The 72,089-nt window shown below is 38.6% G+C and overlaps 1 protein-coding gene across 5 annotated transcripts; it reads right to left on the bottom strand.

Moving 5' to 3' along the window:
- Positions 1-14,702: 14,702 nt before the first annotated feature.
- ITGB8 (integrin subunit beta 8) lies at positions 14,703-63,163 on the bottom strand. Of its 5 annotated transcripts, XM_030230443.2 has the most exons (15): positions 62,981-63,162; positions 48,119-48,204; positions 45,359-45,533; positions 42,472-42,718; positions 40,575-40,740; positions 37,695-37,853; positions 32,864-32,959; positions 32,681-32,770; positions 29,932-30,066; positions 26,650-27,055; positions 25,290-25,515; positions 23,665-23,768; positions 22,401-22,564; positions 15,058-15,183; positions 14,703-14,817 (listed from the first exon to the last, which is right to left on the bottom strand). In XM_030230443.2, exons 1-15 carry the CDS (start codon positions 63,108-63,110, stop codon positions 14,731-14,733), a joined length of 2,397 nt encoding a protein of 798 aa, XP_030086303.1. In that variant the 5' UTR covers positions 63,111-63,162; the 3' UTR covers positions 14,703-14,730. The 5 variants fall into 5 exon arrangements, with proteins under 5 accessions (XP_030086303.1, XP_030086316.1, XP_050827665.1 ...); XM_030230456.2 differs by lacking the exon at positions 37,695-37,853 and having other exon boundaries at positions 62,981-63,163; XM_050971708.1 differs by having other exon boundaries at positions 14,703-15,183.
- Positions 63,164-72,089: the final 8,926 nt, after the last annotated feature.

Genomic DNA, 72,089 nt, shown 5'->3' with positions numbered 1-72,089 from the left:
CTTTAGACTTTTGCAGCTGAGAAGCTGAGAAAAATTTGATTTGAGAAGGTCTTGGTTCTTTCATCCCTCCTGATGTTTTGATGCTGGGCTTTGCGAGTTTTGATTCTTTGTTTCATTTTTTAAACATTAGCTTTTTGTAACAATTTAGAAAAGACAAAACCAACAAACAACCAGGAGAGAACATCTGCGTTTAGCTGTCATTCATCTGTTTTCTGAGAATAGATCTGTGTATATTAGAAATTATATGACACAATAGAATGGGCTGTAAACTATATAACAAAGCATAAGTCATCTATATATTATATTTCCTAAAGTTTATATTACATTTATTATGATCTCTATATATTTAATATGTTACAATATATTTTAATATATGTTACAATATATTTGATATAGTTTATTATATATAATAATAATAATAATTTTATTTTTATGTCTCTCATTATGAAGAGCTAGTGATATCTAAAATACAAACCATAGTATGAATCTCATTTCCGGGTGTGGCACAGTGTGAATAAACACTGTTTTGTAAATATGAACTTGTATGCAAAAGGAACAAAGTATCTCCAGCAACATTTTCAAAAGTGACCAGGGATTTTGCTGCCTCATTTTTGAGAAGCCTCAAAAATGCTGGATTCTTGCCAGTCGTTTTAAGTTCCTCTTGGACTGGCCCTCTCAAAAGACAGCCTAAATTTGTAGATACTTTCTAAACTACAGGGCAAGATACAGTTTTGCTTAGATCTCTGGTTTTGTGTGTGGGAGAATCTTTCTGTGTCTCTGTAGCAAAAGGATTGTCACCGTGTTAATTATTATCTCACATCATCATGGTGAAATGCACCCACCCATGGCACTGATGGGTGGTAATTCATGTGCCTGAGAGGCAGGGCAGCATTGCAGAGAGATTTCCTTGGAAGTCCTGGCATAGGGGAATTGCTGCTTGCATTCAAGAAATATGTTTGGAATGGCTTAATATTTGACAGATAAGTTTGAGATTTAATGAATCACTCCTGTGCTAGCAATGTGGAGAAGGAAAGTGGGGAGGACCTGCTGGAATGGAGGAAGGTTTGGTAGCTGTACCTGACAGAGAGAGCTTTGCATGGGATCACAACACATGTTTGTGCTGCTCCTGGAAGGACCACACAGCTGGACTACATGAAGAGCCCAAGAGCTAAAACCCTGAAATTAAACACAAGTGGAAATAAAAGGCCAGTCTATCTGCTAAAAGAGTATGTGGCCACTGCTGGGAGAACACAGGGCTCTGGTACAGGAAGCAAGCTGTCACTGTGTGCTGGGACTGGGAGACTTCCCTTCATGAGTCATACCCACAGCATGAGGCCCCCACTCTATTTTAATGATGCACTTTTTCTCCTGGTGACAGTTTCTGGGATGTGCAACTCCTGTGCACAAGGTTAATGTTTTAAGGGGATGGCAAACCACTTGAGTAAGAAAAGGAACCAGAATAATCTATCACTATCTGTTTCTCTCCCACAATGTAGCACTATGTACAGCACCATACATGTTTGAGATGTATTTTTCTTGCATTTTGCCTCCACAGAGGAGCTACTTATTTTTTTCTTTCCCACCATCACAACCAACTTGGTAGGGAGAACTATGTTGTTATGAATTCCCATTAGGCTGAACAAAGACACCAGTCCACTTGTCAGGGAAATCTCTTTGGATTTATTGTATAATTGTCTTAGCTCTGGCAACCAGCCCAGTCTTTAGTCTCAAAAGTGTGTTCTATCAAGCCCTTAACTTTTACAACACACTTCAAAAAGCTCCCGACTTCCACAACAAATTTGAGTGTAATGTACAGGGTAGAATATGATAGTTGGACTTTGACAAGACAAAGAAAGAGAGGAGAGAAATAAAGGTGGAAAAGAGAAAGAGAAGCAAGAAGATCATCAGTCCTTAGATCCTGCGACGGTCCTGCTATGTGGATAATCTGGATCTGGAGTAGTGAGACTAAGAAAAAGAAAGGGAAAAAAAAAAGAGTGAGAGGGACTGATGCACTTCCTTTCATAGCTTTCCTTTCATAGCAAGCCTCTCACGTAAAACTGATTTTTCCTCCAATTTCATGGCACACACAGCCATATTGTTTGCATCTGAGCAGTCAGCCCTTCTGAGCTCTCCAGGAAGGGAGTCAGGGGAGGGTAAGAGTGAGTCTCAAGATGGAAAAAGAAGTTGGCTCAGCAACATGCTGCCCCACTTCTGTGGGACCCTCTGTCCTGATCACAACTTTCCTGTCCCAACCGCCAGAATATTTGAGACAAAACACACCTACATCCTACGTGCTTATGTATGGTCCTTCCTCCAGACCCATGCACGCAGTGTTGTGTTTGTCCCAACTGCAGGCTTCATGTAGATGCCATAAGTTAATTTGCACAATGAAACTTTCCCCAAAACAGGCTTGTGGAGCATCAACAAAACGTAGTAATCAGGGACGTTCTTCTTCCTCTGAAGTGATCACAGTGGATTTTGGTTTGGAAATGATGACATGTTTTCAAGATGTGACTCGTGACCACATTTCCTAATCTACTCAATAGTCAAGCAACAAGGCCCAGATCTCACATGAGGCTCCAGAGAGCTGCCTTAGAAATTATCCTCAAGAGATGAGTGTGACATTGAAGACTGTAATCATACCGTAGGATTATTTTGTCATATTGTTTGCCCCCTCTTAGTTTTTCTCTCAAACAGTCACAGAGATGTTTCATGAACCCATTTATAAACTCAGCCACAGCTGTTATTACAAAAAGTTATGTTGGAAACACCTCATTACATGTTCAGCCATGCTCCATGGTCACAGGAGATAAATGCTTTGTTTTTATTTGCTCATTTTTGCCAATAGCCCATGACATTTGATATAGGGTGTGTAAAAACCTGTAACTTTAACTGATCCAGAAGAATATATGGCACATCTTATTCCTCTTTTGGGCCTTCAGTTTAAATAGTGTGAAAGAAAGAAGTTTTCAAAGAAAACTTCTTTTTATTACATATATTTTATTTTATTACATATATAAATGGGATACAGCAATGGAACATTGCATATTACAAGAATTACATATTATTTTGAGTAAGAAAGAAGAAACACCAAATGATCATGTGGAAGGGGAAGACCAGTTAACATAGCTAGCCACTGGATGGCACAATTGCTTTATTTAACTGGTTGCAAAACTGAGTTGTTTTTCCTTCAGATTTAATTGAATAAACAAATCAACCCAGATGCAAGGGAGTTATTTACAGTGTAATAAACCAAACTGGAAAGCCATTATGCTCTAAGTAGGAAGTACAAATTATTACTGTGCAATTTAAGATGTTCTGTTAACACCACTACTTTAATAGATCAACAAAAACAACTATATGAGCAATTTTCCCAGTACTGGGCTTTGCTTTGTGTGTTGTTTATGTAGCTCCAGTGTCATCAAATTTGTGGATAAAAGAAAAAAAAAGTAAATTGGCTGAAAATGTAAAGTATAAAGGTCTATCAAATAAAATTTGGCTTCCTGATCAAAAACCTTTTATTTAAAAGAGAAAATATAATTAATAGGCATAAACACTGAAGTTTTGGAAGTGTCCCTAATTTACCCATTGATCTTTTTGGACCCTCTAAAAGATGTTATTCTATTTCAAGGCCTGTTTCATGGTGTCAAGTGTACTAAAATTGCTTGATGCTTTTTCTTGCTGACATTCTTTGGATTCCCACCTTTTTTCCTCCCTGGAGGAAAAGTGAGAAGATGTCAAAAATGTATAACATGAAAGTCTATGACATATGAATTTTACCTCCGGTGGGATATGTTCCTATTTACCCCAACAGAATTTCAAGAAAAAACCAATTGTGTAAGACTGATATTCAAACACAGAAGTACAGTAATAATGCACAGCAGCAGCAGCAGCAGCAGTGTCCTTTTGATAGACTTTATTGGCAGCTCCTGCTCTTATGGGAGCTCTCCTTCCCAACTCCATCTTCAACAGCAATTTTGGCTGGTTTCTCATGAGGAAATATAAACACAGCAAGAAAGAACTGCTAAGTGGGTGGGCACCATTGTTTGCCCAAATCAACCACAGGAAAAAAGCTTAAGAACTGCTGATTTAACTCTTGTGGTTTCCTAAAAAACAATAATAAAAAATAAAATCAGGAAAAAGAGAGATTTGCACCATCACTTAATTTTCAATTGGCCACCTGCCATTCATAACTTCCAAAAGATTAAATCAGCCTACAATTCTTAAATCTAGAAATTTCTCCCACTTTGGTGTTTGGATAAAATGATACCTGGGGACACAAGATATGGGAACAACTGTGTCCCTCTACCCTTTCCAAAGGTTGGCTGTTGCTGGCCTGTTGGCACACCAACCATATGCCAATGGGCATATGCATTATTTCCAAGCCCTGTCTGCCAACCAAATAAATGGGGACATGAAGGAGTGTGCTGGGGTTATCAGGGAAAGATGTGGAGATTTTTTTGGTAGATGGAGAGCAACCAGATTTCATCATATGCACAACTCATGCTTTTTAAACTTGTTTTAAAGTCTAAAAAGCACAGTCAGATACCTAGTTTCAGACACACATCAAAAAAAGAGAAAATAAATAAGTAATGTTACCCTTGAAGGCTGTCAAAGCATAAAGCCACAATGGAAAGGCTGAGACTAGCTCCAAGGGCTTGCATGTGGAAACCATGGCACGTGGCCAGTCCCAAATCCCAGGGACGCCTCTCTCGCAGCAAAGCAAATTCTTCAATAGGCATAATTCAAAACCAGAAGAATAAACGGTATTTGTATGAATAGCTGACCAGTTCATCTGTGGAGGAGGGATCCCCTTGAAGGGGGAAAGGAGTAGTACTCCTGAGACCTAAAACCACTGGATGAAACTGAAAAAAGCATGTATTTAATATTACCAAACACTCCTACACAAAGCCAAAGCATGATCATAGAAGAAGAACTCATTTTTCTGTAAGGAGAAGTCCTGGCGCATCACCAGTCTGTAGCACACAAGTCAGCTCTCCTACAGGAGGCATATGAATTAGAGGTGCTAATACTTTTTCTTCAGATTGTTTAAAATGAGGAAAAGAAGGGGCAAAAAAGAGTGTGTTATAATAAGAGAGGCTGCTGCACTGGGGAGAGGGCCTGTGAGATTAAGAGCCCTGTTTTCAGGGCTCAAATAATGAACTGGGGTGGGATTTCCCCATGGGGTTCCTCCTGAGCTGGCCCCTGCTGCCTATGGCCCCACAGCTCTGTTGTACTGCTCTCATCCTTCTCCTGTTTCATAAATCAGCTCCTAGAAAAAGTGTTGAGGAAAGCACGACAGGTCAGGAAGGTCCAGTTGTGGTGCTTTGGGCTGAGTGGGCCTGAGTGGCTTCTTTCAGGTGGCCAAGTTCCATTTGGGTGGCCTGGAGAACAAGGCTTCAGAGCAAAACCTGACATTTAGAGACACAAACATGCCAGTACTCATGAACCTTCTATGGATGCCATACTTACATCCCACAAAGCTATCGTGTGTTCAGGCCTTCACATGACAGATTTACACAACATGAAAAATATTAATTATCCCAAATGTATTGCCCAAAACTTCTGTTTTATTACATATTCAGTTCTCAGTCCATAGTCACGCTTCTTTCCTTAGGCAGCAGTACGAGACCTATGGACACTCCTTTAGTGGACTTATGGCTGTGAAAATTACATTCAACTGTCACTTTTTCAGCACATAAATTACTTTTCCAACACATAACTCTGACAGTTAAAGAACAAAAAACTACTCAAATATTAAAAAGACAGAGTCATCTCAGCATCAGTCTAACGTTACTCTAAATGCCATTTATAAAACTGGAGTTGTGCCATAATGAATCAGATCTCAAAGCTATGTGCTGTAAAATGATGGTTGTAACCAAATATAAGTTTTATTTCACACAAAGGGATCTCTTGCTGTTTGCGGGTTGCAACATAAGTAAAGTTCCATGTGCTCTGTTCTCTTGATGATTGCTCTAATTTCTTTTATAAGAAATAAGCACTGAATGTACAGAATGGAAGATTTTTATCCACAAAACTCTTATTTCAGTGATACAAAAAAAATTGCTGATTTTGCCTAAGGATTCAGTAGGTCCAAATAACTCCATGTATTAAGTCTGTTCCAAGTGGGGTTAAGGCAATATCATCCCACCTCCATGTGGGATCTGATCTTCTGGGATCTTAAACTTCCCCATATTCATTCAAAGAAGGAAGTATCATGGACTGCAATGATGTGGTTTTGTCATCACCATGACCTGCTGACAAAGATGTGTGCCATTGGTCACCTCTTAGTCTTGCCCTTGCAGACTCTGCCCAAGGAACCATATATTGGCCCATTACCTAGAGTACTTGCAGTGGCCAAACGAGCAGCAATTTTAGGCTGAGCTTGGTGGCTGTGTTGTTTTGGGTCAGCCCTCGAAGACAGTCATGTCTGCACAAGTTGACACCAGCTTTGCTGTCACTATTCCACTGAAGACAGAAATGGTTGGACAGTAAGTTACTGAGAGTAAATTTTGACTTAGGGTTTGTAAACACATTTCAGTATCTTCTGTGCTGAGGATGTTGCAGTTGTGAACAAGATGCTGTTCTACTGTAGCCCAATTTCTGTGCTGCCAAGCAGATGCAGTTGCCTGTTGGGCATGAGGGAAGTGCTGAGATGCCAGATGGTGGGATACAGCATCTCTCCCCACTCCCCCACACTTGCCAGTGTGCCTTGTGAGGGACCACCTGAGTAAAGCAAAGGACAGTGACTGTGTAATCTAATGCACTCCTCTCCTGAGTCTCTGCCTATGCCCCCCAAAGGCAAATCAGAGCTGATTTCACACCCACTGCAAACACCGTAGCAGATGGACAAGGCCAGGACTAGTTCAGAACAGCTATAAGGTTCAACTTTCAAGTTTTTATAGTCACGTGTGGATAATTCTGCATAATCACTTATGCATTTCTAGAAAAGGGGCATAGATGGCAGCTGTGTCTATTATATAATATTTCATCTTGCTAGCTCTATGGATGCAGTCTGTACCTGGCCTTGGATGCTGCAGTCAGAACAGATGCTGTGGACATGTGAGGTTTTCCTTGAAATTTTGTGGATGTGGATGATGTTACCCTGGTGTAATGGACAAACTTCATCTTAATGTGGGAAAGGGAAGATTGTGAGAAGGAACATTTTCCATAGGAAATATGAGAATGGACTATACAAGGAACATTTGGCACATGTCTGATATGTCATATATATTCCACAAGCTTTTCAAACCCAACTCATGAGTGGGAAGAGAGCACGAATTGCAGAACTATTGCATAATATTTGGTCTAATATGACACTTTTAGCCTGAAGCAGTCTTGTGAATTTGTATTTCAAATTACCCATGGTCTTTCTCAAGAAATCTAATTAAACTTCAAAGATGTTCCTGCTAAATTGAGCCTTATAACTTCAGCAACAGGAATGACATCAGAACCTTTGGGAAGGAAAAAGATGAATATTGCAAGAAAAAAATGTCGGAAAAAATGCTTTTAGAAGGCTATTGACCATGGGCCAAGCCATACCCTCAGCTATGTGCATGCTATTCCCACTGAAGCTAAAGGGATTTGTATACGCCTTGGAGCAGAGTATGGTTCTTTGCTTCAGATGGCAAAAACCTTCCATGGCCAGATAAGGAATACACATTCAAAGTCAATGTATGCTATAAATGTCACTGAATTGAGTTTCTTTATGTAGCTATTTCTTCAATGAAGAGAATCTGTCTGCTTTGTAAAGGAGTGTGATGGTTGCAGCTTTTCCTTCCTAGCAGATCCTTAGCAAACTGTTGTGAGCTGTGCCAATGACCACCTGCGTACAGCAAGCCTCTTGAAGCAAATGTAGGTAACACAGAGGGGAGCAATGATGTGTGCTTAGGAGCTAACCAGGCTCCACATATCTCACAGACTCACAGATCTATCCAGATTGGAATGGACCTTGAGAGGTCTCTAGTCCAGCCTCTTGTTCAAAGGAGAGCAATGCTGCGTTGGAGTTTGCTCAGGACATTGTCCGGCTGGATTTAAAAAACGCTGAAGAACAGAGACCCCACAGCTTCTCTGAGCAATCTCTTAGAATGCTTAATTACCCTCAGAATGAATATTCTTCCAGCCTATGTACATTATCTTACCATGAATCTTGGAGGAGAGACTGATTCCATTGTCTTGATAGCCTAACAGTTGCCCATAGGCACTGGCAGGCTGCTCCTTGGTGCCCTGGAGCCACCTCTTACTGGGGTGAACAAGCCCATATCCCTTGGTCTCTTCTCACTGGGCAAGTGCTGAAACCCTGACCATCTCAGAACCCCTCTGCTGAACTTGCTCAAGGTCCTCAATGCCTTTCTTGTATTGAGACCCAAAAGTGGATGCAGTATCTAGGTGTGGTACTACCGAGTGCTAAATAAAATGGGACTATTTCTTCCATCATTTCCCTTGCTATGCTTTCATAAACACAAGCCAAGATGGTGCTGTTGGTGAGCTTTGGACTCTCTGCTGTCATACATTCAGCTTGCAACCACGAGGCTTTGCAGATCCTTCCTAACAGAGCTGTCCCCCTAAAAGGCAAACCTTTGTCTAGATTGATGCAATGGGTTAGTCTGCAATGGGTTAACACAGGGTGCAGGATTTGGCATTTTCTCTTGCTGAGTGTCACAAGGCTCCTGTCAGTCCCTTCTTTCAGCCTGTCAAGATGTCTACCCTTATCCAAATGCACACCCCAGGTAGAAAAGCAGTAGAGATTCATGTGGAAAATACCTTAACAGATCTCAATCATGATGACTCTTACTTTCAGATTAATCCCAGTAGTCTTTTCTTGTTTTTGATTTTCCACTTCTTGTGATTCAACAAATGTAGGAGTGCATTTGGCACTGTGCTGTGCCAAAAATTGGAGCAATCTCTGCCAAAATTTTGAAGTTCAAAACTTTCGTCTTTGAACAAAACCTAGGAGTGAAATAGTGATTTATGACCCCCCCAAGAGACTATTTTTTAAGATGATAGTCACCACAGTAGAGGACATGATAATTCTTGTTTTAACGTTTTTCAGCTACCTTGTTTAATTTTCACTGTTGTCTAAGAAACAATACTTTCTACTGCCATAGTTGTATCTAATGAAAAATTCAGCTTACAATTCATAATTTTATCTAATTAAAAGTTCAGCTTATAATTCAGGGAGACTTACTTACCAAATGATCTTGTTTTTAGATGCTATCATTTATAGAAGGACTGTTTAGGGCCCATATATAACATTTTCATTTTCTATGTGCCTTGCTCAGGACACTAAAAACGACCTCATGTGCCTAAGAGCATTTTCCAAACACTTCTTGAACTGAGACAGCCTTGGTGTTATGACCACTTCCCTGGGGAGTCTGTTCCAGTGCCCAACCACCCTCTGGGTGAAGAACCTTTTCCTGATATCCAACCTAATGCTTCCTGACACAACTTCAGGACATTTCCTCAAGTCCTGTCACTGATCTCCACAAAGAAGAGACCAGTGTCTGCCCCTCCTCTTCCCCTCATGAAGCAAAGAAGTTTCCCCTCAATGTCCTACAGGCTGAAAAGACCAAATGACCTCAACTGTTCCTCATTTGCCTTCTCCTCCAGAACCTTCATCATCCCTGTGGCCCTCCTTTGGACACCCTAACAGCTTTCTGCCCTTATTATATTGTGGTGCCCAAAACTGCACACAGGACTCAAGGTGAGGTGTCCTAAGCTCAGAGCAGAGCAGGACAATCCCCTCTCTTGCCAAGCTGGTGATGCTGCGCCTGATGCATCCCAGGACATGTGTGGCCATCCTGGCTGCCAGGGCACTGTGTGAGGATAATGAAAAAAGAGCAGTTGGCAACAGAGACTTCTTCAGGAACAGATGTTGTAGCTGTCCAAAAAGGCAAAAAGAAGGAAGAACACTAGAAACACCTTTCCTGCAGGGAGAGACGGAAAGTCATGTAAGTATTGCCTTTGTGGAAAAGCCAGCATATGTGTGTATGGATGTCAGATATCTGGCCCAGAGGGAAGTGGGCTAATGGAGACATTCATTGAGGACACATTGCAGATGCTGAATATTTTGTCTTGGAAAAGGCTGTTTACTTCTGCTAAGACCTAGGCTGGCAGATGAGATAACCAGGAACTTCATATTGCTAAGTGAAAGGAAACATTACTCCAGTAATAGGTTTCTCTTAACTGGATTGTATGTGCTCTCTCTTAATGCAAATGCTCTTCTGGAATTAGGATGTCCAGCAGGAAGGGAAGAGGAGCAAAATGCTCTGATACAGTACATGGTTCAGACCTATAGGCAAACATACAATTTGCCTACAAAGTGCAAAGCTGGTTAACCTCAGAGGTAGTGGGTTGCAGTAGTAGAATTTAGGTAACCCTCAATCACATATAGAAGAAAGAAGGTAGGAAATTCTGGAGGAAAACATTTTCATGCTAGAAAAAATAGCTGGAGACCAGGAGTTTAGTGAGAACTTTCTGTGACTCCTTTACTATAGCCTGTGCAGAACTGGAGATAGAAGTAGAAAGGCAGAGCTGTAATACTGGAGGGGGTATCTGGCAGAGATTTCTGCTTCACCAGGAATGATGCTATGCACTGAAAAAACAGAATTATGAATGAGACAGAAAAAGAGATAGGGAGAGAGACAGAGATCCTTCTTAAGCCAAAAGGGAACTGAACTTCTAGCACTTGTATGCAAGAGAGATGTGAGGAATCATTTTTCCTTCTTTGGTTTCAGAGCTAAACAGGAAAGTATGCTATAATTCAGTATAAAACCTCTGTTAAGGAGAAAGACTTGAAAATTCTGTATCAAATGAAGTCATTAAAATGTTAGGAAGCATTATAAAATGAAAAGGAAGGAGCATCAGTATGTCCCTAGTAAACAGGTGGGTTGTGTATATTTTGTATTTTGAAAACAGCTCTACTCCTTCATCCTTAATGAAGGAAATGAGAATGTCAGTGATAGGAGAGGATCTGAAAAGTGCTGCAAAGATGATCAAGGATAAGGACAGGCTTTGGTATAAATGTCTCTGTATCTTTGGACTTCATAGTCTGGGAAAGGTGACCTGGGGACACATGACAAGTTTTCCAGAGAAGAGTGACTGGGATTCAATGTCCCCTCTGTTAGCTTGGTTGCCCATAGCTCCTGCACTCCAAGTGCTGCCTTCAAAACCAGAGGAAGCTCTTCTTCAAGCAGCAGTTCCAGACTTGGTGGCTGACTCTTTTTTCTTTTAAGTTTTTTTTGGAAAGTAAGCTCAATGGCCCATACCTGAAAGTGAGGGTTACTGATTTACCAAAGGAATGAGATGTAGGAAATGCTGAAAAATGACTTGAGGCTAGGGTACCTCATGGAAGTAATACACAGTTGGAGTGTGCTTATGCTTCCCATGGCAGCTTGGCTCCACTGCTGGAGACAGACACATCATGCTAGATGGACTCCAGGTTTGAAAAAAAAACCTGGTTATTCTCATGGAGAACTGATATAAAAAGTAAGGACTCTTGTTGGAAGATGGTTCTGGTGCTCTGAGAGCACTTGTCACTTCCGTATTGCTAAGTTAAGGGGGGCACAGCATCATTCTTCTTCCTTGTGAATGCTTTAAATTAATCCTATTTTTATGGCCTCTAGGGAGACACCAGGGGGAAATAAAGTATCTAAAAATATCATTCCAAGGGGGATCTCAAAAATACAGGAATAAAAGAGAGTTCTTCAAGAAAGTCCCTCACATCATAACCCATAGAATTAGCAAAATCTCAGGTATGTTATACTGCTGACTTCAGGGCAGCTGTGTATAAATTGACTACACATTTTATAACCCATAAAACTTCAATAGCCCAGGTGCTGTAATCATATAAAAATTACAATACTGTCCTCTTTGCCAAAGCTAGCTGAAGAATAGCAATTCCCTTATTTCATTAGTTCAAAGGACAATTGCAGACTTTGCTGGCAAGCACTTGCATTGATCTAAGGAAGAAGCAGGAAACAAGCACTGACCAAGTAAGGGAGTAAAATTTGGCAAGGTAAAAACACTTGAATTCCATAGGAATAAGGGCACCAAATGTATCAAATCACTTAAATAATAGCATTTAGACTGGGTAATGCACTTTAATTTGAGATATTTCAAGTGATGCTGACAGACATTTGTTAATTTTCCTTCCCCACATAAAAAAAAAAAAAAAAAAAGAAAAGAAGGAAAAAATAGTAACTGAGTATAATCACACACTTCATAAAAAGTCAACTAATTAGGCAAGCAAAGTTCTTGGTTAGTACAGGAAATAACAATAAATTATGCATTGCATTATATTCAGATAGTTTAAGTCCAAACTACCTTTTTTTTTTTTTTGGTGGATAAAAAGGGGGAAAATAGAAAACATAAGAATACTCCACAGTATTTGCTAGCAGAAATTCTTGGTGATCCAAGAGACAACATCAGCTAAGGCAGTAAATAAAGCTTTTTGTGTTTTGGATACCAAACAAGCTCTGTCAAAAAGGTTGTGTTTTTTTAAAAGAAGGAATATAACATATTACATTGACATTCCTAAACTACTATATATCTGATATCAAAGGCAATCTTATGGATTTGATATTTAAAGCTGCTCAGCATGTTCACTTCTAACAGTCTTCAACTGAACCACAAGGGCCCAGCAATTTCACAGAAGTGAACCTTGGACAAAACTGTTGAAACCAGAGTTTGTTTGGTTTTGGGTCTGGAAATTAATCTACTTGGTTTTCATTTTAGACAGCATGAAACACTTTCAGTCTGTCACACAATAATAAATCTTCCTTCTGAGAATAACACTTTTTGGATTTGCAAAATGATCTGACACATTATCTTTTCTTTCTTTGGGCCAAATGATTATTTCTTTTTTAAAAAAATCAAAGGCATGAGGAAAAACTTCTTCTTTCAAAGGCATGAGATAAAAACTGGCAAAGGAATAATTAATTTATTATTTTTGACATTGTGATTAGGACCTATTTGTGAACCAAAACTCCCTGGGTAAGCTGCTGTGTCCATCTTCGATGTTTTAGGTTTAATGTGCTAGGCAGCAGCCAAAAAGGATAAAAGCACAAAGAATAAATAAAGACACCAGGGAAAACTTCAAGTCACAGTTTCCACATGATAGCAGCTAGCCATTAACAGAAACAGGAATTTTAAAAGGTAGACCCTGCTATGCATATGAAGCTAGGGGAGGAATCCCATTTCAAGCATATACAAAAAAGTGTGTGAAACTATGCCTGCATATAGACTTAGCAATCAGAGATGGACTTCTTGGTGCTGAGGCAAAGTTAATTTGGATGGAGTATGCAGACAGACACATAAACATACAGAAACACACACACACACAAAGTTATACAGAAAGAAATACAAATGAAAAAAAAATTGTTATCAGAATGGCGGTATTAGAAGAGAAATATGATGTCTCTGGGCTTTGTATGTTGCAAACACCCTGCAGAAGCTGTGATTGAAAGCTTACAGTAGGAGAAATCCTGTGGGTATCTGTGGGCTGGCTAGTACACCAAGAAATAGCCCCAGCTTCTTAACTCTGGAAAGGAGCAGGGGAATGGAACTGCACTGACCAAGTTGAGAGATGCTCTGTTTAGCTTTGCACCACAGACTTTAACTTGTTCTTTTCTGCCCAAAAGCAAAAACATTTTCCTCATCAGCTGTTTTCTGATGAAGCCCTCTGATCCTGTGTCTGCAATTTTCAAAGACGACACTGGTAGAGCTCAATTTAGATATAGAGAGATACACAAGAAGAGGAGAAAAGAAGCTGAGAAAGCCAGGAAGTATTTATTTTAGCTGTTGTAGTTTTTTTCCCCCACAGGAACCTGGGTGCAGCTGAAAAATGATTCAAGGAAAGAAGCCAACCATAAACACTCCTAAAGACAAGGACAATCTAGAGAACAACATGATTAAGTTGTGTAGGTCTTTGAGATTCCTACTTTGTCTAGAGAAGACTAAAGTAAGAGTGTGTCCAAAAATTTTATGAAAAACCCATGCAGTGTCATGTCCCCAGTCTCCTCAGCAGGTCACACATCTCACAGCCCCTGAGATGCTTTCAGAATACCTGTGGTAAGGGGATGGTCAAAGCCCAAAAAATCAGAAGGGGGTTTGTGAGAAAGGCTTCTCCTGTGAGCAGTTTTGAAGCAGAGAAACACCACTCAGAAACAGGTTCTGAGCTCTCTACATTGCTCAGACATAAACAAGAGGCTTAGGATGAGGCTTAGAGCCCCAAAAGGGGGACTTGGCAAGCTGCGGAGCTGAAAGAAATACATCACAAGTACTGATTTCAATAAGCATATGTGACATAACTTGGCATTATTAGGCTTTTGCGGTTAAAAATTTAGTTTTATCTGCTTGCATACACATCATCTTTATTAAACAGTAACTGTCCTTCATGAATCATGAAGTTCAAGGCCAAGAAAATAATCAGAGACCGTGCTATACTCTGTGCTGAGGAGACAGAATGGTTTGCAAAAAATAAGGAAAATTCTGCTTTCTGCCACCCACCACAGTTTCCCTGGAATGAGGAACCAGATGATAATGTTGGGGCTTCTTGAGTACTAATAAATCAGACTGTCAGCCTACTTTATATGAATTCTGTATAGTCCAACCCAACTTCGACCACTCCAACACTCCCAAACAGAAGATGAGCTGCCAGAAGCACTGACAGCACCTGTGCTCTAATCACAGCTTCAGACCACTTGAGTTTCTGTAAAACTAGATTTTTATTTACTTTATATGATACATTAAACTACTTGGTTTTAAACCCAGGGTAGCAGGAATGTATTTCCAAGGTTCTTGTCTTTGTTGCAGTACCTGAAAGCAAAAGAAACCACCCACTTGTCAGATAAACTCCTTACTAGTCAAAATCAGTCTGTTAACAAAGTTTTTGTTCTTAATTCTAATCATCATCTTTTGGTTGTCATCAGGCATATTCAGATACTCACTCAAACCAACTCTCCCTAATGCCATTCTCTCTGAATATTGGATCAAATTCTGCAGCTACCATGAAAGGAATCATGCAGGCTGAGAAATTCTGTAATAGAATACACCTACATGACTGGTGTCATAAAAGTGGCTGAAATCAGGATGTCTTTCCTCCTCCAGCTTTAGAGGCTGTAATTTAGGTTTCTTTTCTCTTTGGAGAGTCTGGGCAGCAAGCCTTTTCCTTGGCAATGGCATCTGCAAGAAAATAGCACTTGCGTTAGGTTAGAGACACATTTAGGTCCTGCTGTACTCTTGCTGACCACTGTGTGTATGTGGGTAAAAATTGTCTAAATACAATGCCAGTCACCCTGTTGTGACCAGGATATTTAAAGGTATATAAGCATGAATACTGGATTACAAAACACAGGAAAGAAAAGAAGAAGAAAGATTTTATACAGAGCACTTACCATCATTTCATAACATACAGGATATGCCAACACTGCTTGGTGCCAGGATCACTGGCTGTGGGAGACTTAAGTAGTTAACAAAACCTCAGCTTCAAGCTACTCCCAAATGGCAAAATGGAGGCCTACAGCTCTGGCTCAAGTTATACTCTTGAATTCTACATCTGAAATTCAGATCTAGGTTTATGTTTACTCTGAGTAATGATAATATGAATGTTTTTCCAATAAAGAGCTTTCAAGGAAAAGGTGTATTTCTGTTTATAGGACTTGCTGCTCCTGCTTGCTCTGGGTGTCAGTGAAGGTTGATTATGGCATCTGTGAAAGGAAATTTTCAGACATAGTCTCACCATGCATATATTAAGATGATGTTCCTTGCTTTGATAAAAGAAGCAAAAAAGATTTACAGATTTTCCCTGAGATAATTTTTTTTCTTCCAGTTTTGACTTTTTCTTAGTGTTTCTCTTTTGTTGGATATTAAGCTACATGATGATTGAGAACACATCCAGTTGTCACTTGATTCTCTCTCACTCCTAAAGCAAAAACTGGATTATGTTAGCAGCATGGATGGCCAGTTTTACCAGTGATGTTTGGCAGGTGTCTTAGTGCCACAGATGTCTCTTACTGAGGCATCATGGCAAATTTTAATTATCTAAATCATTTTAAAGAGCAATTTTGTGCCACTGTGCAAAGCAAATGCTGTGACATATTCTGCACATGGAGAGAATGAGAGAATCTTCCCCTCCATGACATATTTTCACCAGTACTCGTGAAGTGACCCAAGTGTGCAGTGAGTGGCAGAGATGAGGCATCTGCAGAGATTTACCCATTCCCAAAAATCTAGCTCCTCTACCACCTAACAGAGCAAGGGAAAAGAGAGGCTATCACAACCACTTATCAATCTAGAGATTGTATTTACACAGGAAGTATCTTGTCTTCTGCAAACTACTAGCACCTCCTGGTGCTTTCAGGTTTCAGATGGGTTGGGTAAGGTAAACCAGCTGCACCCCCAAACTGATAGTTTTTTGCTCCTTCCCATCTTCTCAAAATTCATCCTGAATGTGCATCTACTCATTTGCCTACATCTGATAAACAAAGTATTCTTTGTATTTTATCTCCTTGGACACGGTGTTGTTCAATTTTAAAATAACCACAATCATATTTTCCCTTTGCAGATATCAGTACACCTCAGTAAATGTGCTTTATACTTTTAAAAGCAGATTAACACCTCTTTCTTGTCCCAGATATATTTAATATCAAAAATATGAAAAATCCATAAGGATTAAATATTGATTTTATTTTTTAGAGAGCAAGTACAATGATGTTGCATTAAAATAATGCTATGTCATAGCTGTTACAGCTCTGATAGAAAAATAAACATCTCAATATGCTACAGTGTAACTCATTAATAAATACCACAATAAAAGTTAGTAGTCAACTGAAATTAATAAAACAGCTATAAAAGTATACTATTTTAAATAATAAAATATCCAATATATTTCCAGATGAACAAAAGTAGTGATTTAAAAGTATCATTCAAAATGTAAAATAAGCAGTAAGAAGTTATCAAATTTAAAACCTCTTCCCTTACTAACATTCTCTATGCATAAAATCTAGACACACATTATTTATCTCTCTATATTTATTTTTTACAAAAGGTAGTATATGTTAAATAGAAAGTTTAAAACTGTAGTAGTATTAATAGCTGTCACACAATCGCTAAGTAAGACATTTTAAAGTTGCATTATTTTTGAAGCAGTAGTAGGTAAGAGTGAAGATGTCAGCACAGTGAATTCATCCAATACTAATGCCTCTGCAAAAGACTCATTTTTAAGCATCTCCCTTCAAGATATTATGGAAATAGCTGAAATATGATATAGGTATTTAATAGCTGAAATATGATACAGGATGAAATGTTAGAATTTGGACAGAAGTAATTATTTTAAAAAATGCCACATACTTTTTTTTTTAATAGTACCTTTTTTTAAAGCATGTTCAGAAAAGGAAACAAAGAGAACATGAAATTCAGACCAGCAGAAAGCTTAAGAATCTAGAAATTTAAGGTTTTTTCTTCCCCCCCCACAACCCCCCCAGGCAGGCCAACCATTCTGACCTGGCTTGTTCTCAGTGGGCTAGCTTGCCCACTGATCTGGCATGCTATAAATATGCATTCCCACTGGTTAACTTTAACCTTTTTCCCGCCTCTCCATGAATTTCAGTTCTCTGTAAGAACCAACAGACACCTGTGCATCAGAGCAGTCTCAAGATCAGAAATAAAAATTAGTGTTTTTCTTAAGTATTGCTTCTTTTCTGCTTTCCCCTCTGCTGCAAAACAGTGGCCAGGACATTGTCACCAGGCGTCACTCCCAGTCGGGACAGAGTAGGAGTCACCCAGCACCAACTCAGCACAAATGCCTCTGGGAGAAGTGCCCTTTACAGCCACTGCTTACATTCCTTAAGGCTGGCTGCTGGAGATCCAGGGGCTGGTGGGAAGTCAACGGGCAGGTGCCCAAACGCTCCCCAGGAGCTTTAATGGAGGTCTGCAGCATACATGTTTACAGGCTGTCCCTTGCTGGGTTGTGTGCAGGCATTTTTGATGAATAAAGATGCAAAAGGCCTGCAGCCTTAGGGTTCAGATTGCACACAATGCAGTCCCAGTCTGGGGCCAAGTGCCTGCGATGCAAACCTCAGGCACCACCACTGCCAAGCCAACCCACTCTGAAAAGGCTTCCTGCCCTGACAAAAGGTGAAGCGAGATCTCAGAGCACCATTTCTGCAGGGATGCTGTGGGGAGCCCCAGCACTGTCCCTACTGAAGTCTCCACACAGGCAGCCATACCCTGGCATGTCTCTGCCCTGGGCATCACCAGACTCTATGTCTAGTTTAGGATGGAGGGTTGCTTGAAGCTGTTACACACATTTACTCCATGGTTTGCAAAACATGCACACTAGGCAGGAAATAAATATTATATATTATCAGATTGGGAAAATAATATTTTTCCATTGCAGTCAGAAGAATGCTTTACATAGCAGGTTTTCATGACATCATAGAGAGGAAAAAATAAATCCAGTTGTAAATAATAGCTAAAATGTAAACTATGCCCATACGAACATCCTTCCTTTTTAAGGTTCATTTTTAACGTCCTTGCAAATGTAAGGAATTTCAGCTGGGCACAATGAAAATTCCTTGCATACCATGTGCACGTTTTCTGGATGAAACAGCTATTTTCCCACACAATCTGCAGCAATCTTATTAGTGTAGCCATGATGCTTGGAAAGAACTATTTCACAGCATTTCTTCATTTTATAGTACTCAAAAAAATCTGAAGTTAAATACATTTTAATTACACAAACAAGCAATTTCTGAAGTGTCAGACAAATAACAGGTCAAAGGTTAAAAAAGGGGACTAGTATTTGGAAAGTATACATATGGATTTTAACAGTAACAAATATGCTGTGAAAAGTCATGCACATGCTTCATTTGTGGGACCAAATCTAAAAACAATTCCCCAAACCAATGATGAGATGCAGCAGGATCTGCTGGTATATTTTTGGATATAAGCACTCAGTAGAATTATTTGACTTCTTTCGAAATTTTTTTTTTGAAAAAGCCCAGTATAAGAAATGTTATTTGAGAACTTTGGAACACTCTGTTCTAAGGTTAGTTATTTTTCCCCCTATTTTTATGAACATCTTTGACGTACAATACATTGAAAACTAATATGAAGTAATTTGTCTTTAATATCTCCCATATTAAGCACTATAGGAAGCACAGTCCTTCTGCAATCACTGAAGAAATTCCTGTGAATTAAAGGCTGCTTTCTCATTTAAGGTCATGTGCTGAGGGAACACAGCTCCCTAAATAGTGAGGCTTTTGTTGAGCTATTCATCTCCTGCAGCAGCTCTTCTGAAAAACATGGTCAAAGGCAGAGGGAAACAAGTACCAAGCAAAGCCAGAGTTTCTCATGGATAGATTCCATCCCTAGAAACAAAGCCTCCTCCCAAGAATCCTGCTCTGTATAAGCTCCCCACGGGCCTTCTAAAAGCCTTGACCTGTCACATTAGCAGCAGCTTATTCTCTTTCACCAGCCTCTTCCACAATACAGCAAAACCATGAGGGAGATGCAAGAAAGCCTTTTTCTTTTTTTTTTCCTTTTCCTTTTTTTTTTGTTATTTATATACATTTTTTTAAATCTCAGGACAGCATGCTGTTTACAGTGCAATTTGTCCTGTGAGCCCGCTCTTTTTGATCAGAGCATTTTAAACATTCAGGCAGGTGTCTGATAAGGAAATACTGGCCATGCCCCTTCACAGGCAGCAGTCCAATGCCAAGTGCTACAGAAGAAAAGCAGTAGCAGCATGATGTGATGTGTCTGGAAGATGGGTATTACAGCTTCTTGGTGGAAGAAAGCTCAAGTCTTTCTTCCACCAAGAACCCAGTTCCATTATCCCTTACCCACAAAAATGAACTCCCTCTAACAGTGAAAAGTAATTTCTAAAGAAAAAAATATATTTATCAGTTCAGTAAATGCTTTAGTACATGCTTTAAAGGCCAGTATGGGGTGAAAATAGATTCTGAAGAATCTTTTTTTTTAAGGGTTTATCACACTGTTTAAAGAACATAATTTACCTATTTTTTACATACTTAGATATTCTCCACTACGCATTTTTAAAATTTAAGTTAAATAGACAAGCAGAGATTGTTTCCCACTCACAAATAGCCATGAATTGTGACAAGGGTAAGAGCAGGTAAACCTTTATCAATCTTTTATCTTTATCCCACCAAAACCAGTTGTTTGAAATATTTTAATTTACATAGGAGGAAAATGGTCCTATACATTTTAAAAGAAAATGAGAGTTTAAGGTGTCTTTGGTAGACTACAGAATTAATCTCTAACTAAGGTTCTACAATTAAGCTAACACTAAAGTCAGGGTCAGTGTAAAGAAACACTCTTTTTGTTAAATGAGATAATTTTACCTGTGTGGTAGAAAACTCAGGACCTACTTCAGAGACTGCTTTAAAAACATTTAATAGTCCAATTTACACATTTTTTAAAAAAACAATCCCTAAGCTTTTATGACTAATGAAAGGCCCATTGTCTGTGTATTATTTTTCTCAATCCCACTTGATCTACTACCCAAGAAACTTAACACTTATAAAACACTCACCATTTTTCTACACCCCGCCTTCCTTTCAATCCTCACAGTCCTCAGGTTTCAGTGGGAATTTATAGAAGAAATACAGAATAGGAAATACAAGTAATTTCTAAAGACAGCACATAAGGAAGTCCTGCTTTGTTTCTGTAACTCTTATCTATGACAAATAGTATTTAGTACTAGTAATAAATGTTGGTGAAATTATACACTGTCTTCTGAGATGATTTTTCTTTTTGCCAGCCAGGTTTTAGTGCATTAGAGATTGATCAGATTTTCTTAGGGTTTCAGCAGCATAGAGTTAGTAAATCAGACTGACACTTCCAACAAGCATATAACAATAACATGTGTTCTACCACTCTAGCTGGTTTCAGGGATAAAAAAAAGATGCTTCTGCTTGATTTTGTAGCTTCCATTCTGCTCTCAGATAAGCTTATATTGGTCCCGCCATGTTTGGAAGAGTTTTGCACATTTCTGAAGACAGACTCTGATCCATATTTATAAAGCCAACTAATGTGTTTGGAGAAAAAGACTCTTATTTTCCTCACTTTCTTCTAGTCTGTAGGTTCTTTTCTCCATTACACACTGGACACACTTCTCAATGCACAGTCACAAAAACTGAAGTGGTTACAAAAATCCTAGAAAACCTAATCTCATCAACTAATTTACATAGAGAAAAAGAGCACATGTAGAATCAGACTTATGCCTGACATCATATAAAAAGATCCAAGTCCTTATTTGGCAAAACACTGACATGTAGCTAGCAAACCAAACACAGCTCTGGTGTAATTTATCTATTTGCAATGGATTTGATGCTGTTGACTCTAAAGGCGTAGTCTGCTGGCAGTGATCATCATGTAGACTATGCTGTTGGGTAAAGGAACTCTCATTTTCTGTAGGCACTCAGTTTCCAAACACCTTAAATTTTGTATAAAATGGGGGCATTATATTAAAACAAATAAAAAAGCTTAAAATGACTCTTTATCACATATAAATGACATCATCCATACAAAAAAACCCTATAAAATATATAATTTACCTGTGTGCGCATGCATATGTGTACATATACACATACAACATACACCTACACCAGGAACTAAACACTCATTTAACCCCATCATTTTTATGAGGAAAAGATAAGAGGAATAAGCAGACAAATTAGTGGAATCTGTCAACTGAGAGAACTATAAAAGTACCATTTACTCTATTAAAGAGCATTTTAATAGTTTCATCTATTGCTATAATATACAGCAATGTTAATACTTCAGTCACAGCTTTTGTCCATTCCCACAGAGCACATCAGTACTAGCTACATGTAGAGTGAGATCAGTGCTTTGTCAGACCAGTTTGTATCTACATTCTAGGCCACAACTAAATAAATTAGAATATGCTAAAGTGCTACATCAACACTAATGTTTCTGAACAGTAGTAACGCACATTTCTCTTTCAAAAAATTTAAAAAAATACAGCAGCTATAGTTCCAAACATAATCACATAATGTGAATATGTTTACATGTCACTTTGTTACAGTATTCAACAAAATGCACAACACAAAACCATATGGCAACAGTCAAGACTCCCACAGAGTAAAAAAGGTAATTTCTTAAAAGTCGAGCATGATGGAAATAGACATTTGCAGTCTTCAGAATTCACACTTGAAAGTTTCGTTTAATCGCAACTTGCTGATGTCGATATTTATTTCCTCTGGTTTGTCACGTCTGTATGTTACTGTTCTTGTACAAACTGTAGGCAAAAACATCTTATCCTTGAAGGAGAAGATACAATTTTTATCAGCAATTAGCTAACTTTTATATGCAAGAAAAAGATTACTGAAGATGATGGCTCTGAAATCAATTACCTTCTTTGTCGTAGATACTCTGTAATCAGATGCAGATTTAACTTTATTGCTACTCCCCTGCAGAATGATCTGCCTGATGATAAGGACAACAAGCAACCCGATCAGAAAGGTAACTATAAAGATTATGGAAAAGACTCTAAAGTAGTTTCGTCCAGAGAAACAATCTGCAATGAAAGGAAAACACATGGGTAAAGCCTAATATATGGAACAGGAACATCCCTCCAACACAGGCATATCCACCACTGCTTAGTAATGCTGCACAAATGTAATACAAGCCTGATAAAAATTAAGGGAAAATAAATAAAGGGAAATTAAGAGGAAAAGTTATCATATGCAAGCTTTTAAAGTTGGGCAGTATCAAGAAAGGCAATTCAAATCAAGATCCATGGTAGAAAAACAGTGAAACAATTATTCCTTTAATCTACAGAATTCAGGCTTCATTGTATTGCCCACCATAAATTCTCTGTAGACCAGTGAGTTTATAGCTGAAGGAGAGAGGATGAAATATTAGAGATGTTTGGCACTGAGAGAATTTAATCTTCACAAGACAACAGTGAAGATCACAGGTAAAATTTGAAAGAAAATGTGTTTTATTGAATCCTTGTCCAGTGCTCTCCTTACTGGTAGACTAATACAGTAAGCTTTCCTTAATACTAAAGTCATAAAAAAAGTATTCACAATTAGTTTTCTCATTGATGAACTGTAATATAAAAGAATTTATATATATATGTTAAGGTTTAACAAAAGGTAACCATTTACCTGCATTTTAATTGCTGCACGGAGTGATTAAACTTCGTGAGATTTTATTTAAAAAGATTTTGTTCTTCCACAGACCTCATAACTGCAGTTTTTTATACTTGAAAGGAGCTTTTAAACATTACTGAATTTGAGGTAAGCATTCTACTTCTTTCTTTCCTGTTTCTGGTAATGTCAAATACTATAAGCATGGTCAAAGTAATAAAATATACAGATGCCATAACAAATTTTTATAAATATTTCTTTAAGCATTGCTCAGGCAGGATTCATCATTATTAGACGTGACTTCTCGAGGAGCTGGGAAAACTGAACTTAGCAATGCTTGACAATCTTATTTCCTGTTATTATTTATCTTTTACTTTCCCTAAAGCTATGAATGATTTTTCTCTTTTTCCTGCTTTCTTTTTTTGTTATTGCAATAATGTGATATACTTCTGAAAGACATTCTAACACTGGCAGATTCAATAACTAACTCTCTTATTAAAATTACCTAGAAAATGCCACTTACCTGAAGTATTATCAATATAATGCAGTAGGTAAGTGCATGAGGTTGTGCACTGGTCAAGTATGACTTGAGATGCATTATTAGAATGATAGCACTGCACACAGTTCCTGTAAAATAAAAATTATAATTGAAAACCTGTCTTTCTCTGCATTCCCCTTTAAGAGATTGTATCAACAGGCTGACGTATTGCTTGCACATAATGCTTTCCTGTTGTTAGTAAAAACATTGCGACATTTATTTATTTTTTTCTGAAATGTGATGCCTCTCTCAGTATTTTATCCCCCTGATGCTTCTCAGAACCAACTAGTCAGAAGCTGCAAACTAAAACATGTCTTTGGCTCTGAGCCACCTTCACCCAATCCTTGCTCTGCCTTTTGTGATGCAATGGTGTAGCTAAGGCCCAGCTTTCTTCAGCTTTCAGCCTCCACTTTCTAGTCTTTCCTTACCTATCAATCTCATTCAGATGCATGCTGGAATTGAAGAAGTAGGTAGGTAGAGGAAACACAGTTTTGTCAATAATTTTTGGGTCTTATGTTAAGACAAAGCCAAATAAGTCTGCACTTCTGGGCAGTTTAGAGAGAGAGCACAACAAGTGGGAGACAATGTCCTCAGTCTTACTGTCTTCACTGTATAGCCCTGAAGGAGACAGATGCCACAAGAGATCCCTAAAAAAGCCCTAACTGAATTTTTAATGAAGGTATGCCATCTTCTAAATTTATTAAAGGCACACATTTCACAGTGACTTTGAACAAATGTAAGCCAGAAAGGTTAAGACCAGTTAAGTGCATTTTATCTAGTGAAATCTTAGCAGCAACCTTTCCAGATGTGGCCAAGCTTGGTTCTCCAGCATTTTCACCAGATGAGATATAATTGAAATAAATACAAATAAACAATGATTCTGTTTTGAGCACAATTACCTTTACAATGAAAGGCTGATCTTTCACCCTCTGCACCAAGTGAGACGCACAACATTACATGGTGTGATGAGAGGGTGCAGAAGAGCCGTGCCCAAGGAAAGACCTTCATTTGCTCTCTGTGCCAGGACCACAGAGTGCACCACTGAGGGTCTAGTCTAGCTTGTCACCTCCTGGGCTTGCTCAGTTTTGACCTCCACACTGTCCCTTCCTTTACATGAGTAAGGAAAAATGACATGCTCTAAGACTAGCATGGCAAAGACTAAGTGTTTCAAAACTGAGCAATGAAGAATGTTGTTCTCTGGGTAGGACCAGCTCTGCTCTGCTAATCAATGGCAGTGACAATCCACAAGTACTGCTCTAGCTCCACACCACTTTCTTTCAGCTGAGAAGCACAAGGAGTGTGCAGAAACAAATGTGGAGGATATTACTGGACTTGGTGGAATTCAAAAGTAGGATCTATTTTCCATTTTTAAAAATACAAACTTATAGTTTTATTTCCTACCCAGGAGATCTCATACGAAGTATGGTTAAAATAGATGCTGACATGCAATTTTCTTAATTGCCAGTGTGAATCCAACTACACAGAGAAGTATCAAGTATGAATTGTACCAATTTCCTACAATCTAAATAACTAAGAAATATAAGCAGAAATATTCCTTCATGTTTCAATACTAGGGAGTGAAAAAGTCAAGTCTAGCACAAGAAACCTACCAGTTTTCTTCACAGGCTTTGTTACAAGTAGGGCAATATTCACAGAAACGGCCAAAACTTCTTGGGTCTGTGCACTCACACTTTCCACATACACATTTTCCTCTTCCACTGCAAATTTGGCCCTTTGAATTCAGGCAGAGCTTTGCTGATTGTGATGAGCACTCACAACGATCACCTTCCCAGCCAGCAAAGCATTTGCATTTACCACCTTCACATTCACCATTACCTACAACACAGAGAGGCTGGAGTCATATGTTTCCATGAAAACACAGAAAACAAATTTTAGATGGATACATTTATATTGCTTGTGCTTTACCTTGAAAGGAGCAAATTTAGACCTGGACTTTCTAATTAGTTTTTAAGTTAACAGCTTGGACTGAAGTTACTGGCATGATCAATATTGAAGGGTGCTGTTCACTGTTAAATTGAGCATAAATTGCTACTATGATGTCACCCTAAAACCCTTTACTAAAATTCTGCTCTTTTGCTTTGGATCAAAACAATGGAGATTAGGAATTACACAATGACCAGGAAAATAGTCTTCAGGCAAACTAAACAAACTTCTCTTTAGCAAGAAAACATTCCATTTAAATAAACAGCAAGATTCAGTGGAAGAAAGAGTATAAAGTTCATGTGCACAGGCCAGGTTCTTTCCTTCCTTTTCATTTTCCACTTCCATTTCCAGTTCTATTTCCATTTCCATTTCCATTTGCATCTCCATTTCCATTTCCATTTGCATCTCCATTTCCATTTCCTTTTCCTTTTTTTTTCCCTCTTCCCTACCATAAAGTGGACTACAAAAAGAATGAAAATTTCTAACAACTCTGTTTCACTTAGAGTCTCCTTTCTGAAGCAGGCACTCCCTACAGTGTTCATGTTTATACCAGTATTTGAAATCAAGTGCCAATGTATGTCTCACAGGACTGATTTAGGGTGGTAGAAAATCAAAACCTCACCTGGAAGTTATGATCCCTTCCTAATCTCTCAGTATCTCATATTTCCATTATACTGAAATGTATCAAATAACTTCCTGGAATAATTTTATTTTTGTTTCAGAAATCAGTATCATTACTTATTAAGAATTTTGAGATTTAAATATTAAAATAGCTAAACTTCAGAAAAAAATCAATGTGTCCCCTAGAAAATGGTGGTGAAATTTAGAAGACAGTAAACCTGTGGTGAAGAAGAGTCCAGGAGTGTGAATTCCTAACAGGAAGTTCAGGACATTTCCCATAGTAATTCTGCACAAACAATTCTAGTTCTTGACAGCCTTATATCATTGTTTTCAGCTGCACCATGTAAAGTAGCTTCATAAAAAAAAACAAACCAAGAAAATACAGACATCAACACTGTAACTTACCAGAACATAAGTTTCCCTGGTGATATGGGCAGGAAAAATCATCCATTTCACAGTACTTGCCATACACCTTGCCTAGCTTGTTTTTGTAGCAGAAACATTTTCCATCTATGCAATTTCCTTGACCACTGCAGATGGGTTGGTCCTGGTGTTGTCTGCACTTCTCTGAGGAAAGCGTGTCTCTGTTAGAGCTACAGTTACTGTCACTGCACTGGGACTGTTTGCTGTCAGGAGAAGTTTCATCAGCCCACACTCGTTTGTGCCCTGTGCTGTCTCCATACTGGCAGGCACAGCTTTGCTGCACATTGACAATGGCAGTTTCATTGAAACCAATAGGCTTAAGTATGACATATTTTCTTCCTCCACTTGTATGACATCCTTTCATTGTAACTGATACATTGAAAAGTACCTAAGAAGAAATAAAGACAGATTTAACACTAATATTATTTTCTTGCTTACATTTGCTTAAAATCTTTAACACATAAATAAAGCTGAATTTTATATTGCATATGAATGTGCACTAGCTGATAATAGCAAAATACACAGTGGTCACTTGTCAAACATGATATATTAGTAATGATAGGCATCACAAGTACAGTTAAAATCCTAACAACAGGATTAATAGAAGTCCTCTTTTCAAGTTAAGAAAGCATAGTTGCAAAAGAGAAGTTTAATACAAATTAAATGGAAATAGAAATGTCATCACCATCTTCCTGCTATTATTTAAAGTGTATATTCTTTTATATCACAGGAATATTCAGGTAAGAATTGGGACAAGATTGAGCAAGACAATATGCAAACAAAACCAGAGATACTCTGCATAAAAAGAATCTATGAATGTCCTGTTGCAGATTTGGTCACGCACATATAAATCACACAGGTTTTTGGATGGCCCTGGCTACCCCTACTAAAACACAGAAACAACTCATATGTTAGCAGTTACTTTTTCCAATTCCATGGACCCAGTGCCAGGCTCAAGGCCATGTCATGGCCATCCCCACCATCCTCCAGGTCCTCATCCCAGCAGTGCCCACTGCAGCAGCAGCCCCCACGGCTTTTTGTAATCCTGGTACAGGACTCAGGATCATTTTAGTGGTTGGGTGATTGCCTAAAGTTTCCATCAATCACCCCTAAAAGTTTTTGACAGCTCTGAAATGTGTGACACACTAGATATCAATCTTGTATTTTACAATTATTTCTTAGCTTTTTTTTTTTTTTTTTTGACCACTATGCTTCTGACAGGGTATTCTCTCTAAGGTTTTGAATTTTTTCATCTTCCTGTTGTAAAGCAACTTTTTCTCGTTTCCTCACAAAAAAAATGTAAACAGGAGGAAAAAGTGAGAAGTGATACAAGAGAAGTAAGCACCTTTAATCTTTACTATCAAAAAATAAAGATTTCCAAATAAAAAAGGAGAAACCCCGAGAAACTGATTATATATGAGGCTAAAACTACCCGCAAATACTGAGGCCATTCATCTCTCATCACTGTCTCTCCCTCCCGCTGCGCCCCCACACGAGAAGAACCCAGCCCTCGGGGACAATGGTGGCTTTGTGGCAAGTGGGGCTGCGGCTGCCTACACGGACAACAGGAGAAGAATGCTGTGCAGAAACATGCACTTAATGTCATATTGAGGGGGCACACAGGCTTTGTCTCACCCTTTGCTTTTCTTCTTCTCATTTCTCAAATGTGCCACTACACACATAACCCCTCAGTAGCCCACACTCTCCATGCATTAAGATTTCTTCCCTTGAGTTGCATTGCAAAAGTGTGGTGATAGAGAAATTAATTCATACAGCAGGTGCATATCATGTGGGGAGGACAGGCTGCAGCTAAGGAATGTGCTTTTTATTCAACACAGAGCCCTGCCAGAAAACATCATCTTCATGTACAAAACAGTACTGGAAGAATAGCAGGGAAATGGGAGGAAAGGGAAAATCATGTCATACAAATGAGTCGAGAAATTTGATTCTAAACACAGCAGCAGAGAGATTGAACCTGTGGTGACTAAATAATTACAACACTATGACACATAGCCAAAGTTAGTTTTGCACCCTGAAGAGGCCACAGGATTCTTCCAGAATTTAATCCACTTTGTATTTTGGTAAGAAAAGAAAGGAAGAATGATTAGACAATGAAAGGAATGTGAGAATTAAGGAAAAGCATATTGCCTGTAAACAAATACTGAAAGAAGGATTTACGGTTTAAATAAATTAATCTCTTAAGGATGGCTCATTTTCAACAGCCGTAGAGGTTTAGGACCACATGCAATCTTTTACAATCAACTGGCTTGGCTTTTATTAAAAAGAAACAGATATAAATATTTTTCTTTTCATTAAACAGAACAAATTCCAGTCCTATTTCTTATGACATGCCTAGGGACCAACAGTGGGGAAAAGATGCTTTAAGAATAAAACCAGTAAATCTCCTGTAAATTGTAGAAGCTACAATCAGCAGCATGCAGACAAAATTCAGAAGAGCATAAAATACATTCAAATTTATATTAAAATTCACACATTTAATTTGTTTTGCTATTTCTAAACACAGCCACGAGCTATTTCTCACACTAGCTGAGACATATGTACATGTCAAGCAGGAAAGAACTCCTTGACCCTGCTCTCTAGAAACACAGACTTCTTCCTGGCAAGCGAAAAGAATTACTCCAGTAGTCCAAACAATTAAATAAATATTTCAAGGCACAGAGAAGTTTTTCTGGGAAGAAAACCATGTTCTTTACCTCAGCCAGACATCTTCCCCTGCATTTTCATGCTGCATGACGCTCTGTTTCATTCAGTAGGTGTCACCAATTCAAATGGGAATAAATTATTTTATTAATTTGATTTATAAAATAAACTAATTATCCACAACCCTGATTGTGCAGGAAGACTAGTAAAGCAAGAAGAGAGAAAGGTGACATCCAGTACAGTCCCAGGAACACAAATTCCAGTGATTTTTTTTCCACTGGGTGATTATCTTTCAACCTCTTTACGTACAGATTTCATCACAATGGATGTGGTGGTTGTGCCCAGTGGAGGACAAAGAAGGAAAGTTTTAATGGACGTTAGCTTTCAGGAAAAGCTTTGAGCCTTAGTTCCATGGGATTAGTGAGAATTAAAATAAGATTCAGGAAAAATAAACCCAGAGAATAATAGAGAGCCTGTGATCATTAATCACATAAATCCATTTTCAGTTTAAGTAAATCCCTAGAAGATTTCACACCATTGAAACCCAACCAAACAGAAAAATAAGTATTCCAGTTCCTTGAAGAATGAGAACTATCAACATACTTCTTTATTATATTCCACATGTTTGCATCCTTCCATGCCAGTTTTTTTACTTCCATCAGGACAGATCGCTGTGATATTGAAATGAAGACCTTGGATCTGGTTATCCACTTGAATTTTCACTTCAGAGATTAGTTTCTGTAACCAGAAAACAAGTTTTAATTGTACTGCATCTCAAAATATAACGTACATTAGTGACTAACACCAAGTATGGCTCCTATGTCTGACTAAAAATGAAGAAAGCTTGTCTGTGTGAATAAAGGAATGAATTAAAGCTTTGTCTCCTGTGTAGAGACCCAATAACATTCCAAATATACACAACCAGTGAACTGGTAATTCTGATAAAGAGGATTAGGTTTTCCAGATAAAAATGTTTTCAGCTTTGCTAACATGGTTTTGAGACTGCATTTTTCACAATTTGAAAATCTGTTCCAACAACCATGTGCAACAAAAACTGCTCATTGTTTGAGTCTACACTGCCTTTTAGCCACACACCTAAAATTCAACAGTAAACATGCATACAACCGATGTTATCCAGTAGAAAAGTTTCCTAATTGACTTGACACTTTAAAAACTTCTGGTATTTTGCATTTGTCTTAGAAAATTTTTCTCTGAACAAACCTTAGGGTAACCTAAAGGCTATTGGGATTATTCCCACTGATTTTTCTGGGTCAACTGAGACTATAAACGCCAGCAATTGGCTGATTTTGTAATTAAAAATAATGAAAAAGCAACTAATTTGTAACTTGTATTTACTACATGACCTAAAATCCTGCTTCCTTCAAAGAAGAAATACTTCTCCTTGACCATTTAAAATTTATTAAAGCTCTGTACAAATTTATGACCTGAATATTGCACAGAGGGATTTTTAAAATTCCTGTCATATTACTATTAAAAAATTAGTTAATGGGATATTTTTACTGCTACAAATGGAAATGCAATCATATGAATCTTAACACATGTTTGTCTTAGTAGTAACTTTTAGAAAATTAGTGACTCATCGTTGGCTTTTTAGCCAGGGATTTTCAGCCAGGGTTTTCCATAGCTAAGCCTAAGGTTTCCCTGCCTGGAACAAGAGTGAAAGAGGCCCACTGTCCCTGAATATCAACACTAAATTTATTTTCTTATCTAAGTCCTTTTTTTCCTAGAATGCAACACATTCAAGACCTGTTCACCATGTGTTTATATAGTAAAAAGCCCCTAAAACTATGATGAAAAACTCAAATTGTGAAATCCAGTGAAGGTTAGGATGGGAAGAAAGACAGTGTCTAAAAAATGAAAATAAAGCTAAAGCAAACTGGGGGTGGCTGGACCAGGAAAGTCCCACTGAATCTTGTATTGAACAAAGTAATTGCTTCATAAAATTTCATTTCCTCCCCTTGAATGTTTGCCCTGCACTGGGTAAGAACTGTGTTTCAATTTAGGAAGGACACTGTAAAACTGTCATACAAAAGGACTACAATTTTCAAAATTCTATGCCAGCAACTTCCTGCAAACCTCCATATTCAAAATGAGATCTCTTGACTTTAGAAGAGGATGTAAAATACCAGTAAGAACTTCTCTGCAATTTGACTACCCCTAAACTCCTCTGCTTTTGAATGTGTTTGCCTTTTTTGCAGTGTCTCCAACAGCGAGACAGTGCAAAAAAGTGAGAAAAGTGAGAAAAGTGTATGCAAAAGCACTCTATGAATTAGGAACAAACATGGGGGCTGGCTCTTCAATCTAGCAAATTTGCTGTAAGCAAATTGCTTGATTCTGTGGTTAAGCAAGTAAAATGGATAATTTCAGCCTCCCAAATCTAACCAATTAATAACAAAAAAAAAAAAAAAAAGTGATATATGTGGATACCTTGCATATACTTTTGTAGCTGAGATTTCAGCTTTCTGAAATGGAATGTTTGTGTGTAACATTTGCATTCAACAATGCAACCCATCACATTCTTTCAGATGTTGCTCTATGGGCTCCCCATAATCTGGTACCTCAAATGTCTATTTCTTGGCTTCATTATCAAAGCTGTTTACACCCTCTTTTCACCACAAGCAACATGCCTGTTTCACTTTCAAACTGCCATTCTGTGTCAATCGTGTGGAAAATGACTTTATGGTATTTCCCATAGTACTACTTTCTCCTTCCCAAACTATTATGTTCAATTGATGACTCCAAGCAAGAATTCACAAAGCCATTTCCATTTTTCTCTCCCAAATCCCTATCACAACTCTTCACTTCCATGCCTAAAACCCCTAAGTCCTTACTCTGCTTTTTACAGTATAGATACTGCTCTTCACGATATCCACCGTTCTCAAACTATCTCCTTGTAAATTCCCATTTCTTGTTTGTTTTCTAAAAATTATGCTGCAAAACTCTCCAGGTATTTCATTGGGCTTTTGCTCTGAATTTATATGGTGCCTAGACAGTGGTGTCTTGTCTGTAACTAAAGATCTGAGTTGCCAAAATTAAAATAAATAAACCATCTTTTGAAGTGACATAGCAACAGGTACAGAGAACGAAACACAATATTTAGAAGCATCCTTAGAAATTAAAAACCAGTAGCTCTTGGCTTTGAGACCCTGACAGCCTGGGACTTTGAGAGCTATCATAAAATAGTATTACCTATCCACCTGGACATTAGGAAAAGTACGGAATGTATCCTTGTGGACTTTGGATGGAAGACAAGATCCTGAAATTCCAACGTCAGGCTATAAAAGATGAAAAATTTATAAATATTACATAGAACATGTAACTCTCATCATACCTGATAGGCTTCAACCACCAAATCATTGAGATTTGCTGCTTGGGATTCTATTTGTCTTGCAACAGTACCAGGCAAGAGAGGTAACAGATCCTATGAAAAAGAAATAATTTATGCACAGTTTTAATTTTAAGTATAAATATTGTGCCTTCAGAATTGAAAAAAGAAATCAGGTTTCTAACCTACTTTATACCAATGAAACTGGCTTCCTTGAACGGCAAAAATAACATTGATGTTATTGTCAATCAGTTTTTCAGAGAGCTGACCAAGAGATGGATGCTCCTGCAAAATAAAATAGGAAAGAGAAGATTCCAGATTAGTAGGGAAAAAATCTTGTATTTCATATATGGCACATTACAGATTTCCAAAACGAATTCAATTGTAACTCCTAAATGCACAGAGAATGGTAGACTGACATCAAAACCAGGATGGGGCCATCCTAATAAACAATAAAAAAAAATCATTAGGGCATCAGACAGGCTTATCTGTTGTCAGCTATGTTGATCTGCTGCACAGTGGGAAGACTAACTCTCTGGTACTATTTTGTTGGCTTGAGTCTGATGCTTAAGAAATATGGATATGATGTGGTCCATGGTCCTTCTAGAAAAACAGGGAATGATAGGTGGGCTCTTGTGCAAAACTCAGGGAGAAAGTAAAACGAAAAGCACTGAGATGAGGTGTGCTTTTGTGAACAGCAAGGAGGGTAATTAAAAATGTTTGATTCTCAGATGTGTATTTTGGCATCATATGCAGCCACTGGATCAAGTTCTAGCAATGTCAGTATTCTATGCTTATCTCATGACTGACAGCTTTCTCTTCAGCGTGTTCAAGACCTACCTAAGGACTGATGACTTCAGTCCTCACCATGATGACCTACTTCATTTTCTTAACCAACCTATGCTTGAAGAAGATGGCATGAGTTTCCCAGCTCTCCTCAGTAATGCATTGTTCTATTTGGTGGAGTACCTGTGACAGCATGTGCTGTGCCAATGACCTGCTCTTCTGCACTTCTCATTGAGAGATCTGACATGGATTTGAGAACAAGAGCTGTGTTGCTAGCTCTTCACTCAAGATCTGGGGAACTTCAAGGGTGTCTATGTGGTCCCAATGGTCTTTGTAGACCTGGGTTATGTGAGATCCCTTCAGCTCCAGTACTTCAAACCAAACTGTATCTGAAAATCACCACTTATTAACCAACCTTAAGTGAATACTTCCCAAGAAGTAAATTCAACAGTTAAAAATCATTACTAAAAAGAAAGAAGTGACTGGGGCCTTGGCCTGTGATTCCACTTAAAGAGATTTCATCTAGACACCTCCACTTATGTCAGGTACTCCAACCTTTATCCCCCACATACTTCTGTTGTCTTTCTTTTCCTGGTATTTTTCACCATCTACCCCCTATTGTCTCTCTCTTGCACAAACACAGTCTGTTACCCTGAACAATTTCTTTCTTCTCAGATTGTTCCTTATTACTTAAGGGACCCTGCAAGTCAACAGCCCTGCTACCAAAAATCTGAATAGCAAGACAACTGAGACAAAGAGAGTCTTATGCAACAGAGCAAAATCCACTTTCTGTCATATTGCACCATTATAAAGAGCCTGTATAATGTACAGAGAGAACAAAAGAGTATCTTGGTGCAGTTTGATATTGACCAGGGTACATTCCTCTCTCAACATTTCAATGCTTTGGTAAAAGATTTTGTTCCTTAAGGTAACTGATGAAAGGTAGATAACACAGTATCAAACAGGCCTTCTTACAGCTCCAGCTGGAGAGAGTAGCCTACAACACAGTGCTAAGCCCTCCTTCCTTCTCCACAGCACAGAGCACAGTGGTGGAGCCTCCACTGTGCTGCACAACCCTACAGGCCATGTGCAATGGGCTGGCAGATCACAGACACACCAAGTGGTCCCAGGACAGGACTGAAGCCAGACGTTCTGCAAACTCCTCCTGCACCATAAATGTGGGAATGACAGGGGTAGTACCAAGAGATCACGAGATGGTGACAAAATAAGTCAGTCCTCTTGCTTAGCACATGACACTAGGTCTGTCTGAATTCCAGCAGAATGGCTCCTCAGCAACTCTGCAGCTACTAGCTGAACTCAGGAGTATCAGGAATAGCTTTCCAAGCCTTCATAAAACAAAAACTTACTCAGATGGAGCTTATGACACCCACAGACATGCAAGGGCTGCAGGGACCAGATCCCCAGACTATCTCTGCTCACAAGGAAGGCTGAACTTCCATGTACTTGTCATCAATAGCTCTCTAGAGTGTCCAGCTTCTTGTTTATTTTTATCAGTATTGAGTTAAAAAAAACCAAAACCCAAAACCAAACAAAGCCCAAAGCATCAACAGACCCACACTAGCTTTTTAATTTTAAGCATGTAAAAAGATGACATAAGGTGCCTGTGGTCACTCATGGAGCCTCACTTTGCTTGCTGTGAAAACCTTGCTGTACTTTATGTGTTTTCATCTTATCTCTTCCCACTACTGCTCAGGTAAATGTACTTTAATTTTAGATGATCTTTTTTGTTTCAATTGCATCATTCCTTTTATTATTTTAACTTACTTGGTTAAGCTGAGAAGATAACTAATACAAATTTTAAGTATTTCAGAAAGGGAGCTAATCAAGCACAGGTCTAATAAAAGAGACTAGATTTCTTTCTTGTCATGCATTTTTTTTGCTGACCCTTCTGTGACTGCTTACCAGAAGTTAGAAAGAAACATGCAGAAAAATGTCTAAGTGGAAACATTTCTGATATAAAGACTAAGCTTGTTCAAATAAATAAAGCAAAATCCTCTAAACTGGCACAAGTAAGAAATAAAAATATGCCAAAATACAATCTTGTCATGACTACCCAAAGCTAAGAATCAAAGCAGGAAAACAACGTAATTGCAGAAGTCTTTAATTTAGCACATCCAAACAAAATTGTATTGATATAAAAACCCAAAAATATGTTTCATATTATGTTTTCTAAAAGACTGGCAGACTTTCATGATATTTCATTTAAGCATCAAATAGCTATTCCAGCCCTCTGATTTCACTCACTCATTTGAAGTTGGATATCTATGAATAAAATAATCACATGTACCATGGATGAGACAAAAAGGCAAGAAACCAGCACACTTTCCCTTACAGACACTATTGTGCTGTCATCTAATCTGCTCCAGAAAATGCAATTCCTAGTGCTAAGTTGATGCCTACTGTTAACATGTAGCATGCAAAACTTAGTGCATGTTTAAAAAAAAAGGGTTTAGCAGCCAGAAAACACATGGATCTAAATCCTCCACCATATATTTAAGCATCTTTCAAGGTCATTTCATTTGTGTGGCTAAAAAAACCAATTTCATAAAATACATCAGTAGTAGTCATCATGGAGATTTCATTTTCCATATGGGAAAGTTCTATTATGATTTATCAAACCAGAATGCACAATATCAGTTAAAACACCTTTTTTTTCAGTCAGCCATCAACCTATCATAGCTGCATAAAAATATATTAATTAATTTTGTCTATATTTTCCATTGGTGAGTTTCTCCAGTTGCAACAGAAATTATTTCCCAAAGTTGGACAGAAAATAAATACAGTTTGTTTTTGTTTTTTTTTTCCTGAAACAGACAATATCCTTATTATCAAAGGAATCCTGAACACCAAAAAAGATTTGTACCTTTAGCAATTATTTAATAAGCAGAGCAAACGTTCTCTGATTTATAGCACTGCAACCAAGAAAGCTAAAAGAAAGAAAAATAGAGGATGTTCTGCTTTGGAAAAGAAAAGTTTCAGGATTATTTGCTCTAAGTAGAATAAACTGAATAGACTGATTAAAATGGGGGAAAAAAAATCTGACATCTGTGAGGAAATATCCAAGAGGTGACAGCGGGAGTATATGAATGCAAGAACGTCAGATGAACGGAAATCTAAATAGCCTTCCTGTTAGCACACACTGATCTCCCTCCTCCGCTCAGCAAGGTCCCAAACACTCACTGCTTCCCAGAAACCTCCTGTATTTCATGATAACACAACAGCCAGCAGCCTCTTCCTGCTGCTCCACCAGCCTTGTAAATAACAGTTGCCAGGATTACACTTAGGTCTAACCTCACTTACACAAGCCCTCACTGACTTCACTTTCACATTGCTGGCTCTGGCTGAACTCAGGCTATACACTTTAACTAAGGGCAGCCAGCACTGAGAACAAAACTTCAATGTGCTCTAATTGTACCACAGCTCATACTTCTGCTTTCTGAGGATTGCATTGCAATTAAGCAATGATTCATGTTTCTTAAATAAACAATTCATATTTATTTAAGAAAATACCCAAAGCAGTTGAAACCTATAATTCTTAGGAAAAATTCCTTTCTTCAGTCACTTATGACTACTTTATCTATTACTGAAGAAAATATTTTGAAAGCTAAAAAAATCTGTTGAAGGCATCTTACTTTGCTACAGCAGATTTTCTGCAACTTTTTGCAGAGGTTTGTATTACCACACATTGGCTTTCTACTGTGAAATCTGGATGCATTTAATGCTAGTCCATCCATTTGAGGCAGCTCATTGCTGTTGTATGTCCTCTGGTTTACTCTTACCAATCTTTCAACCAACACTGTGCATCCTCTGACCATAAACCATAGCCACTACCTTTGTCTTGTGAGCACAACTGTAGAACTCCTACTTATTATCAGCTTCTACTTGTGCAAAATATCATACCACATACTTCTTACTTATATTTTATACAAGATGTGTGTGATTTTTATGAGATGTTAATAAAAACCCACACCAAAACCACAACATATCCTTCTTTGCTGTGCACTGTTTTTTTCAGACTCCAAAATACTTTAGTCCACACAAAAAGAATGTCAATATGCCAGGTGACCAATTCTTCATTTCACAACCTGCCTACCTGGAAAAAGATTATTATAATAACTGAAATAAAAGCAATGCTTTGAGAGCAGTCTAAAAACCTCCTTTAAACACTTTTGCACTGCCTCGCTGAAGACAAAATCCATGACATATACCTTACCATACTTGTAGCTTTGATGTACACATTATCTTTCAAATGACAGTTTCCATCATGGGGAATTACAATTCCTGCTAATTTACTATCAAGGGCCAGATGGGAAGTTTGATCTGTCATCACAAGAAGCAGTCGCTTTGCTTCTTTACGCCATCCAATATGGCTCTATAAAGAAAACAAAATTAGGCATAGGAAAGCAGTAGCTACCTATTTTCTATAGTAATCAACACAAAATGAAAAATTAATATGAAAAACCACTTTCAGACGTTACACTGCCGGGCAGTATTGCATTTAGACCAGGCTATTTAAAGCGTTTTGTGTGGAAATAGACATAATGTACTATATCTGAAAACTACCAATTTCTTTGCTTTTTTCCATTTATCATTTTCTTTGCTTTTTAAAGAGCCATGTCTCACTATACATGTCAGTTATGCTCCATACAGTGGGCTTGATAACAGCTGCCACATTGTGTATGTCACTATTAAGTACAAATGCAAAGCCCATAGTTTGTAAAATCCTCTGGGCTCCTAGGAAGAATTACTACCAGTAAATATGCAATCATCCATATTGATACTTGGCACTGATCTATTTTTACTTTGATTTATATTCTCATCACTCTATAATTTTCTTTTCCTACACAATTTCCCGGAAAGTGCATTAGTATGCAATCACAAATCCATAAAGTTTGAAGGCCTTAATGCAATTATAAATTGAGAAATTCCTTATTACGCAGCAAAATGGTACATTTATTCACCATCTTAGGAGACTGATAGCAAAGTGGCAGCCTCAAGGGTGAATTGAATGCCTTTCAGGAATTTGGTGATGTGAAGGATGCAGCAGGGTAAGCTTATACCTAAATCGATTTAGATGGCAAATTGTATTTTCAAAACATTTATCTCCGCCATTATAATCAAATGTCTGAGGCACAGAGGAAACACATCATATGCTTTTTCATTGTTTCCTCTCTTGCTTATTCCATCTACTCTTTCACTACTTCCATTTTCTCTCCTTCTTATGACACAGAATCTCTACGATTCTCATGTGAAACGTCCATGTACTCAGCCACGCTTTGCGATTTACTCTCTGCCTTCCTTTCTTCATGGAGAGGAATTTAGCTCCCTTCTCAGGCTCATTCTCTGCTATCTCTGAATGGGGATTAAATATCTCAAGCCAGCAAAAATAACAAGCACAGAGGAGTGTGATGTCTTTTCCAACTTATACTTTAGGCTTCAGTCTCCCTTGGACACTCCTAGACAGCATCCCTCTAAAGAAAGAGTATTTGAAGTTTTATTTGTAAACAGGATTTGTCTTCAATCATTCCAAATTCTCCTCCAGCACTGCAAAAACCTCTTCTCCTAAGACTCCATAATTTGACTTTGTCACCTTGAGACTTGTTAAGCTTTAGGTAATGCTGTAAGGAGCAGGGAGTTGGACTCAATGATCCTTATGGGTCCCTTCTGACTGGAGATGTCCTGTGATTCTATGATTCCTACCTACGTATGTCCCAGCAATCTAAATTTTAAAGTAGCTCCATGTCCTAATTTGCTGCCTCTTGAAACTATGATGTATTGGTTAAAGCAAGATGGATCAAGTTATAAGGGTCTATTGTAGGCAAAATGAGTGTACATTAATGTAATTTATAGGTCATGATGCTCTTTATGAACTGCACATTCTTACCATCCATTTTAGTTCACAATTCACTTACCAGCAAAGCCTCCACATTCTCATTAATGTTTCCATTCTATTGTTCTTGGAAGCATATATTATTATAGAACTCACATGTCATAAGTGTGGAATGTGACCAGTGAGAAACACTGAATTTTTAGGAATTTTTCCAAAGTTCCAGAATAATTTTTTGTAACAGCTTAAATCACAGTGTTTATGAAGCGTGGTTTTTACTTACCTGCTCATCAAAATTTGAAAATAGAATTGGACCAAACTATCCATTTTTAGCATAGTTTGGATTACTTTTTGTTCTTGAGATATTGTACTGTGCAGAAAAATAGTGTGAAGATGGACAAGATAAAACAATTGTCCTGACATCATTCTAACAGATGAGAAACACGCCAAGCCTGTGATTTGAACGGGAGCTGAATATTTTATAGAGCATTACCAAACCCATGAATCAGCCAAATTTCAAAATTTGTACTGCATTTCTATGAATAAGAAGAAAAACAACAACCAAAAATAGCTCTTTAGAGCAAAACAAACTCTCTTTATCTAATATGCTTACAGGTTGAGACTTATCAATGCAGATCTTTTCTATCCTTTTCTGCACAGGAGAGACTGTGATGACATTTTATCAATAGACAAAAGTTAATTTTTAGTTGATGTGTACTCTTTTAAAATTTGAAATTTTTAAAAGCTGAGAACACAGAAGTTCTTCTGTTTTCCTTATCTACACAAGCAGTTAAGTAAAACATCTTCAATTTTCAAGTTCTTGAGAAGAAATGTCAAATGGTATGTCTTCATTGAGAAACACAAGCAGTGCTTTAATGATTTTTGAAACTAATTATGTAATTGACTGAAATTAATACATGTGTCTGTTGAAACAAGAAGCAGCTGCTTTCATCATCCATCCTAAGTTGGTTCGGCTGGTTAAAGCCAGAAATTGAACATCCATAACCAGTACTGAAACATGTTCCCTCATGCTCTCCTTTTTCAGTTAATTTTTACTTAAGGGGGAAATAATGGAAAAGGAAGTAAAAATTTTAGCATTATCAGGCATAGTACTAGCATTTTGAATTCAGGAACACTGACCACCAGTGTTCCTGTTCTCTCTCTCTCTCTCTCTCTCCCTCTCTCTCTCTCTCTCTCTCTCTCTGTATATATATAGTGCCTGAATTACTATTTCTTTACTCTTTTGAAAATAAGCGCCTTCCTTACCTGGCACACAGCTGCTTGGAGCATCGCATCGAAACCCCCTTCAGGTGTATCAATATTCCCAGATATTTTTTGTTTATTCACTGCATTTCTGAATTCTGCTATATTGTCAGTCAGGGATAGCACATGAATATAACCATGAGGAGGCATACAGTCTAAATTGTAATCACTGTACAAAAACAAAACACATAAAAAGCCTTATTTTTCCTTTGAAGGAGATGAAAAAATTGAATCCCCATTAACCCATACCTGATATTAATGAAGATGTAGGTAGCAACGAATAAGAAACACTTACAGAAAAAAAGAGCAATTCCATGTGAAATTAAGTTTAGTGGGAAGTAGTTAAAATTAACTACAAAAACTTTATATTATTTTGTATTTTATGGAATTTGGCATTTAATAACTTAGTTAATATGTTAACAGTGTTTCATACAGAACAAAAGATGCTACAAGAGGGATGGTATGATTTCAGGGAGTATATAAAACCTTTTGGAATATTTACAGCATGGTACCACTTTGCTTTTCATTATCCTGAGAAAGGACTATCATACTGTACCAGTAAGATCCTTTAATAGGTTGCTGCACAGGCTATTGAACTATAACAAAATCTAAGTTCCTATATCTACTAGTGTTACATAACTGTACACAAAATTAATACTGATATTAATAATAATTACCTCATTAAATAGATGAGAAAATCCATTTTCAGTAACATCATAGCAAATGATGCTTTCTCAAATTATGCATAAGGGAGAAAGTCTGATTTTTATCGTAGGTAAACTAGTGTACCAATCATTGACCTGGCACCTATTCACAGCTGTGATTGATGGCAGAAGTTGAAGCTCATCCATTTCAGAGATGCTGAGCAGCTTTCAACTCTTGAATTCTACTGCATCCAGACTGTAACCTGCTCTTCTCCAAATCAAGGTAGAGTCAAAGAAGAGAAACTGGCATTGAAAGGATTAATACCTCTGCAGATGTCTCCTCTTGGGAGACATTGTGACCTAGAAATGCTAATCAATATCCACTCACTATATACAGATGGTCTAGATGACTGCTTTATCCATAGATAGGCACATCTCTAGAAGGAATTCCACTGCTAGGAACCAATTCAAAACCCACTGAAATCACAGAGGGTACATAGGGACTTCACAGAACTTTGGAACATGTCTTTCCAGGAAAGGCAAGCAGGAAAGAATGAAGAATTAATATTCACTTTTCCAGCTACTATTATTTATACAGCTCTGAATTTGTTGTGTAAAATCTTGCTCTCCGGGGGTTTTGGAAGTGATCCCTCACTTTATATAAGTGTTGAACCCAAGGTATACAAGGCATGGCATGAATAAAGAAATGCAGGCCAGAACATCTTTTATATTTAAAAGAGCAGCTCCTTCACATTAGAACTGTAGAAGGAGATCAGAGAATTGCTTGTGTTCATTAAATGTGCTAAAAGAAACCACATCACGTTGACAAAAGTAGAATTGTCATGAAAGAGTTAATGAATACATGACCATACACCAGAAAGTACCTAGGTCAGAAAGTAAAACTTTGTGATGAATTTAGGTAACATATCCAAAATAAGCTAAACCATAACAGTTGAATTTAGAATGAAATACAAAACATAACCAAAGCAGCATGGGTTTTGGCTTATTTTGCTAAAGAAAATACAGCACATTTTTTCTGATACAGAAACAGTTTTTCTGAAATCATTCACCAGGTATTTCAGAAGTAATCACTGTTAAACAATTTTTAGCATTTTCTTAGGAACTTTGTCAAAAAACCACAGTAAAAGGAAACAAAGATAAATTCTGAAGAATTTAAAAAATAAATATGTATAATGCATATTTCTGTCATTAAATACATGTCTCTGTGCTACAGTAAATGTAAAAAGAGTACATACCTGCACTGGTTATGGATTCTACCTGGATGAATGCTAATATAGGGTGACACAGTTTTATCCACATAGGATCCAAATCCAAGTCGAAAATCAAGAGAAATATTCGCCATCTTTTTAGATAAAGCAAATCCAACGGAATTTAACTTTTCTATATTGTTGTGCATAGAGGCTGAGACATCAACTAAATAGTAAAGATCCACAGGGTATTTCTCTAAAGGACGAACTTTTAACATAAAGTTTGCTTCGCTTCCTGATTAAAAAAAGAAACAAATACGTTTGTTTACTACTTTTGAATGGACATGCATAAAAATACATTTATTTTTGTAGCAACCTCAGCACAAAGTTGTTTGTGTCAGCAAAGAGAAAAACAAACAAACAAGAAAATCTCCCAAGAGTAAATGAAACCTCCAAGAAGCATTCAAAAATAAGCCATAAAAGGCTGTTTTAGAGAACATCTTGGATTTTATTCTTGCAGGAGCACTGTGCAATTTATTGTAAAAATCTGACTTCTCCCCATTTCGTTTTAAATTCATGGTTATGCAATCCCTTTGGCATTATAACAAAAAGCAGTTGTGACTCACAAAGGACACAGATCTGCATACAAATTGGGGTCAGTCACTTCAAGGTTGTCACTTCAAAGTATGTAAATGTATCCTGCAAATAGTTTGTCATATGACAGAATCTAAAACTTCATACACACCACAAGGACAGCACAGCCTCAAAAACTCACATAAATAATGATACAAGTTTATCCCAAACTGCTCAACAAATCCCAAAGATTTGATGAGAAAACTCTGTGGGATCAATATATATATATATTTTTAAAATGTTTTAATATTAAAAAAAGTCCATCTTTTAGTATATACAAAATAGAACTCTTACTACAAGATGATAGATGTTAATGCTTTGGAAGCTGCTAAAACTAGTCCTCACATTTTTGCTTGTCTAATATTCTGTAATATCAGCAAAATTACTGAAGTTATTTGTATGGGCAGAATGGGTACAGTAATGCATGGTTTCAAATTAGCCATCATTTAATGTCATCTAAAGTGTGAGCTCACAGCAGAGATGAGTTCAGGATCTTCATGTGATGAGTGGAGAATCTAATCTAGTATTGTGCAGTGAAGATACAGCAAAGGACAGGAGGAAGGAAGATGTTGCAGAAGAACTATGCATATTTTTAATAAAAACTATCAAAAGGTACATACAGAATAGAGATCTGACTCAGAAAATTTAAATATGCAAAGTACTTTCTTCAAACGATCTTTGAACATAATCCATCTGAAAATGTCAGGATTTGTCTGTATTAGGTCTTGCATGAGGAAAACAATTTCAGTGTGCCGTAATTTATGTTTCCTCTTTGACAATTTAAATTGAATTACTTTTTGTAAATGACCCTTGCAGGTCTCCAGTTTGCATATAGTGAGATACTGAGTGCAGCTTTTATTTTTTCCCACATAAATCCTAAATGATGAGTATATGTAAACAGTGACAAAACCCCCCAGTATCAAAACAAAAGCATCTTTGTCTGCGTGATTATACTGTAGCAAATGTCTGTTTTGAGGAAAAACTATAGTGGTATATCTGTGTGTTTCCCTGAGGTGGAAATTATGGGCAAGATATCTATTTATAAAAAGTTTTTTCTTCTGGAGTCCTTGAAATTTCATTCTTCTGCCTCCCTGAGGCAAAAACTTCTACAAAGCGTAAGGAACTCCAAACTTAATTTCATTATTTACTGAAAAAAATGTTAATGAAACCAAATTTGAGAAAGCTTTTTTCCCTATGAATCCAGTATGCCTTTGGAAATAAATGTGATCACAGACAGTGCTTAGAGGTAGCTCAGTTCCTAAAACCATTTCTCAAAGCAGAAATCAGTCACTTCTTTGAAAGGAGAGTGAGGAAAGGAGAAGTGCTAATGTTACCTTGACTGTTTTATTATTATAAAGTGTGAAAAAAAAAGATCCTTTGTGTTTACACTCATGCAGATCCTTCCTTTTTCCCCTGTAATTGACAGAAAATTATCATTTCTACAGTGAAGATCAGCAAAATACTTCTCCTAAACATTTAATGTTTTCCATACGAAGATTGATCCCTCTCACATATTTCTTTCTCCAATTATTCTTTGCAAAAGAAATAAATTAAATTTTATTGAGTGAAAGATAACCCTGCATCTCTTTTATATCACTTTCACTTCTGCTGTTGGCTACAGCTTTTTTAGAGACAGAAAATGAACACTGATTTAACTAGACTTGTGCTGAGGGCAAATGGAGATATACAATTTAGTTATAAATTTATATGGAGATACACAATTTAAATTGAGATATACAATTTAGTTATAAATTTATTTTATATGTATATCTCCATATAAATTGTATATCTCCAATTATTTAGTTATTAAAAAATTCAGGCAGTGAACACCTAAGTCTTCTTTAGGAATGTAGTCTTTTCTTATATTATGGTTTGGTATTTTTCTAGTTGTCTAGTCAATGCACTTGAAAGTAAAGAAATAATTAAGAAGTTTGTCAAATTATGAATTTAGGGATTATAACTATTTACGTTGAGAAGGAATATTTATACACATGTAAGTCAAAACTGTTAGTGTAAGTGGCTAAAGAATCAAGAAACCACATAAGAAAACAGGAAAGAATACCTAAAATTCCCTTTCCACTTATAACTGGCATTATTCCCAGCTGTGTTTGACAGAAACAATTCTTGGTGAAGATGATGCTTGAATATGGGAGCAACACCATCACAGTTCTACAATACAATGCTACAACATCATTCTTCCAAATAATTATTCCGGATGCCTCTTCACAAAATATCTGCGCTTAGAAGTATTGTTTTTATTTTAATTTTATTATAATATCAATGTGTTAAGAGATGACCCAACCTGGACGCAGTTGGACTGAAACTTTTCCTGGTGTCACTTGTGTATTTGTTTCATGGTCACTAGGTATTGTGACATGAACCGTGGGGTTTTCAACCAAATCTGATTGGCAGCCTCTTTTCATTAAGTTGAAAACAGTGTCACAGCGTCCCTTCTGTGTTGTGCCAGCCATGAAATCCTGTTTAATAAGAAACAAAAAGTACAAAACAATCTGAGCTGAAAAAAAACCTGTATTAACTTCAAAGGATGAATAAAACCAAAATATTGGTCTTTGAAGCAATAAAATATGCTACTATAATTGCATAAATTATAGGACAAGTTCATGAAGCCATATGTTTTTAATAACGACAATGATGCAATATTTAAATTAGAAGTTAAACCTAATTGTACATTGACCCTTTTCGACACAAAAATTTTTTTTAGTGAGAAAGAGGGTCTTGCACAATCAGAACAAGCTGACTTTGGAAACAAAGGAAATTACACACTGTTATTATGTCACTAAAAAAAGTTCTGTGCCACGCTATGAGCTCATTTTAGCAAGAAAGCATCATTCCCACAACATCAAAACAAGGTAGTTTTCAGAAGAATCCACTGGTAACATTATTCAGGCTGATATTTAGTAGGAACACCAGAGGTCAGCTCTAGATTTAGCCAGCCTGAATTTGTCTATCCCACTACACAGAATCCAAAGACCTGCTGAACTACATCATTTCAATTCCCGGAAAGAGGAAACCATGTATAATTACAGGAGCGGACAGTTTAGGATGTCACCAACATAAAAAAGCCCTTGCAGCAACAGAAAAGTCATTAGTAACAGGATGATGTCAGAAGCAGCCCATCCTCTTCTGCATTGACAGAGGAAAGTTGTCAAAAATTGTGCCAAAATGATCCAACGCAAAATTCCTTCCTGACCACTAATCTGATGATTAATACGATTCTGAACATGCGGGATGGGGAGAAGACAAGATCTTTTGTAGTCTTTCAAAGTATTGGTCCATCTGAGTCAAAGCTGGAGACCAACCAAACAAAGGACAATCTCTTATCTTTCAGATGCAAATGGGGAAAATAAGCAATCTAAAATACAGCCAACTATGTTTTAGATAATAAATAGTCATCCAGGCCCTGTAAAGACTAGAGAAAGCCCCTGAACAGTGAAATATGACAGTCCTGTATCTTGTTTTTCAAATTTCAAAGCTTCTTTTTGTAGTCTATCCCTGATATACATTTTCTATAACCTTCCTTATTAAAACCAACAGAGACTGCTTTTTAAGTTACTGCTATTTACATACTCTTTTTAGCGGATGCTTTTCAAAAAGCCAGATTTTTAAATGCATAGAGTGTAGCTACTCTCGTTACCAGTAATGACTAATAGATTTGTAGTGTTTTCTGAGGTCCACTGTGTGTGGGTATAAATTCAAAGCATTTCAAGAGTTCCCCAGGCCTGATTATCTTATTAAAAAGACTTTCCTCATGAAGTAGGCAGGCTAAGCTGCACTGCAATATTTCCATCTGCAATAATATGGGTTATGCCATTCCATAACTACGGATGGTGTCTAGGTGAGCCAGCTATTTAAGAGGGTTTGAGGAAGTCCTGGTGTCCATGAACAGCTCTCAGGATTGACTTGAGAAGTGAAGCAGGACAAGCAGAGCAGAAGTGAAACTGGCCAAGTCCATGTGCCTACTTAGAAGGGGACCTGCTACAGCTCCATAGCACTGGAAAGTTAGCAAATGCTGTTCTGTAATAAATGCAGAATGGAGGAGGATAAATCTTTGCCTTTTGTAAGACAGAACATGGGGCCAGAATAATGAACACTGTAATCCATTGTGCCATCTACACGTGCTAAGTTTCCTCTGGGAAAACAAGCCCTGCATGCCTCTACCCATCCTTGCATTACTCAGCCTTGTACCTTTGGCAGACTAAGTTAATAATTCAAGACACGGATATTACCAGTGCCTTACTCTTCTTATCTCTGCCAAATACACCCCAGGAACTTATCTACCTTCTCTGCTGCTAATCTGAAAGCTACCACTGGTAATTTCCACGTGAGTTTAAAGAGCATACAAGCTTGCGATTGCCAGTGATATTCTTCAAAAGCTTGCTCCTCTGAAGTGATTACTCAAAATCATATTATCAACAGGGTTATGTGTTTTCTGTCAAACAAAACCAGAAATTCCCATACTCTTACAGCTTGCAAAGTAACAATAATTTCAGAATAATTCTTGCTACCTAAGATCTATCTTCTGTGCCAAGTCTCAGAACTGATAGTTTCCAGTGTCAAAATGAGAAAAGCATCATTTTTTCCATTTGTGATAGGATCATAATATAAGGTGAAGTTGAAGTCAACTCCACTGTTAGTACAACCTTTTGTTAAATGCAGTAGACATATATGTATAGACTTGTTTTCATATATGATACAGACTTAATACAAAGTACTGATAAGTAATTTTGCTTTGGAAGCCAAAAACTGTTAAAATCTCAAAGCTACTGTAAGTCTGCCAAAGCTGTCTACAAAGCAGATGGAATGCATTAGGAAGGTCTCACTTTATTTAAAATTACTTCCATTTTCCAAATAAAAGATTGCATTTTCTCCTTTGGAAACAAAATGTATTTCACATGATTTCTCAGGTTCTGTCTCTAGGGGTCATTTAAAGATTTTCTTGCTATTTCTCACTACAATTTTCTCAGTTCAAAGGCTTTTATCTTTATAAAGATCAGAAGCAGCTAAAATATGAAGTCAAATGTAATTAAGCAAAATTTCATACCTCTTGAGCACACCATCCACACTCTGGACCCAAAGCAAGACACTTTGTGCATGTTACTGCATTTGAAGTGGCACATCTGTTTTCCGCTGCAATGAAATACAAACCCAAAAATTCATGATTTATGATGATATGTGAAATTGTAAAATACCTAATTTTAAACCAAGATTTCAAAAATTACTTCTCCAGATTAAGAGTGATGACAATATATTAAAACAGAAGTAAAACAGAACAAAGGCACTGTTGCAATGGAACACAATTTTCTTTTCTCTACAGTCTAGAAATATATGCACAAATTGAATAAACTCCATTCACAATTTGCAAGGCCAAATTTTTAAGATCCTGATTTAGAATAATTTTGAAGTGCAAGTTTATCTTTGGCATGTATCTTGCTGATTTTCTGCCTAAGAGAAAAGAATTTACTAGGTAGCTTATCATTTCACAGACATTTTCCCTTTAAGTCATTTACACTTGACTGAATTATTCATTATTCACTCCTCATGAAACCCAAAGTATTTTCTCACCTTCTATAAATATTCCCCCTCTGCATATTCATTTTTGCAATGAATAGTTTCCCAGAAGAGGAAGATTTTCTTTTCCAGAAGCAAATAGAAATGAATCCAACACTACATGTGGCACAGATTGAAGACACATCATTCTGTACCAACAATTGCAAAAATTGTGCCTACTTACATGTCTACCAGCAAAGTCTTTTATATCCTTCTCACATCTTTGTTTTATAGATCATTGCTTAAGTTACTACTCTTTCCTATGAAACTTTGGCAGTTGGTATTGAGAAGAGTCTTTTCAAGGGACTGGGTCAGCCTAGCTTGGAATGTCAGCATTAGTGTATCCTTTCAGCATGTTGATCACAAGCCTCTTGCAGACCCGTGCACCTCTAAACAAGACAGAAGTCACCTGCTAGGAGTTATCTGGAGGGCACAAAATGCACAGCTTGGTAGTACTGCATTAAACAACATTGCTTTCTGGCATATTCAGCTATTCAGCCTACCATATTAGAAAATACAAAGGCAACAAAATAAATTTAATTTCTGCATACAACAGAAGGCTACATATGTTAATTGGTCCATTGTGATAGTGTGCATCATCACATCAAAACAGTTTGATGAAAGGTTTGGTTTTCATCCAAAGTTTTGGCAACATGCACTATCTCGGATTATTTCTTTCCAACCTGCAATAATAATGCAAACCATATTTTTAGGTAATGAGACAAACTTCTCATAGTGAACAGCAGCATTAGGAAAATATGTACTAAAATACCTTTTTTAAAATTTGTTTTGCTGATTTCAGCTGTGGATTCTAGGATGAGATCCTGTATCATATAAATGCCTAGTTTTCTAGAGGTTATTTAGACCGATGGCTGATGCAAGGCACTAATCACAGCTTGCACGTTATTATGATCAACAACACATATACCAGTATTAACAAGCCTAGTGCAGCACAGCTGCAGCATTATACTGATAATGTGTAGATTAGAGGCAATTTAATGAATTTCAAAGGTCAGACCAATATTTCTATTTCATACCAACTGCTGCTGACAATTTTTGCCATGAAGGCAATGTGAGGAAAAAAAGCATTAATAAAAAGGAGAGCTACAGGTATGATATAAACAGTAAGTTGAAAAGCAGCCCAGGAAGGTGCTGGAATGCAGGCAAAACTGACTAAAGGGTGGGAGAGGCTGGTAGGGATAAATAAAGAAGGGATAAAGGTAGGGATAAATAAAGAGTTGCTAAGGAGAAAGAAAAGAACATGACAAAATCTGAAGGTTTTTGTTTGGTTTCCAAGCATAGCAAGTTTTACTTGGATGTGAAATGAGAGCAAGCTCATTCAGCACTAACACAATGAAACTTTTTTTGTAATTATAAGATAGCAACTGCACTTTATGCAGTTCTAGTTCTGCACTCTGAAAGAGCAGTCCTAGAGGCCATAGAAAATGTTACCACATACTGCAGGAGAGGGAAAAAGTATGATGATTTTGGGTAGGTACTGACATGCACAGGGTTGTAGACTTTGCTGCAGATCCCTTTCTAGACAGTATTCATAAAGGGCAAAGACTCAGAATGAAAAGTTGCTGAAGGAAGAAAAATTAAAGGAATGTAATTGTTCTTGGCACACAAACACCCCTCCCATCTTCAACAGAGTATCAAAGACAGCAGAGATGAAAGGCATTACAAGAAAAAGAATGATAAATTCAGTAAAGTGTCAAAGGAAAGGGAAAAATATAAGTTGCTGATCTGCAACATAATAGTGGTTTTAAGACCACCATGGAGCAAAATAGGGAGAAAATTACATGAATTTTGAAGTTACCCGTTCAAGTTAATATTCATTGCAAGAGACAGAGCTGTTCTGATAAGAATAAATAGCTGACATGAAAAAATGAGAAACCTGCATTTCTAGCTATTCAGATAAGGAATAAGGAAGATTAATTCCTAGTCATTGCAATCAGTAAACCAAGTAAGCCAAATAATATGGCCTAATTAATTTCCTGCAATAATATCTGAGACTCCTTTCTTAAGACATATAATCCTATCTGCAAAACACATACTTTAATTTAAATGCCATTGACCACACAACAAAACATTAACACCTTTTTTTAATATGCACTTGCTAAAAAAACCCCAACAATATGTGTGTATGTGCCATTTTCCAGATGCATTAGAAAACTGACTGAAAAATAACTGTCCCAATTGTTTTTTTTCTGTATGGTTAGTTTATTGAATCTATTGAAACTTGATTTAGTTTATTAATACAGCCTGTCCAGTAAAACAGAGGGGTCTGTGTGACTTTGCAGACTGCTAAGCCAGAAAAAATGTCTTAAAATTCAGTTTCAGTGTGATCACATTAACAAATGAGATATACAGTACTCCAGTACTTTACTGGTTGCAAAACTCTCTGCTGATAACTCTCCAGTCTCAAGAGCTCAATTTTCACAACATGAAGTCACAAACTGGCAATAGAGAAGCTTGGTACCATTGGAACAAATGTTGAAATTTTGTGTTTTTAATAAAGAGAAACTTAAAAAATTCGAATTAATTTCTTTATTTATTATTCTGTCTACATCACTACCCTGGTTCCCAAGTACATAGTCCATTATAACAGTGACATTTATGGACATGCTTTCATTCATCAAATATTTATTATTTAGTTGTAAACCTACTCTAGAACCATAACTGTTGAAGTATAAACTTTTCAGTTGCTTTAAAAAAATCATGGTAAAGCAAGAAATATATTTTATGAGTTGACTTAAAAAAGAACGGAGATTTTTCCTGCCACTTCACCAAAAACCAAGTCCAGACAAGACTGAGTTACTGTTCAGCCAAAGCTAAGGGCTAGTTTCTACTGGCTTAGTTTGAAGTGATGTATGCCAAAAGGTATTTTCGACAAGGGCCAAACTCTGTGCTGGGAACTGCACAGGCATATGCATATAATAAAAAGTGCATCAGGTTAAACTACACTTTTCCAACCTACTCCACAAAATTACAACCACGCTCCAACAACTGCAGCTATTTACAGTGATCACAGGTGTGGCAAGCCTAAACTCTCTGCAACAAGAGGGATCAAGGCAAGACAAACATCCTATATGTTATCATTATATTCTGCCTCCTTATTATGAAAGCAACCTTATCACAATCAGGGTATTTATCTCAGAGATGAAATAGCAATAAAGCACTCTGGCGTCTCAGAGGGGATGTTAAACAGGTTTTCAAACAGACAGCACTTTGTTCAAGTACAGCCAAGAATTTGGATTTGTATCAGCTTCACAGTTGGTACACGCTTGTGCTGGTTTTGGAGGGTGTACCCCTTGCTTTCTTAAAAGAGAAAGCCAAAATATAGCTTGCAGCTTATACTCCCTGATCATGGCCCTCACACTGGTGAACACTCATTAAGGCAAGCAGATAGGAAAATATCCAGCTTCCACAGAGCTGCTTTTCCTTCAATTGTGAATCTAATCTTGTTCTAGGGCAGCCATCAGCCAGGCTATCCCCCTGCACAGATAATGAATCAGGCCTTCACTAACTCGTGTATAGCCTAACTTATGAGGAAAGCTGCAGCTTTTATGCAGTATACTGCAGATACTTTCACCTTCTGTCTTCAGAGTAGAGCAACATGACCCTGCAGAGGGGACAGAGAGTGGCTGTCCCACCTAACACATGGCTTCCCCATTCACTCTAGCAGAGCATGCAGGTACAATGAAAAGCTTTATAAAAATGCTGCAGAGGAGGGATTATTTTTCCATGATTATTATGTTGGACAGTTACTTGATCAGTTTACAGGAAAAAAAAGAGTGTCTGCGCTTTAACTGCCAATCCTAAAACCCAGTCCAGGAATTAGGAATTTTTTTCCCCCTTTTTTTTCCCAAACAAGAAATAATTCTCTGTGCCTTTTGTGCCATGCCTTAAAACACACTATGTCATCACCAGATTTTCCAATAAGATTACAAGGTATACCTCAAAGTCAGCTTTAAGAGGTACTCAACCTTGCCCAGGAAAGGAGATTCTAACTTGAATACTGTACACTTTTTTATGCTTTATAATAAAATTCAAAGATTACTTGAGAAGAATACCAAACAACTTTTCTTTCCTCTACCATTTTTTCTATTACATATGGGATTTGTTAATTTGTTTCACTTTGTCATTAACTTTTGGGCACTTTAGTTTCACTATTCAGACAGAAAAGATAAGCTGTGCACTGATTTTAAAATGTTTATTGCCAGCAACAAAACAAGCAGTAAACTAAAACTCTGCATGGCAGAGACATGCTTTTGCTAAGAAAATAAAGATGTGTAAAACAAAGGTGCAAAACACTATTAAATTCTGAGCTCTCAAAAAATACTTCTTAATCCTGGCACATGAGTAGAAACACCTTTACAAACAAACAAACAAGATAAAAACCCCTCCAAACCAAACTAATCAACTTTTATAGTGTTCCTAATAGGAAAAAGGAAAAATGGAACTGGAAGAGATAAACCATAATGTGGTTACAGAAATGGTAAGAGGCAGAGTTGAGAATCTAATAAGAAGTCTTTGCACCTCTAAATAAATGCAGTGAAAAGAATCACTAGTGAACAAGTCCTGATAACTGATAGGGACTTCCCATTCCTACCTCTGCCAGTATAACCCGCCCCCCAAGAGTTCTGCAGTTCCCAAATTTATCTGCATTACTGTATGAAGACAGTACCTTTTAAACATGAGGGTCATTAGTGAAGCTACACAGGTGATTAAAAAACCATTAAAATGCAAAGCAATACAGAAGCCTGCCCTGCATGAGTTGGTGCCTTGCAAAGCACGCAGGCAAAAACACCAAGATCTTCCTTTTGTACGTTGTGCAAGGTCTGAGTGACACCACCAGAGAGAGCTGACACTGGATTTCAGCTGAACAGCACAGACAAAAGGGGAGGACACCTCTGTCAACACAGCATTGGGAAAGCACTGGCAGAAAACAACAGTCATAGATGATGCAGGGGGATACAAAATGCTTTGTAAGCCTGGTCTGTAAAGGCACATTGACATGGAGTTCCCAAAAAGTGAATGGACACTTCTGTAATTAGAAAAGGATATTCATATTAGGGTTTGAGCCAATTATATAAAGATCAATCAGGGGAAGTGCTGGGTTCAGCATTTCAGTCAGAGCATCCCCATGTGGCACTAGAGGCTCTGGGGAAAAGGGGCTGGAAAGGTGCTAGTGAAAAAGACATTGAGGTTCTGGAGCATGCCCAGAGAAGGGCAAGGGAGCTGGGGAAGGGTCTGGCACAAGTCTTATGAGGAGCAGCTGAGGGAGCTGGAGTGGTTTAGTCTAGAGAAATGGAGGCTCAGTGGGGGTGGGGGACCTTATCATGCTCTGCCATTACCTGAAAAGGATATTGCAGCAAGGTGGGGGTTGGCGTCTTCTCCCAGCTAACAAGCAATAAGACAAAAGGAAATGGCCTCAAGTTGTCCTGGGGAAGGTTTAGATTGGATATCAGGAAAAATATCATAATTGAAAGGGCTGTCAAGCCTTGGAACAGGCTACCCAGGGAAATGGTAGAGCCACCATGCCCTGGAGGTATTTAAAAGACATGTAGATGTGATGCTTAGGAACATGTTTTAGTGGTGGGCTTGTGCTGGGTTAGGTTGAGAATCTTAAGGGTATTTTTCAGACTAGATGATTCAAGGAGATACTCCTGACATTCTCTGAGCCTACCTGTGTCATTCTTATCCTCACCTCTCTGAAAAGTTCCAGCACTTACATGAAGGTTGCACATTATTCAAGATGAAGACTTGGGGAACATAGACCTTGGACAGATGCATAGCAACCCAAGTTTTTCACCTATATATGGCAATTTTAAAGATTTTTTTTTCCCCAGAAAGATGTGTATAACAGCATTTTCAAAAAGGTATGACCCATAGTAGTTACTGGTATCACAGTTAGGATTCAAAAACACAACATTCAAACCACAGCCTCAGACATGGCCTTGACTATGAGAGACAGAGCTATTGACTACTCCAGTCTGACTTTGTTCCCAAGCCACAATACAGAATGAAAACAAGCAATGCAACCTTGAAATTTTTCACAACACAATTTTTGTTTCTTGGCCAACTTTACTTGTAGCCTCTCCTTTCTATGAAACTTCCTGCTTTTCTGGGGGATGGTTACATTTTGTTGATGCAATTCATGACTGCAAACAATGAGTCAAAGGCTACTTGGTTTCTGAAACTAACCTCTCCTGTCTCTTGCAAATAAAAACATACAGGAAAACTTACTAAGATTATATCATTGGAACAGACTCATTTCCCACAGTCATAAAAGCTAACGATTCTACGGCACAGGTTTGATGGTCCTGTTTGCACAGCTTTACACCAATAAAAATGCAAAGCATATGGAACTAGAGAGCTTAAAATGTTGTTTTTTTGTTTTTTTTTTTTTTTAATTCTTTGATTTCAAGGAAACTCCAAGATGTGTGGAGTTGTGTAAATTCTGTTTCCTAGAATGGAACATGGGCATAGGAATCATTGTACTCCAGTCATCTACAGCTGCTAGAAGTTCCCTTGGAGTTGACCAGCTCATATTCAGTCATGCTGCTTCAGCAAAGCCTGGAATGGCTACTGCCATATATCACTGCCAATTTAATTTCTTTTGTATTAGTAAGCACTGCTAGCAGGTAGCCTATCAACAGCCCAGAATGGTTGGTATTTTCCTGTGTATTCCATAAAGTCTTACCTAATCAGGAAGTCATGATGGTTATAAAGGTAGATGAAAATTACTATTTTCTGCCTGCTTAAGAAGATCAACCTTGAATAAAAGACCAGCCCAAGCTTTATCTCCCATCATCTTCTATAGATGTACCTCCTTAAACCAGGCCTTCAACCCCTAATTGTTTCTCTAAAGGACCCTTTTATTGCATGTCTAATCACCACCAAATTGTTGCTTTCTACCCTATAGTAGCATGACCTAATCCTGGCACTGTCTCTTCATTCACATACCCAGCAGCAGTGCAGAGGATCCTAATAGCTAAGGCTATATCTTCCCACTCAGTGTCACCAAAGACAACCCGATAGATTCTTAGTCCATGGCAGTGCAAACAGCTTACTTCACTCTCTTTAATCTGCATACATGGTGGTTTGGAACAAACCTGTTCTGCATTCCAGATCCAAATTCCCAAAGCTGACAACCTTGGGGAAGAAGTCCCTCAGTTCTGAACACAAAATGATAAACTGAATTGTGCTTTTACAGAAGATTTTCCTGAAACAAACCAAAAGCTGTGCACGTGTGGATTAGGGAGACAGGTCATTGAACATACATAGTTTACACTTGCAATGAGAAAACCTCAAGAATATGAAATAAAAGCTAAGACTGGTATCAGAGAGGATAACCACCATTCCCTAAGGATTTGTATGTAGTCCACAAGATTGGGAGGAGCATTTATTCAAGAGGGCTATTTAAAAAATGTTACTTTTTTCTAGAATACCAAGTCTATGGTATTTGTTATTTCAGTAATTTGCTTTTCAACAGGATTTTCAAGCTCCAAAGATGGTTATTGTCCCTGAGACAAATTGGTAAAAAACTTTCTGAGATTTTTTTCATAATTAAAAACTTCAAAACCCAACCCACCTGTCTAGGAACAGACACTGGCCAACCTCTATTTTAGGTTTAGCCAGTTAAATTTTATAATTTTGGGGTAAAGATTACACAAAACATGACAGTGGGCTATAAAATATGCAGACTCACATACTAATTATAAGTAAACTACAGGTGCACACAGACTGTTTGAATGCAAGCTTCTCCTTCTGCTCTTTCAAGGAAGTATTCACATTTGTGTACGGTCTGCAGGTGCAGCTTAAATGCTCTCTTAAGGGACAGACTTAAAACATGCAAATTCTAGGCTTTAAACAGGTAGTGGTTTATTTAATGTTCTGAAGTAATGCCACAACATTTCTAACAGCAAAATGCACTCCAACAACTTTGCTTAGCTTGGAAGAGCCTGCTTGCTGATGTCATTAGTTTTATTTAGTAACTTTTTGCCATTTGTGCCATTGTGTAAGTTGTTACAAGTTTTTTTATTTCCTGGTAGTCTTGTTTGAACAAAAAGATGGGAACTTGGTTGTTTCCGGGAAGAAGCTCCCATCTGAGAGAAGCAAGTTGTCCACAGCACAGTACTAACCCTTTCCACCCTGAAGAGATAGGGTGGAAATAAATTGTACTCTCAAGCATAGAACAAACAGAATCCACTTAGCCTAATTCCCTTAACATATAGAAGGAACAGAATTTATTTTAGAAAGGGCAGCTACGGATTTAATCAGACTTGGACTACTTTTGTGATGCCACCATACACCATGCAGCTGTATTCATAACACTGCTACAACAGCAAAACACCAAAAATACCAAAGTCTTCAATATTTAAACCCAATGAACTACTGCTGCTAACAAGCTAACTCCCAAATCAGTGGGCAGATAAGAGGCCTGAAGTAAAATGAAAATCAAACATCCAGGAACATTATTTGACCCGCCTAAAGCTACAGAAATTTCTTTCTCCAATAATCATAGTTAAAATATTTGTCTCAGCATCTTTTGATGACCATAAATACTTCAGACTCATTATTATTGTCACCATGGGTAAATACCAAGAAGTTACCACAGGCATATGACAATGAAGTCATGGGAAGCAGAGAAACATATAAAGAAAAAAGTCAATTATGAGCTTTGCAAAGTTTTCAATTTAGGCCAATTTAGCCTCAGCTAGAAGTTGCTTTGTTGGCAGCTTTCTAATGCTGTAAATTCTGATCATCCTGAAACACTTACATTTTGCTCAAGGGGTTATTCTTGTTCTGCCACCAGAACAAGGGGGAATCCTGAATGGCTGGCAAGGAGGTTACTTTTCTTCTAGGAGAAAGGTTCCATTACAGTGTACAGTGAACTAATTCATTAGAGCCCCACTTCCTTCCCAAAAGTTAAACTAAATAGCCCAAGTCCATTTATGCAAAGTGCCAAAAGGAAAAAAAATTAATGAAGTTCAAGTACTTAGAAAAGAATAACAGACCATATCCTACTTTTTCCATCAAAAATTATGTTTGCTTTAGCACATGAGAAAGAATTATTACATCTTTCCACTGGTTAGACAGAAGTCAGCAATTAGTAGAGGAGATACAGGAACTCTGAAAACAAGATTTCGCTGAAAAGGAGGTTGCAAGTAGAATGAGAAGCACTGAGGCCTTAAGAATTTTATTTTAAAAAATCCCAAAACATAGAAAGTTTATTAACAAAACAGAAACTATATCCTTCTCCAGTTTTCTGTTTTCAGTAAATTCATCAGAAGTCAAATTTATACCAAGATGTCTAGATTACAAGTTACAGCAAAAGCTCTAAATAGTTCACATATGTAAGTTTTCAAAATATATCATATGACTTTAGTGCCATTTATATGTTTTAAGAACACTAAACAAACTTGAAAGGTCAGAATACCAAGCTATTCCGCTTCTTCTTACCCTGACAGAACTCATTAAATCCCAATCACTGCCTTAGATACACTTATCCTGAACTAAGAAAGTACTCTTTTTCTATATTCAGTTTTTAAAATATACATTGTTGAAAAAAAAAAAATCAAGCAGGTAGATTTAATTTATACATTAAGGTTAACGTTGCTTACATCAGATCTATTCACAGAATCATAGGATAGAATCAGAGTAATTTCTAATTTCTAATTAATGATTTCTAACCTAATTCCTTTAGGTTGGAAAGGACCACTAAGATCAACCCAATACCGCCAAGTCCACCATTAATCCTCTACAATATTTACATGAAAAACTTGAGTTTATATGCACCTGTCCGAGGCTTCTCTTCTTTGAGTTTTTGTCCTGTATGATTCCACCTTCATGTAAGTGGGGGAACTTTTCAGAGATGAGGATAAGAAAGGCACATGCAGATACAGGTGTACCTCCTTGAATCATAGCATCATTTAGGCTGGAAAAGATCCTTTAAATCCTCTGGTCCAACTGTTAACTGTTATTAAAAAGTCTTGATAAATATCAGCAGCCCATGTCAACTTACACAATTTGTAAATAAAATATCTTCCATTTTTATTCTCCTATGGTAATTAGTTCTAAATGTCCCAAACTCAAGACACAACATGGACAACTCATCACAAATTTTTCAGAGGGATTTGAAAAATATTACGAGCATTTAAGTGCTCTATAAAATGTAAGGGAGGTTATAATCTGACATTTTAAGGCCCGCTTGTGGAATGGGGGTCATTTAATTAAGATTTTCTTTAGCTTCCATGAAGTTCACATTCTGACATCTTTCTGATGGTCTGGGGAAGTGAAGTAAATAAAACTTAGATTGCATGAAAAATCAAATTTATTTATTTATTTAGGCCTCTTGACTAATGGGGTCTAATTTTTGCTTTTTCAGTTGTTGCAGTTCCAGTCCTTGAAAGTTTAAAGACCCAAAAAGAAGCAACTGCCTCTTCCAACTGTAGAGAGTATTTCTGATGCATGCACTCTTCAGACTGCCTTGACAACTTTCCTCAGCAACAGCATGTCCAAAATAACAGAGGCAACCTTTCCAGAGCACAAAGAGAATGCTTATTGCTCTTCTAGTTCATAAACTGCCCCTCTCCTCTCTTTTCACAGCCTCATCTCAAACACCTGCAGCATGAAAACATTGTAAACACTACACATACAATGATAAGTTTCATTCAGCTTGTAAAAACCATAAAATAAAAAAGCACCTTACCACATAAGCCCCCCGAAGAGACATGAAATTGCAACAGATTGTGAAAAGCGTACAATTTGCAAAGCAAATGTATGCATGTCATTGGCAAAATATGTTCCTTGAGCAATGCGCACATAAACAAACCTCTCCCTCACTATTCCTCAGAACTGCGACTCACAGCCCGCTCAAACACCCAGGTTGTTTTTCCCCAAAGGCTGGTTCCCAAAAGGTTGGCTTTCCCAAAGATGGTCCATTAGCCCGAGGGAGCAGATCACCCACACAGACTCAGGAAATGAAAAATGGGTCTTCTCTTCTTCTTGGATTGTTTTAAGCCTCAGGAAAAGCTGAACTGGCTCAGTACTGGGTATTCCATATAACACAGCTTCTTCCACTGAGTCTCAATAGAAAATGGGCCGCATGGGTACACAGGAGAATTAACAGACAAACGCCAATTAAAGCTATCATGATGTATCTTTTATTTCAGATTTTTTTATGTGCTTGTGTGTGTGTGATGGGACATTTCTCGATCACCTCTCTTCAAAAACTTCCATGGGTGGTTTGAATAGCTTTTCTTATTCCTTTGAGAAGTAACACGAGTAATGGTTTATAAAACTCTTACTAGAGGGATCACATGGAAATCTGATGTGACAAGACTGGCGAAGAACCAAAGACCTTGATGGGAGAAAATTAATGAATCAAAATTCATGCTATTTGCATAAATCAATTAGCAACTGACCCCTTCATGATCACAGATCCCCCACTTTCCCCAGTGGTCTTTCCAAATCACACTCTCAAGAAGACTGAAAATACAAACTTTTAAAGTTGGTATTTAAAGAGACCTGTCAATCACAACTATCTAAGAATTGCTATGTGAGTGTTCTCCAACTTTTAGTTCAAAGATAAAGATTTTCATTCCATCCCATCCCTGCTTGCACATCATAAGTACACTTTGTTTACTTGAGCTTCATAGAGCAATAACTCCCTGGGTATTTTGGAAAGCACCATATACCTTAGTTTTCAGATTTTAATATTAATTATAACTGGTTTTGGGACACTGCGGAGATTTGAACTAATGTCATCTATTAATCCTGACCAATCAGGCATTCATCAGTACTTGAACCCCACATAACCCCTGTGCTTATACAGCAGGTAAAAAATAAGAGTTTCGGCAGCTGGTTTCTGAACAAGGCAAGGGAACTGTCTTCACTGAAGAGAGCACTTACTCAACTGGTTAGCACAATGCATACAACATGCTCTTGCTGTAGAATCCAGCTTTTATTCAGTTCACTGGTTTACACCTTTAAGAGTTTGTCAGGTTTAATGCTCCAAAATAAATGCAGGGATCTGTAGAAATCCCTACAGAAGCTTGATTCTCATGTCAGGTATTTGTTATAATTGGCTTAGTGAACTGCAAATTTCCTTTTGGTGAGACTTATTGAACAAGGGACTCTTTGTAGAATGCAGCAACACTACTCTTTTTATCTAAGCTTACAGGACCTGTAATTTGGGATTTGCAAATTTACAGCATTGTGAGATTTCCTTTTGCACTCCTTGTAACTTCAAACCCTGTGCCAAATTCTACCTTTACTTATCCCCAAGCAGTGACTCACATCTCAAACTGCAGTTTGTAGAACAAATGCCTCAGTTAGTATCAAGCTCTCAATTTTCCAATTAGAAGAGCCACAAATGCTCCAACAAGAATGAAATAAATTTGAGTTCCATGTACATTTCATGTTAATTCCAGACTCTTTTAGAACTGGAGATTCAGTGCAACAGATATGCAGGTTCTGCCAACTCTGCACATAAATAAACTGGACTTGCTGGTGGCACAGAACAGCACCATGCTTTCCTCCATGCCCAGCACTGTCGATACAGAAGCAAAGAGGAGTGGCTGCTTGAACAAAGCCATGCTGCCAAATATCTGTACATGGAGCTGCTGCCCAGTCTCTCTCAAAGCAGCCTGCAGACATTCAAAGAATCCAGGTGGTGCTGCACTAGCTACCACAGCCAAATGTAAAAAATCACAAATAACATTAAAAATAACAAAAAATTTCACATGTTCATTCACAGAAAAACAAAACACTCTTCTTGCTTCAACTGCGGCTGTAGCCTGTAAAGTGATTATGTATGAAGGAAAGAATTTAGTGTGCCTTTCAGCTTTCATGAATTAGCAGAGGTTTCAAACGAAAAGGAAAAAACAAGGTCTATGTGAGTTACAGTCTGCCCAATCTGAGAGCTGTTGTCACAATAAACACATAACCCATGACGCATCACCCATATATATTTTCACTATGAAGCACAACAAAGACAGCAAGCATCCTTTGGCACAAAAGCCCCATGCACAACCTCCCCACTGTGGCATTCTGTTCTGATGCATTATTTGCACTAGTGTGTACCCAGGAACTACATTCATGAGCAAGCACAACACTGCATTCAGGCACAGAACCATCCTCTTCATAAAGTTTCAATTAGCCTTTCAACTCAATTGCACTACATTAAAAAAAAAATCTGGGATACTACATACAAGATGTCATGTTTCATAAGAAATTTAATAATATATTTTATTTTTCCTATTGACATTTAGTTTGGTTCTGAATTCAAAGTACGAAGCCAAAAAAGTAAAATAAATTATACTATGAAAGTTAACAAATTATTCCATTGTTTTTAATAGCACTGGGCAAATCCTACTGAATTAGGCATGAATTTGTCACATATGCAATAAAGAACTTAAGACTAATACATTGTTCCCATTGTAAATCTTAGTTTCAGAGATTACATGTTAACATTTTAAATCAGCTCCAGGCTTAAGCTGGGAAATGCCAATTATTCCACAAGCAGAAAAAAATAGAGAAAGATGACCGACAACCAGATCTGCTTTCATGATCACTGCTAGCTAAATAAGATCCTTTATGAAATACTAGACTTAACCTGCTTGCTCTGTTAATTGCTGCACTATCTAAGATGCATTTGCACAAACCCCCCTCAGCCTGCACACATTAAAACTGATGCTGGGGGCTTTGGGAAGCAATTCCACAACGCGAGGGGTTACCCGCATTTACCAGAGCCTTTTTCACCCGAGAACCATAGCTCCCGGGGAACTGCCAGCATGCACTTTATCCCAAGGTAAACAGAAGACAATCTTCTCGTAGCTCTATCCCTATTTAACCCTGCCACTGCATGCCATATAAACGACGTAAAACAGTGTTACCATCCCCAAGAACTGTCCATCCCTAGCTCGGTCCCCCGGGCGGGTCCGCATGCCGCTTGGCAGAGTGTTGCGGAGGGTGCACATCAGGACTCGCAGCACCCTGGAGTGCGATAGTCCCGCCGGCTCCCCGGGAGCTACCACGGCTCCCTGAAGGCGGGACGCCCCCGGCGTGTGCAGTTAAATCACGGGCTGGCCCTGGCGGTGTGATGTTTGGTCAGGAGCCGCTCCAGCCCGGCTCTCCCTGCAGGTACCCTCCGCCCGCCAGCTCGGCCCGCCCGGCCGCCGAGTGCCGGTGGCGCCGGGCGGTCCCAGCTGTCAGCGCTGAGCCCCAAGGCACCCGCCGGGCCCGGGCAAGCCCCCCGCCCCGCACGACCCCGCGCCAGAACCAAACCCAGCCACAGTCCCGACCAGCCAGGCACGGCGAGAGCTCCAGGCGCTCGGACACTTACAGCGCTGGCAGAGTCCCGGCACGGCCGCCAGCAGCCGGGCCGCCCCGAGGAAGGCTCCGGGGCCGCGCTGGCACCTGGGCACGGAGACGATCCCCGCGGTGAGGCACGCCAGCAGCGGCACCCACATCATGCGCCGGCACTGATCCCACTCCCTCGCCCTCTTCTCGGGGCCGTGTCTCGACGCCGCGGCGCGCTCAGTCCCGGCCCCCGCGGGGGCGGCGGCGGCGGGGCCGGGGGAGGGGCGGCGGCGGGCCCGGCACAGGTAGGGCGCTCGGAGGGGCGGGCGAGGGCCGCCGCATCTCGGGGGCAGCGCCTGCCGCGCCCCCGCGCCCCGCCAGGACCGGCCCTCCCCCGGCGGCCAAGGGGCCCCGGCCGAGCGCGGAGCCTGGCTCCCTCCATCCGCCTCCAGCCCGGCGGGCCAGGGGCGCCTCGCCGCCCGCGCTGCCTGGGGGGCGCGAAGAAGCTCCTGGCACCGCGCGGGGAGCGGCGGCGGCGGCTCCGCACCTCCCTCGGGCGAAGAGGGCGGCTGCTGGGGGGGGCGGGGACGGCCGCCCCCTGCCCGCCCCCGCCGGGGCCAGGTGGGCGCTGCCCGCCGCCGTCCCGAGGCGCCGCCGGGGCCGCTTCTCCTCGCCGGGGGGACGAGGCTCTGCTGAGGACGGGGAAAGGAGGACAGGAGACCGTGGACGGCGGCGCTGCGCGGCGCTGTCCGGCCCCAGAGCGGAGGCTGCGCGCCGGGCCCGCGGCTCTCCGCAGGTTGCCAGGAGACGGCAGCGGGGCAGGTTCCGCGGGCGGGAGTGCGGGGGCGGGCCCGGCGGTGAAGTCACTGCGCCCGCCCGCGGCTTTGTTCGGCGGCGGCTCCGGTCGCGGCTCTCCGAGCTCGGTACGGCCGCTGCGTCCGGGCGAGGAGGCGAACGAAGGCCGTGGGCAGAACGCTGCGCCACCGGCCGCCGCCGTACCTCGCCCACCGCTTTGGCCCTGTGGCCGTCGCTCCTCCCCGCTCCGCCGGCTGGGCCGGCTCTCGCTGCATGTGACCCCCCCCCGCCGCTTGCTTGTGCGACCCTTGCCGTCAGCGCCTCCGTAACCCGCGGCGCTGCCCACCCGCCCCAGGAACGCCGCCGTTTCCACCGGGGCCTCCCGCTGGCAGCAGCGCGCTGGCCCCTGCTGCGTCAGGCAAAACTTCTCTACCTAAAACCACCTCCCCTCCTTTACCGCCCTCCCCGAATGATTTCTGCTTGGAGTTTCCACCCCTCCGGGCGCAGTGGGAGTAACGCAAAGGTTAACCATGACGGGAAAGTACCGCACTGTGCGGGCCAGGAAAGCCCCACCGGGCCAAGGTGCGACCTCGGCCGCCGCCCCGCCTCGCCCGGCTCCGCTCCCCGGAGGAGGCTGTGGGTGGAGGCGTTTTCCTGGCAGGTAAAACCCACCTGGGCACCTCGCCCTGTCACACGGCAGGGCCCCCGCCCGGCTGCGTTAGGGGTAGGTGTACGGACCTGATGGGTCTCTGATGGCCAGCCCTTTGGCGTCCTTCATTTCTGATGCCGGCAACAGATGACCGTGCACGCAGGATCCCCAAAGGATCCCTGTGCTGCATCCAAGTCTGCCTCTGCAGGGTACAACGTTAATAAATCCTGCAAACGCAACCAGTGTAAATAATATGCTGTTTCACAGTCTTTACGAAAGCCTTTTCAAATCCTGTGCTAACCCTTGAGAAGCTATTGATGGTTTAGCATCTGAATGTCAGAGGTCAGAAACTGAGCACGGTTGGTTTGTTTAAGAGTGCTGAAGAAGGCCTGGCAATGTAGCAATCTCGTGGTCCCACTCTTGCGAGTTTTTAAATGATGTATCATCTTTTTTGCTTCATTTTGGAAAAATCCCCCATTTCAGACATCTGACTATCATTCCTTGAGTGGTCACAGCCCAAATGGGGATATGGGATGTGAGAAAGCCATATGCAATGACATTCAGAAAGAAGTATAGCATCTACAGGACTTGAAATATTCTTTACCTAAAAGCTCTATGATTTCAGATGTCACAGTCTCAAACACTGTAGGTGGAGAGCTACGTGTCCCTTGAGAACTCAGTTGAGTGCTATTTGAAATGAGATACTCTGGTGACAGGTGAACTAAATTCAATTTACTCCTGTTGGGTCCAGTAATGTTTAGTTTATAGATCATGATGTTGCAAATTTATGGGCATTCAAATATATCTGGAAAAAAGGATTCAGATGATACATCAAGAAATTCAAGGAAATATTTTTAAACAAAATGCCATCAGAAGCAAAGGTGACTGAAACTGGGATCTCTCTTTTTGGATTTTTCACCTGCATAGTCTAAGTGGTGCTGATGGGAGGAATGATACAGTTGATATGCCATACAGATATATTGTGTAGGAAACTATTTATTGGACAGAATGTAAATTATCATAAGCAGCATAAAGCATGCTATGTTCTCAACAGCATGAATTCTCTTCTGAGTTTCTAAGCAAAGGCTGTTCATCATACAAGTAGGAATCAGTCATTACATACTCCTGATGAGAACATAATGCAAGGATTCGGCATTCTGGGCAGAAAGACAATACCTGCAGTTTAATGTAGAAGAATAAAGATGGATCATTTTCATATAAAATCTGATAATAAGGTTACCAGAATGAAACTACTCTGGTCATTAACTTAAACCCTGAAAACATAACAAAAAGGATGCCAGTGTTGAGTGAGAGCTAAGCACTCTGAATAAAGTCACCAGTAAAACAGTCAAGAGCTGAAGATACCAATAGTTTAGGCCTCAATGTATAGAGGCTGCTGTAAGAGTTTAAAGTACAGTCTGCTGCTTTATGTAAAATGCCCTATTTCTTTAGCTTCATTCTTCCCATGGTGAAATCCAAAGGCTTAAAAACATTTACTTTGCAGTGATAGCATCTTTGAATATATTGTTATTTAGACAGTGTTTATAATGCAATAATATAATTAGGCAGGAGTTTTGAATAATAATTCTAGGCTTGCAAGTAGAGAAACTGGGTCATCCAAGGTCACATATGAGAGTATGTAACTCTTAAACTCCTGTAACAAGGAATTTAACATGACTGGAAATGGATTTAAAGTCTTAATCCACTGTCCTATCCACAGGGCTATGAAACCTTGAAGCAGTGTGTTCGTGGAATCTCTGTCCTTGGAGAGAGTTGAAACTTAGTTGAACATGTTCCCAAGCAGACTGAACTAATTGAACCTGTTTTGAGCAGAGTGATGGTTGGGCCTCAGGGGTTTTTTTCCAGCCTAAGTTATTCTACAAATTTTTGTGGTGTAAAGTGTGTTATTATATTACATGTATCCCAAATTTCTTGAAGTGTTATAACTGTGGCTTCTTTCCAGTGTTTACATTTGCATTATTGAAACAAAATGCAATTGTCTATCACATTGTTGGCAAATAGTCTCTCTTTTCAGGAAACAGCCTTGAAAATATTGAATCTGCAATGAATGTTAACTAGAGCTGGTCAAAAACCCCAAAACTTTTCCTAAAAAAACCATGTTCCTTTTTTGGTTGAATGTTTCCAACCATCTTTATTGTGCCATTTCTTGGGGGAGAGTCCAAACCAGGACTGCAAAGGGAAGACTGATGGTGTTTTGCAACTAGTATCAAAGCTTTTTTAAAATAAAAAGTATTATTTATCCAATCTTGTGATTTCTTACATTATAATGGAATCCTAGACACAATTAAAATCCCTGTAAAAAGCACTTTGATATTGTTAAATTAATTCTACTTTCCTCCAGCTTCCCTATTTTAATAGTATAGGATCCTGCAAGAGTACAGTAATTGTTTTGGATTTGTTGGTTTCACTTGATCCCACTGACATGCAAATTTGATTTTTTTTGCAGTGTAACTAACTAAAAGAATCGTATGCTTTTCTGTCAGATACAATTGCATTTGCTATCACTTGTGTTCGTTTCTTTCTACAATATTTGAATCTAAAACTGCATCTGTTCCATATAAAAAGGTCAGTGTATTGTGCAAATCTGTTATAATCCATCAATTAAAAATGATGGAATAATTCAAAATCAATGACTATTCCCAAAAAATGGTTGCCAAGAAGGCCTTTTCCTCAGAAGTGCACACTATGAGCAATCCACCTATGCTGTTTACTATATATGGAAAAATTCTACATATGATTCCAGCTGTCTAATGCAGTACACGATTTTTTTTAACAAAATGTGCTTTTATTTTGTAATTCTGAAAAAGAAAATGTGATAAAAAATGTGATGCATTTCCTTATAAGATATTAAACCAGTGCACATTGTTTTTTGTTTCTAGCCTCAGTTCTTGTAAGAACTGACAATGCCAATTTCCAAACTGGAAAAATCTTTACTCCCCAAAATAGTATTTTTCGTGATTTTTTTCATTAATACCTACCTTAGTTACCAGCCCATGCTACTGAACTTCCCGATGTACATGGCACAAAGAGAAAATGCTCCATTTTACTGTAAAGCAGTAATCCACATTGTCCAATAATCTATTTAATTTTTTGGGAAGGCTTACTTTGATTTCAGGTAGACATTTTATGTGAATATACAAACCTTACTTAGGTTTGTAACTTCAGTAGGCCTGCATGAAACTATTTGGCAGCATCTGAACCAATACCTTTTTGCATTTACCCTCTCAGTGTTAAAAGTTTGGTCGATGTCATACAGAGACAGGTGGAATACCACTATACTCAGCCTGGTGACTTAGGTATGCTGCATCTAAATGTTGTTGTTATTCATAATATATTTGGAAAACTTTAACTATAAAATTATTTTCTTTTCTGGTCTATGTGGCACAAACTTCTCCATTCTGCTTTTCTGAGAAGATTACTTGCAATACCGTACTGGTACACTTTTCTTCCTTGTTTATATAACCAACTGAATTGTAAAATTTTTTATATTAAAAATAGAGTATGTAATCCTCCTGAAATCCCAGAGCATAATCTTGTGTCCTTCAGTGCTTCTGACAAGTCCACTGAAGAAGACTGTATTATAAGACAATAAACCTGAGATATTTCAGACTATTTAGGAAAAAAAAAAAAGACAGTGCAAATGGGTTCTCAACAGAAATGGTCAGCAAACAGTTGAGACAGAAACAGTAGTTTTTTCACAGGTGAGAAGGTATCATTCTGTTTAGGGTTTACTAGGTTAAACCCAATGCTTTAAGTTCTACACATTCATTTTCAAAGAGATTTGTAGTGCAGGCAGCTGATCTGTATATTGGCTCTGGGGGGGGCCTCAATGAAGGGGGGCCCTGTCTTCTGTTTAAGAAAGAATAGGATGATTTTTCTAGACACAAGAAAGCATAATAAATTATTTACGTAGTCCCCCTAGGAACTCAAAACCATAAAAATATGTATTGTAACAAGTGGTCAAAGCTGAAGTTGTTTATTGAAATGATCTAAAAAATCTCTTTCTGGAAGTAATTACTAAAAAACCCCAGTGGTATATTTACTTGAACAGATGTATTCTGAAAGAAGAAAATTACAGTTGTTGTCACATGAAGAGTTTTAAAGAATAGTGTTTCACTAAGATTTTTTGATATTTCCACTATGCATTTTTATGTGAGTGAACTGATATTTTAGACAGAAGTGTTTCTTTTGACAAATACACTGTTTTGAGAGTCTTTCTGACTTCAGAGAGGTGAGGTCCCCTGTGGTCTGTCTTCGAAGTATAAAATTTACCTGGGATTCTTCTATATACTTTCATTAATACTTTCCAGATATTACTTCATGGACTTACAGGCACCAAGACTTGATTTCTGAAAGGAACCGAGAGAAGAACAGTAGACCAGATGAGTTATTTTGTTAGCCTTATTTCAGTGGGACTTTGGCCTGAAGGACTGAAGGCCTGACCCTGTGTTGCTAATCTGTGTGCCATTTTCCTATTTTCCTTCAGTGACTAACAGAGAAAAAAGAGCATGTTGTTTGAATTAGTTTTATATTCACAAAGGACTGCAGCCCACCCAAAAACAGTCATAGCATCTTTAAAGCTTTGCTGTTTTCCAGCTCCCTGGAGGATGGGTGAAGACCAGATTTCATATTAATAGATGTAGGTATAGATCCTCAGACACTGAGTCAACCAAACTCTGAAAACACACATTTCCCAGAATACTTTGTGACATGCACAAATAACACCTTTATATCTACAGAGGAACAACAGCCACTGTGAAGTTTAGCAAGTCACACATTTTTTTTTTTCTTGTTATTATTGCAAGCTCAAACTGTCCACAGAACATTGGCACTCCGTGCGTTTAATTTACCTCCACCCATTTCCTTCTGTTCTTGTTACCTGTCTCTACTTTTTTCTCTCTGATACTTGAAAAAGTTATGTAATCTCCACTTAGTGCTGAAAGCCAGCACAGGTGCCCATGAAGTCACTGTATTACACTTCAGGTGTTTTAATTTTCTTCTTCCTTGAATTTTTTTTTCCTCTTTTTAATTTCTTTTCCCATTGAAGACTACTAATCCCATTCTGCCTTCTTCCTCATCTGCATTAAAAAGTTTTTGTTCTTTCTTCTCACCCTCCCTCCACCCAGTCACTTTGATTGAATCCTCAGATACTTACAGGCCTCTTGCTTTCCCCACCTACTCCTTCTCTGTGTCTCACTTCCCTAACCGAGTCCCAAGGTCATGATTGCTTCTGCTGCAGCTATCTCAAGCAGCTTTTCATCTTCTTCCTCATACTCCTTCCACAGCAATTTTACCCTTTTCTGTCCCCTGGATTTAAGACTTTGGGTTACCAAATGTCCAGATGAAACAATCTGTAATAGTACAGTAGGCCTGACATTTTTGGAAGTTTTCAGAGAAAATTCCCACATTTGCCCCGGACAACCATTAGCTCACTTGTTATTTCCCAGAGGTTTCCTGTGTTATGTATTACAAGGAACTGGTAGAAAGTAGGTAAAATACAGTAGATAGTAAGTAGGAAATATTTCTTGGGACTTCTGAAAAGTTAAAGTTTCTCCTGAGAAACTTTTGAGGAAATTAGGTGTTAGAGGTTGAAAGGGAAAGTTAAGATATGGTTCATAAACAGCACTGGTTCTGTTTAACAGAAATTAAAGTTCATTTCTAGCTCAGAATAACCTGTATTGATCAAGCTCAAAAGTGTCCTACAGTTCAAAAGCAGAAGTTTGTAACTGGGTGATTGATGAATGCAAATCGTTTCTCCTGCCCATAGCTAAGCTGCTGCATTGAGCAGTGGCCGATGAGTGGAAAAATCCCACAGGCAAACTCTGTGTGTGTGGCAGAGGGGGGAAGTGGGAGACATGGAGAACATGGGCAGGAGGTGGGTGGTTTTCCAGAATTATCAAAGGTTCTGAACATCTCTGGTAGAATTTCATCTGATCTTGTCCTCAGTCTTGAAACGTGGTGTGCACATTACAGCCTGGTTGCTCTGTGTGTGGGGTTTACCTGCATATCCTCTCTCCTCTCTCACCAGATTGCTGCTCTAGACTCACTGCTAAAACGACAACTAAAATAAATAGAGAAATATTTAGGTGCAAAATCAGGAAAAAATGGAGGCAGATGGGGACATTTAGAAATAGAAAACATTGCTTATTGATGTTTGTAATTGTTTCAAATATGTGTCCACATGTATATATATCTTCTCACCTCTTGCATCCTGCTGATCCTCAGACAATTCGTTTTGGCAATGTTTTCATTTTGGCATAAGAACATGTATGTTTGGGCAGCACCTCACACAAATTCTTCCCTTCTTCTGGAAGATATCTCTGCTTCTAAATTTTTTTTTAATTTGTATCAGTAAGTCTTCTCTTGTCTAATTCCAGGATCCAGTGGAACTTCAGTTATTGGTTTTACTGCTCATACTTTAAGCTAAAATAAAGCAAAGATTCCTTTTAAAATAACATATAAGTAACTCTTGGAATTCCTTGGCTGTAGAAATTTGTAGGATTTAAAAATAAATGAGAAATTTATATGAATTGTATGTGCCTTTACATTAGCCAGGATAAAAGTTCATAAAAAAGGTAACCTTTTGTACTTCAGAACAAGAACTGGTCACTTTCTAAGGCTGCACAGAAATTTCCCCTGCAGCCATTCTGTGGCATGTTCCTTTAAAGATGATTTCCATCTTTGCTGAGGCATCAGGTACCAGCTGTGACTAAAGTCAGGGTAAGGCATGGGAGGGACTATGGGATTATTGTATTGCTAAGGAACAGAGAATTTTCTGGGGACAGACAGTTCTAGCCTGAGCTGGGGCAGTCAGGAGTAATTGAATTGTTCAGTAGTATATAAAGTCAGTATGAACTGAGGATGAAAATTAAGGCCACTTTGTTAGCATGTACTTGAATAGAGTACAGAGCTGCCTTAGGATTTGCCAGAGCATATATTTTTATTTCAAATGGAAAGTACTTTACAAAATTAAGTTACAGCCAGGCTAATAGATTTTTCCATTAAAATTTAGTTAATGTGATATTGTACCAGCAAATAATCCTCGTGTGACATGACACACTAATGAACACTGGAAGATGAGGGGAAGTAGAGATTGCAGAGTAATTTTGTGATTCTAACTGTGTTTGAAGAAAAATGATTCTGATAAAACTTCTTCTTTGGCACCATTTTCCATCATGGCTGGTCTTGAATTCAAGGCTCAATGGTTGTATGAGAGACAGACTATAGATGAAACAGACGCATTAATCTTAAATTTCTGGGTGAAATTTTATAGCCTGTACAACACAGGAGGTCAGAAAAGATTGCCATTACAATTCCTTCTTGATTTAAATTCTATCAGTCTTCTAAGTATCTACGCTTCTACAAGTGATTAACACTGGCTTTGGAAGAGAAAACACACGAAGCTAATCTGCAGATGTGTCCTGGCTGACTCTGAAATTGGTAAAGATTGCATTACATCGCATTAAACTAAAACTTCACCTTGCTGAACAGAAAAATACAGGTGCCAAACCAAAAAAAAGGACAGAACAGCTAGCACCTCAGGCAGTATGAGAGGATACCAGTGACATGCTCCTTACCGACACACAAACTATCCTAATAACTACCATGGGAGGTGATGATTGCAAAAGGTGTATGCAAGGTAATAACCTCAGATATAACTGTGCCTGCCACAGATAACACAGACACA

This window comes from Serinus canaria, chromosome 2 (assembly GCF_022539315.1).
Source record: "Serinus canaria isolate serCan28SL12 chromosome 2, serCan2020, whole genome shotgun sequence".
NCBI lineage: Eukaryota > Metazoa > Chordata > Aves > Passeriformes > Fringillidae > Serinus > Serinus canaria.
Note: the sequence above shows the minus strand (reverse complement) of the source record. Positions and strands in the feature narration are given on the sequence as shown.

Coding starts and splice junctions, on each gene's coding strand:
- ITGB8 (XM_030230443.2), bottom strand. CDS start 63,110: ATGATGTGGGTGCCGCTGCTGGCGTGCCTCACCGCGGGGATCGTCTCC. Junction 32,960..37,694: donor ACATCAAAGCTACAAGTATG/GTAAGGTATATG, acceptor TTTATTTTGCAG/GAGCATCCATCTCTTGGTCA. Junction 25,516..26,649: donor CCAGGGAAACTTATGTTCTG/GTAAGTTACAGT, acceptor TCTGTGTTGTAG/GTAATGGTGAATGTGAAGGT.